The sequence below is a fragment of the Hypomesus transpacificus genome, chromosome 23, assembly GCF_021917145.1.
Source record: "Hypomesus transpacificus isolate Combined female chromosome 23, fHypTra1, whole genome shotgun sequence".
Lineage (NCBI taxonomy): Eukaryota > Metazoa > Chordata > Actinopteri > Osmeriformes > Osmeridae > Hypomesus > Hypomesus transpacificus.
Genome location: NC_061082.1, coordinates 4875406 through 4945190, shown reverse-complemented (window position 1 = coordinate 4945190; position 69785 = coordinate 4875406). Strand labels below are relative to the sequence as shown.

General features: G+C 49.7%; 3 protein-coding genes across 4 annotated transcripts; 1 reads left to right on the top strand and 2 right to left on the bottom strand.

Annotated features, from left to right (window-relative positions):
* Positions 1–1372: 1372 nt before the first annotated feature.
* On the bottom strand, positions 1373–7473 carry LOC124485130 (guanylate-binding protein 1-like). Of its 2 annotated transcripts, none has more exons than XM_047046492.1 (11): positions 7259–7473; positions 5963–6162; positions 5100–5227; positions 4277–4386; positions 3766–3956; positions 3368–3610; positions 2981–3261; positions 2476–2685; positions 2209–2311; positions 1871–2064; positions 1373–1629 (listed from the first exon to the last, which is right to left on the bottom strand). In XM_047046492.1, exons 2-11 carry the CDS (start codon positions 6153–6155, stop codon positions 1408–1410), a joined length of 1875 nt encoding a protein of 624 aa, XP_046902448.1. In that variant the 5' UTR covers positions 6156–6162; positions 7259–7473; the 3' UTR covers positions 1373–1407. The 2 variants fall into 2 exon arrangements, with proteins under 2 accessions (XP_046902448.1, XP_046902447.1); XM_047046491.1 differs by having other exon boundaries at positions 5963–6165; positions 7259–7472.
* Positions 7474–11225: 3752 nt separating this feature from the next.
* On the top strand, positions 11226–19326 carry haus6 (HAUS augmin-like complex, subunit 6). Its single transcript, XM_047046482.1, has 17 exons — positions 11226–11507; positions 11849–11944; positions 12072–12150; positions 12601–12733; positions 13031–13175; positions 13391–13453; positions 13551–13608; positions 13919–14092; positions 14347–14546; positions 14798–14927; positions 15400–15502; positions 15694–15772; positions 15903–16074; positions 16379–16477; positions 16664–16799; positions 17020–17186; positions 17220–19326. Exons 1-17 carry the CDS (start codon positions 11380–11382, stop codon positions 17820–17822), a joined length of 2565 nt encoding a protein of 854 aa, XP_046902438.1. The 5' UTR covers positions 11226–11379; the 3' UTR covers positions 17823–19326.
* A 2472-nt stretch (positions 19327–21798) lies between these two features.
* On the bottom strand, positions 21799–67766 carry LOC124485651 (R3H domain-containing protein 1-like). Its single transcript, XM_047047371.1, is given in 29 exon segments — positions 21799–21893; positions 22098–22203; positions 22379–22462; positions 22464–22477; positions 22581–22719; positions 22851–23020; positions 27191–27279; positions 28152–28363; positions 28574–28731; positions 30921–30999; positions 31001–31048; positions 31221–31466; positions 33335–33436; positions 34706–34842; positions 37031–37321; positions 39209–39450; positions 39556–39609; positions 39725–39753; positions 39876–39971; positions 40194–40302; positions 40893–41033; positions 41290–41349; positions 41592–41670; positions 41771–41900; positions 45400–45492; positions 46007–46042; positions 47734–47967; positions 49766–50007; positions 67621–67766. Coding segments are annotated over 28 exon segments (3441 nt in total). The 5' UTR covers positions 49934–50007; positions 67621–67766.
* Between the last annotated feature and the right edge of the window lie 2019 nt (positions 67767–69785).

Here is a 69785-nt window from a genome sequence, read left to right as displayed (position 1 = left end):
AAGGTGTCCAGCAGGCTGTTGCGTGGCAACGATTTATTTAAGAACTATACTTTCTAGTGGCGGAAGAATGACGGTTTATTATTAAACTATTTTGTTTCTAATTGTATGATCTATGACGGATTCGAGAGACCGCAGATAAAGTGCGGCTAGTTAGATCAACACTTGTATTATTGTTTTTGTTGATTTTATGTAAAGCACTTTGAGCTGCAATTCTTGTATGAAAAGTGCTATATAAATAAAGTCTTATTTACTTTCTTACTAAAATAAACACCACAAAGCCATGTACGATGCATAGCTAAAATGCTGAACACTACTGTACAAAATTACTCAAGCAGTAGCCTAACAGCGTTCATCACAAAAGATATGATGCCTCTTGGTGATACACATACAGTAGGATCACTGTGGCTGTCTGTGCCATGTTTCTCTAAGGCTACTGACTGGATCAGAAATGTTCAGACAGTGTTTCTTTTTCTTTAAGCTGTTTGTGTAGTTATTTCAGTTGTAGTACTCATATTAGGCTGGGAACAAGCTGGCCATTATTACGCATGAGTTAATTTAGCAAGGAGAACTTACTAATTAATCTGTATTCTTATTATGGTCATGCAATTTCTTTTTTTTATAAATGCGGAACATTGCAAAAAACTTGTTTTCTCTTTGTCGCATTCTTGGTAAATTTCTGAAGCAAAACAAATCATTCAATCAAGAGTCACAAAACATCATTTGTATTGTTCAGATGTTTGAATGCTGAGGGTTGACTCAGGAACAATGTGTAAGATAAACTCAAGGGATATATATTAGGGCTGAACGATTTTGGAAAAAATGATAGGCTAATTGCAATTATTTTTACCAATATTGCATTTTCGATTATTATTTTTTTTAGATTTTTTTATGTTATGTTCTGTACTATTCAACAGAGTCGGGCGAATAACTGTATTGTATGACCTATATAGTTATAGATACTACTGATCTCTAGTTAGCAACATAACACACAAAGTTCAGAAAAATTAAGGAAAACATACCCGCCTGTACCTTTTCGAAAATATTTTGGTGAATCAAAGCTAAACGTAGGCTAATAACATGTGCGTTGCACTTTCTTAACCAAAGCTAACTAGCTACCGTTTTGGAGAAAAACACTTGCGCTATGGGGGGCGTCAGAAACATTTAGAACTCACCAGGAACGTGTCCAGACATTTTTGATAGGGGTGGCACCAGGGGTGGCCCGCCTCTGACTGGGCATATAGCCAATCATATATTGGGGTGGCCAATCAGATTTCAGGGGTGGCCCGTGCCACCCTAGGCCACTCCCTGAACACGCCCCTGGAACCCACGTATCTAAAGTTTCAATCTTTAAGCAAAGTCAATCAATCCCAAATTATTTTTGTTTAACTTTTACTTCAAAGCACAAAATTAGAAAATTTTGGAGACTAACTTTAGAGCCAATCCACCCAGTTTTGGAAGAAATCCTGGTAGAACCATCATGGCAGTGTCTCCAACAAAGTTCAAAGCCTTGTTCATAAAGGATGGACTATCCTTCTCCTCTTGGTACTTCTGAGTTTTTAGATCCTGTATCTCACTTTGCATTTGCCGTGCTTTTTCATCAAAGCCATGCTTGAGGAGGTCCTTTTGCTCCTGTAAAAGTAAAAAAAAACATTCAGGAAAGCAGGATGGAGGATGTAGTTGTGCTAAGTAGTAACAGATTGAGGATTTCATCATTTTGTGCTAACCAAATTACGTCTCCACGCATTATTTTTGTGCGTGTGAGTTTGGTAGTCATACATTCTGCTTGGCCTGCAGAGACTTATAGAGCAAAGAAAGTTTGTTTAGTTCCTCCTGTGTAAAGAGACTGTGTGTACATCTAAGTGTGTCTCACCTTCAGCTTGGCGTCCAGAACTCTCTGGTACTCTGCAGTGGCATTTCTCATGTCGCCCTCCATCTTCTCCTTCAGCTGGTTGATGTGCTGCTGGTGAGTTCTGTTCTGGTCCTCCTGCAGGCTCTTCAGCATCCTGACCTGCTCCTGCGCTGCACACCGCTCTCGTTCAACCTGCTCCCTCCTGGCCTCTTCCTCTACACACACACAGAGAGAGAGAGAGAGAGAGAGAGGTGGAGAGAGAGATGGAGAGAGAGAGCGAGAGAGAGCAGCAGGTTACATGAAATACACTTCCTAAAATATTGCGGTGCTATAGTGATAGTATAGTATCCTCATGTTACCTTTAGTCCTCTGCTCAGCTTTAGAGAGAGACTTGTCTGCAGCCAGGATAGTCTGTCCAAGGTTGGCCAGCCCATCCAGGTACACCTGGATAACCTCCTCTGCCTGAGCACACACGCACAGAGAGAGAGAGGAGAGATGATAACTTTAACTACACACCTGGAAACTGATTTTACATTAATATTAGCGCTTCTAATATCTCACTTAAGTAATACTGATTTAAACTCTCATCTGAACACATGTGAAAGCACCACTTCTCCCAAACAAACCTTCACTCCTTTGCCCTCTGCAGCTTTGTATTTCTGGATCATCATTTGGAGGTCAGTGCAGTACTTGTTGTATCCACCAGGGACAGTGTAGGCAGAGCTCCCCTTCTCCTCCAGAGGGCCGAAGACACGCTTGATGATGCTTTCACACTTCCTCTTAGACTCCTGGCAGTTCTTCTCCCAGATCTGCTGGTACTCTGCCTGAAGCACTTCCTGAAAAGACAACAGCAAAAAGAAGATGTTAAAGGACATTTAAAACAATACTGGTTTTGTTTTCCTGACTTTAAGGGGCATTATAAAATCCCTTCAGGAGGAAAACTCAATCTCAAGATTTAGTCCTGAGTACAAGTTAGGACAAATTTAAATTTGCACTTTCTGTACACACTCTCAATGTTGAAAATATATGCCAGACATATGACACTCTTACAACTATTAGGAACTATTATTATCAACGAACAAAACAGCTTGAAAGTTGAAAAAGGCATAAAAAACATCTGGAAAGACACACCATGAGCTTGGTCTGGTATTTCTGATTCTCGTCCTTAAAGGTACTTTTCATGAAAATGGCCAGAGCCTCCTTCTCTATCTGGGCGTGGATATCAGACAGATCCTCCTGGGTCTCAGTGGGGAACACCACAAATGATGCCATGTTCTCCTGGTAGAACACCCTGGCACGCTCAACAGCACCGGAGTTCTCAATCTCTGACAGCGCCAGCACGGCGTTGTCCAGGCAGGGGATCTGCCCGCTGCGGATGGCAGCAACGTACGTCTCTGCCAGGTTACCCAACACTGCGGTAGAGACACAGAGACACAAATGTATGGTTGTCATACAATCAATAAGGTTGCAACATGAACTATGTTACTGGATGGAAGTTAGGTTTTCGGTAATACTCACATCTGCCAGTTACCTTAACGCCTCCTTTCAAGGTCTTGGTTTTGGCGTTGGTGAAGATGTGGGTACAGAAGTTATTTGACTGCTGGACAAATTTGGGCTCTAAGTCAGCATCGGTCAGCTCCTCCATGCGTCTCATCTTCTCTCCGTCAGCCGGACGATCAAACACAAAACACCAGCGAGGAGAGAAGTAGTTCCGGAGGCATTCGCGAGGGAGGTTGTATGCCTGAATATTCTTACTGTGACCTTTGGAAAACCGTTGCAACTTAATTTTACAATAATGCGACCAATGTTTCAATATTGGACAACATTTGTGATCAAGACACTTATGTACCAAAGTGTGTTGAGAAGGTAAAGCTCCCCATTTCACAAAACCATTGAGTCCTTGAAGTTTCTCTCACCTGGTTTCAGCTTGAGGGCGTTCTCCAGGTACTGGTCTGCTGTGATGGCTTTTTCATCGAGCTTCAACTCCAGGGTGAAGTCACGAACTGTCCACACGAAGGAGGGAAAGAATCGCATGTATTCTGTGGATTCATCTTCATCTCCATTCCCAGACTTCACCTTGATGTGCTCTGTCAGTTCAGTCACGTAGCTGCAGGGGGCGGTGTTGAGGACAAAATGAAACTGGAACATTCTCTTATGAGGGATGGGCGTGTATCTATGCATCTTGATTGGGTGGTAAAAACTTTAAGATAATTGATATCTTATCTAGAATAAAAAAACAATACACATGTGTTAACTGTGCTAAACCTCAGTGTGTGTTAACTGTGCTAAACCTCGGAGTATGTTAACTGTGCTAAACCTCAGTGTGTGTTAACTGTACTAAACCTCAGAGTATGTTAACTGTGCTAAACCTCAGTGTGTGTTAACTGTGCTAAGCTACATGTGCTCCTCTGTAGACATGCAGGATACTGGAGTTTCTCCAAAGCGTGGTTGTCGATGGTGCCCATGCTGTTGTACACCATAGTGCTGCTGAGGAGGACAGCAAGGGAGAAGATCCAGTTGTCGTTCTTCTCATCACCCTGGAAACAAAATTTAAAAAATGACATGTGACACCTAAAGCACATGCCCGACTTTGGTAATGTTCAGGGACGGTTGTTCCTCCGATTCTGAACAGTCTGAAGAGGAGTAGGTTGGGAAGTTCAGTAGGATAGTAAAAGACAATAGGGAAACCACTGTAGCTGAATCAGAATAATGAGCTTTATTGACCAAGTATATGGACACATACGAGGAATCTGGCACCGGTTTTTACATTGCTCTCTATGTACTTCAGACACATCAGTTAGAAAACACAGGGGAAAGTAGACAAGCTAATAAAGGTAAAAGTAAAAGATACTATCAAAATAAGCCCTCAAACTTCTTCACTGTCACAGTGCCTGTTTGTTCTGTTCATCTTATCAACATGGTTTTCTACGCTGCATTAGATTGTTTATATATTTACTAACACTAAAATGCTATCTAAAATGTACAGTGCCTTGCGAAAGTATTGGTATTTTTTTGGAAAAAATCAACTACAAGTGGGACACAATCATGAAGTGGAACGAAATGTATTGGATATTTCAAACTTTTTTAACAAATCAAAAACTGAAAGATTGGGCGTGCAAAAGTATTGATTTAGCAAAGTTTGCTAAATCAACCTAAATCAAGTGCTCCCAAAATATTTGAAAGTATTTGCTTCAACCAGATCCAACATCAATTTACATCCATTTCCTGTGTGTGAACTTTGACCCCTCACCTTCTCTACGTCCCCTAGTCCCTCTGTGTCCAGCAGCACCAGAGTGTGGTCAGCTTGTTTAGGATGAGGCATACACCACATCCAGATGCCCTTAGTCTTGGATTGTATGGTGGCTCCCAGGGCAAATCCTTGAGGACATCAAATATAGGAAAAGAGCGTTTGAAAAAGGTTAACTTAAATTGTAGTGTGTCGTATTTCAGACCTACATTATTGGTATGAAAAAACATAGTTCAAATCAATGCCACGTCTAATTTGTTTATAAAAAATCTTTGTTATGTTATTTTATGTGTTTTCTAACAGCTAAACATAACAATGTTATCATGTGCTTTACTGGCTGGGACTATTAAAAGCTAGTTTGTTCAGAATGAAACTGAAAGTACACATCTTGTTCTATCTGAGGAAGCACAGTGTCCTGTACTGAGTTTGCTGCACCAGACAGATAGGCTGGAACTAAAACAACAATATGACAATAACCAGCACCATTGCTGTGACTGGCTACAGTATGGTCTCGCAAGCAAATGGGTTTGTCCATAATGCACTGAATATAATGAAACATTTATACTGTAAGTGAGATTCCCACGGTGACAAGATCGGGCTCGTACATCTACATGACTGAAAGGAGATCTATTTTATTTACCGAAAGGTATAACAGCCCAATGCGGGATCAGCAGTAAAGAACAGCATTAGGTTCTGCTGCATCAGGAGGATCCTACAACCTACAGGGGATTTCTATTGGTTCATCCTCCTCCTATACTGTGGATTTGTGGATCCCCTTTGTGGGGTGTGTTGTGAAACAAATCCAAAGTGTCGTCAGGACAATGCGAGAGTCATCGATTCTAGGAATAGATGTTAAACGTGCCCACCTTTGTTCTTCCCGGCTAGCTTGTTCATGAGGTAGGACTTGCCAGTGCGGTACAAACCCACCACCGCCACCACCACCACATGCTGGTCTATCTGGTTCAGGATGTCCTGTGCAGCTGGCACCACATGCAGTCTCCCTTCTCTGTCACTCTCCACCAGGCACACTGGCTCCTTCATGCTGACTGTCCCAGACATGACGGTTCTGCTGAGAGACACAACGAGGACAGACACTCAGAAAGTTTCAGTTTGGAATTGCAGGCCGGCAACCTACCGATCTGTGAGGTACTGCAGTTAAGGAAACTTCAAACAGTTAAGTTCTTTCCGCAACTAAAGATGACCCATATTTATCTCGAGCTGTAATACCAGGTTATAAACCACCACGCCCGACACATTCATACTGCTGTTCGTTCATCTGTTTTTTATTTTTGTTATTATTGCAAAAATGTTAACCACTAAAGATGACCCATATTCAAAGATGACACTTATTTCTTTTCCCCAATAAAGGTTTATTGCACCAAAAAATGTATCGCAGCTTATCGGCTTGGCAGCCAGTGCGTCCCAGGTCTTATCTACAGCCCTCCACTGATACTCTGTCACTTATCATGTACAGCCCAACTGCACTGTCAAACTGCACTCTCGAATTGTTCGTTTTATTTAATATTGTATAGTTCCATATTTTGTTGTACATTTCTACAAAATTCTGATTCTATGTCTGCCTGCCAGTTGGAATGTCTTTTGCTCTTGACAATTTCCCTGCAGTGCGGAACTGTAATATGACAGGGTCGTCAAGTTTGACCCCCCCCCCCCCCCCCCCCCCCCCCCCCCTGCCCCCTCCCAGGCTGGCTAGAAATGCTAAGTGTGGCGTGAGAGCGTTTGAAAGGGCTGAAATGGAACACTCATTATAATATGGCTCGCGTACCCAGCGGGCTATTAGGCCTACAATACATGATTTGGATATATCGTCGAACAAAAAATTGCCACATTTATATTGTTTGTGTAGTGTAATTTAGTAACTGTGCCGTTATTGTTTCACTTTAACTAGCCATGCGGTTCTGTAATGTGAGGCGCAGAGTGACTCGGAAAACAAAATCGTCTAGCTCTTCGCCTATGCTCTTCTCTAGAGGATTCTCTGATCTTCTCTGATTCTTGATATTCTGCTTGATATTCTGCTTGATCTAGGTCTATATAAAAATGTTTACGTCTCTTCGAATTGAAGTGTATGCTAAATTAATAAAATACAATGTAAATAGAAAACAGTGAGCAACATGATTAACTCCCGGAATAGGCTCATAACTTACCTAAACTGGGAATATAGATCCAAATATTACAAGGCTGGCGACCAGGAGGCTCTGTACTGTAGTCAAACTACTGTGAAAATGCTCTCTTGATGGAGTTATTTATAGTCTAGTCATCGAAACTGAAACTGAAAGTGGCTACTTTTTGTGCACAATTCTTGTGGAGAGAAGCAAAAATATAACCTATAGGTTATAAACATGTAGGTGTAGTGAGGTCAGCAAGACCACACGGAGCCAACATCTTGCCACACCTGAAGAGTGATTCAATCACATCAGACAAACCTAATCAGCCTTTGTGACACCCTCAGTATGCTGATTACCCACCAAATGCCGATGCAAAGGAATCATAGAAATGGGGGGGGGGGGGGGGGGGGGGGGGGGGGGGGGGGGGTGGGGGGGGGGCCTCCCCAATCTCAGCCCTCCTGCTAGCTTGCAAGCTTCAAAGGGCCTGCTTGAGACAACACGTCTCCAGAAACCATTTGCATCCGTTTTGGCGGCAGTTGAACAAAGAACATACCTTAATCAGAACTTTTGAGGAAAGTTCTTCATACTTCACCTTTACCACGAGAGTACAAGGTGGAGAATTATGAGAGGGATATTTGTGTCATGTTTGTTACTTTGTTTTAATGTTGTGTTCACTGAAATCTTGATTCTAGTAACTAATCCTTCTTCCTGAAAGATAACCATGTCATTCTTGGTATCTACACAAAGCTCTCATAATAAAACAACCATTCAACTATATTTTGTAACTGTACCAAGATGTCCAGAACAATATTTGAATGATCTTTTGAACCAGCCAGAGACCAGATCACACCTTTGGTAGGTGTGAAGGAAGGAGGGGAGAGTTGACAACCCAGCTTCCCCCAATCAACGTCTGACCCAGACAGGTCCTCCCTCGAACTCTGAACTGTATAAATATCTGAGATGACCATTAATCTCGGACTCCAGCGAAACCAACCATGGCATGAACGCCATCGGGATTGGCGTTCCAAAGGACGTCCCCAAGCTTCTCCTGAGATTCAACTTTATAGTGATCGCGACACTATCTGGACGTTTCAACAGAAGAACCCAAAACGCAATTATCATTGCGACTTGACTGAGATCCCGCAGATTCAGCCACACGACCTTGCAGCGCAGCCGTGCTTTCACTTCCGATTCTTCAAATGGACCTTTGGCGCAAACCGCCCTCAACCTCATTGATCAACCCCTGATCAAACGTAACTATGGCTAACGCTCTTTCCTCCCAGACATGGCATTGGCGTGAGCTCTGTTTATGATTTGTAAGGATGTAGTCACTGACTTACCATTTCTGTCTTTCTTTAAGTTAGTCCATTTCATTCTGTTCATTGAAACCAATAACTCATATCAAACCCATAATCCAACTTGTTCATAAGATCTGTTTACCTTACTTGAATAAATTCATTGTAAAGATATTTTGATGTGCGTGTTCACTGATGCTACGATTGGCTCTACACTTAGAACGAATTCATTCCTAAAGATGAGACTGATTATTACATGTTAAATATAGGATTCCCTAATGTCCTAAACCAATATTAGGGTGGTGCCCCGAGCTTTATGATAAATTAAGTATTTCTATTTTAACACGACGAGACCCCGCTACATAATGGCGCTCCGTGTGAGGCTAAAATAGATTGATATGAGCAATCGTAACTTTTGTGAAACGAACTGTTAAAATAGAGCTAGCTCTAACTATATGTAGCATCATGTTTTTAATACCACTGTGCCTGGGCTACAGTGGCTGTGTGCGTATTCAATTGTTTTGTAAAATAGGGCCAAGCTTTTAATGTGTGTGTGTGTGTGTGTGGGACCAGCTAGCTCAAAGGAAGCAGCTAGGTTTGACCGGAGGTACGCGCGTGCTCAGGAACACCGCGGCCCCGACATTTACGTTGTAATCTGCCTCGGCCAGCTATTCAAGGAAAGTAGCATAGGAGCCTTTAGTCCTGAAGGACTTTTGTTTAGAAGCAACTAAACAACGCAGTTTCTACACGTAACCTATTATGCCGCCACGATAGCTTTTCGGAAAAAGCATTGACTATTCCCGCAGCTAACTGTGTCTTAAACAGTGGTTGCCAAACTAAAGTTACATTGTTAGATGCAGTTCATCAATGTGGTTTAGTTAAGTTGACTACAAGAAGCTACTTAGTAACTATAATTGTGTTAAAGTATGTACTATTATTACCTTGCACCTTTACTTGCTTATTTGTGTACGTCTTTGGCAGTCAATTGTAACCATAACCTAAATGAATTTATTGAAACTAGTTGGATTTAAAAAGATTGAAAAGCCGACAACTTTTCCCTTATCTACACCCATAGTCACAAAGCTTCAATAGCTACGGCCATTGTAAGCCACTTCAAGTGCCTCTTTTTGTTTCAATTGTTTTCTCTCAACCTTTTCCCTATGTCATGTCATAGCTTAATCGCTCATAGCCATGCCAATGTCTGGGGAGGGGGGGTGACATGCTGTTACGCTGCTGTGGTCTTTCTTCTCTTGTCTTCATGTCAACAGTTTCACCGACGACGGTCTATGAAAGTTGACATCCGGGGGGATGTAGTGAGGTCAGCAAGACCACACGGAGCCAACATCTTGCCACACCTGAAGAGTGATTCAATCACATCAGACAAACCTAATCAGCCTTTGTGACACCCTCAGTATGCTGATTACCCACCAAATGCCGATGCAAAGGAATCATAGAAATGGGGGGGGACCTCCCCAATCTCAGCCCTCCTGCAGTCTCCAGAAACCATTTGCATCCGTTTTGGCGGCAGTTGAACAAAGAACATACCTTAATCAGAACTTTTGAGGAAAGTTCTTCAGACTTCACCTTTACCACGAGAGTACAAGGTGGAGAATTATGAGAGGGATATTTGTGTCATGTTTGTTACTTTGTTTTAATGTTGTGTTCACTGAAATCTTGATTCTAGTAACTAATCCTTCTTCCTGAAAGATAACCATGTCATTCTTGGTATCTACACAAAGCTCTCATAATAAAACAACCATTCAACTATATTTTGTAACTGTACCAAGATAGCCGTGTTTTCACTTCCGATTCTTCAAATGGACCTTTGGCGCAAACCGCCCTCAACCTCATTGATCAACCCCTGATCAAACGTAACTATGGCTAACGCTCTTTCCTCCCAGACATGGCATTGGCGTGAGCTCTGTTTATGATTTGTAAGGATGTAATCACTGACTTACCATTTCTGTCTTTCTTTAAATTAGTCCATTTCATTCTGTTCATTGAAACCAATAACTCATATCAAACCCATAATCTAACTTGTTCATAAGATCTGTTTACCTTACTTGAATAAATTCATTGTAAAGATATTTTGACGTGCGTGTTCACTGATGCTACGATTGGCTCTACACTTAGAACGAATTCATTCCTAAAGATGAGACTGATTATTACATGTTAAATATAGGATTCCCTAATGTCCTAAACCAATATTAGGGTGGTGCCCCGAACTTTATGATAAATTAAGTATTTCTATTTTAACACGACGAGACCCCGCTACATAGGCTATATGTTTGTATATGTGTGTGTGTGTATAGCCTATACGAAATTTTACTATATATAGTAAAATTTCGTATCGCAGACATTCTGGGAATCTGCATTAGGCAGTCAATCTGAAACTGAAAGCAATAGCCCAGCTGATTACTTAACAAAAAAACGATTGAAAACTGAGAAAATATAATCGCTGTTAATTTGTCGATTTATGACCGTCGCATAAAATGACAACCCATTACAAGGAAACGATGTGTCAGTAAAACAGTTTAAGATTTTCTAGGTTTTTCAATATATCATAACTGTTTAGCAAACCAAATTGCTACAAACGACATTCGGCAATATACTTGTTTAAATCAGAAGTCCCAGATCAATTGTCGAACTGTCACTCAAGTTAAATCGAACCTCTTTATGAATATCATCAGAGAATGTCCTTAAACAGGCCCTGATGTCATCGTGAATGGGCATTTTGGATTGGACCATTTCCTTTACGTCATTTGCTTCTAACTTTAACCCAAACATTTGCCCGCGTTGAGAAGTTGTCTTCCTACTACAGGATCCTGTGGTTAGCAAGCTAGCTTGCCAGCTAGTTTTGTAAAGATGTCGAACTCACAGAAAACTAACGGTAGATATTTGTGGTGGGCTCTTATGGGTCTTGGAATTCAGCCCGAAGTTGCGGCATCACACGGAGCCAGCAAAGGCAATATCAAACACATAAATCTTGGACCGTGAGTCTTTTTACGTAACTTCCAAACTGCTAGCTAACGCTAGCTACTAGCCAGTCAATCAATTTGAAAATAAGCGTTTTTACAGCAAGCTAGCTAGTATACAGCTAGCTAACGTAGCTTAGCTCAAATAAAAGCTTTCAGAACTGATTCAGCGTTGGATATGGCAATTTACTAGCGTAGTTAATATTAGCCTACAGATGGTACTGTATAGTAGCTAGACTAAGCTAAGTTAGTTCTGTTGTAATTAATTTGTATTTAGTATAGCTCTACGCTTTTGGCATTGCATTCACTCTGGATTTCAGATAATCTTAGGGTTTATTCGTACTTTCCTTTCCTTCCAGAAACATGTTTGACAGACCAAACAAGGATGCTTTCTGTATAGTTACTCATTTTCTATTGGAAAAACTTAACCCGTCCCGTTTCCATGATTCATACAGGTATGTTCAATGTTGGCGTTTTACTGGTGTAGCCTATTCATAGGGTTAAATAAGACATACGTGCCCAACTTCGTTGTTTATGAAACAATGTTTGCCATAATAACTTGATGACCTTTCATTCTAAAAGACATTGCTGGCCAATTATGGATCACAAAGCAGATGCGGAATTCCGTAAAATCACGTGTGCATGGCTGCGAGATATAACGGTAAGGATCAATCATTTGTACGCTTTTGGTGATATTTGTTAAAGTTGCCAAGCAGCACATATATTTCACTTGTAAGACATCTCACCACATGCAAAGCTACAAGAACAGAAGGGGTTCAAACATTGCAGACATTACTAGACAGATTTTACCATCAATAATGTGCCATTTAAGTGAGCACTTCACAGTACATCATCCATCATGCCTGGGCCTGTTTGGTGGAGTTGGTTTCAAAATTTGGAACACGTTTAGAATCAAGTATTCTAAATCAAGTTTAGAATAGCTGAACTGACTGACATTTTCTTTGGAATTTCCAAATACACCAAATAGAAAACACCCAATGTTTGTTGCAGCAAATCTGAGAGAAAAGTTGTCAGTATTTGTCTGCTATTTTCCGATAATCTCACTTGTTCTATGACTTGGGCTAAGCATCTCGTCTAATCACGTGAACAGGATGAAAATGGCAGCGCAGGTCCCAAAGTAGCAGCATCGCTGTTTCTCTCACCTGGTGGGCCCAAGTTCATCAACCTGATGCTCTGGTTAGCCAATCATGTTATGCTGCAGGACATGAAGACATTTTCCACAGGTACGATTAGCCCACGTGTTGCACACACACACACAATCTGAAAACCACTATGCCAGGGGTTTCCAGCCCTGTTCCTGGAGTGCTACCCGCCTGTAGATTTTTTTAAATTTCCAACCACACTTATTTAACCTGATTCAACACTAGTCACCTGATCAAGCAGCCCATTCAGGTGTGATAGATTAGTGTTGGAGTGTAAACCTACTGGGACCCAGGTAGCTCTCCAGGAACAGGGATGGAGCCCTGCTCTGCTCCCCACATCACAGTCTCCTGTCTGGGGTGGTTTTGCTGTGTCGGCAGACGGCACGTGGGTCCCGGAGGCGGCCTGGAGTCCAGCCTCCTGTCCTGAGACGGCGGAGAAGCGTCTGTGTCTGGTGAGGAGCAGGTTCCTCAGAGCCGCGCTGCACCAGGACCAGCTGCTGCAGGAGTACCAGAGACGGGCCCAGTGAGTCTGCAACTCCTCCCAAAGGAGGAGCCACAATGGAGACACACACACACACGTGTAGACCGGCTCCTCAACTCTGACCACTGAAACACAGTTAGAATGATCCCCTTTTGATACATGGTTACAATGTTAAAATAATTATATTTGAACATGGTTTTAAACTGGATTTTAGAGCATTAAACCCTGACTGGTCCTCATGGTCCTCAACCCCTCAGGTCCCAGGTGAAGTCTCTGAGAGACAGAAGAGCCGAAGACGCCAAGTATGAAGATCTGCTGAAGTAAGACCAAGATGTTTCCTGATGCTCCTAGTCACAGTTGATGTGTCTATCCTGCTAGTGTCCATGCTGTCTGACTGAACCCCTCTCTGTCACCCAGGCTTCACAACCAGGACTCTGAACAGGACAGCACTGCTCTGGCTCAGAAGATCCAGAAGGTTCCCCTTCTTTTTACATTCACTTATATATACTTATACCTTAGGAGTATTGTCGTGCTGCTTACATACCACTACTGGTCCAGTTTAAACCTTTACGTTTAAATCTTTCATAAAGGGCCACCAGTTTAAGATCATTGTTCTATTGAAGTTCAGAGGTCCAGACTGGGTCTAGTTAACCAGTCAACCCTTGTAGTTACTAGGTAAAGGTCAGAACCAGGCATAACAAACTCCTACACCTTGCCGTCTGCAGGAGGAGGCTCAGGGTTGGTATCTGTAGTCAGCTGATGTAGTTGTGTCCGGGGCGGGCCAGGTGCGCTCCCTGTGGTCGAGGGTGGAGGCGGTGCAGTCGGCCCTGCGGCAGGAGCGGTGTGTGGTGGAGAGCGTGCTCAGAGGACAGGAGGGCCACTACGTCCTGGATGGTAGAGACCTGGACCTCCACATCCCCCTGGCCCTCCTGCGGAGAGTGGAGCACCTGCAGCTCCAAGTAAGGACGCTCTCTCTCGGTGTGTGTGTGTGTGGACACTGTGTGTGTGTGTGTGTGTGTGTGTGTGTGGATGCTCTACAATGTTTTCTGAGGGCTGTATTAAATATATACGTGGTTTTAAAATCTTTCATTCTTTCCCTAATCCCGTACATTTAGAATTAAGATGTGTGACGCGATCACGCCTTGTACAGGTCGAAAACCCGTATACGTGACTGTACGTGTTCAGTGTTGACGGCCTGCCTCGTGTGTTCCAGGGGGGCGAGGGAGGCGTGTACGAGGGGGGGCAGATGAACCTGCTGGGAACCCTGGAGCTGCTGACCCACGCCCTGCGTCTCCTGGGGGAGGAGTGGGCCCTGGCCTCCCGCCACGCCCCCGCCTCCCTCCCCAGCCCCCGGGTCTTCCAGGAGAAGAGCCAGGAGATGGCCCGCTCCCTGGAGAGCCTGCGTCTCATGAGGTACGTCCTGACCACACTCACGGCACAGGAACTACGGTCGGGTCCAGGAGTCTGAGACCGCCTCGGAACGTCTAATGAAGGCTGAGGCGTTCCGTGACATCACAAGAAGCCCTTTGGAACGTTGTCAGATCGTGCTGGGATCACATGGGGTTGTCTGGGTTTTCTAGTCGTACCTGCAGACCACGGCACCAGTCTCCTTGTTGCCTGTTACTGAGTGTCTCCATGTTTGTTCCTGTCACGGTGCCTGGCAGGAAGAAGATCTCCCGGGAGGAGGTTCCGGAGGTGAAGAGCGTCATCAGGATGTTGGAGGAGGACTGGGAGAGGCGCTGGGCCCAGACCCTGAAGCAGCACCCCCTCACCTCCTTCCTCAACGAGGACCCCGTGAGTACCTCACCACACATGTCCTCTGACATCACATCAGATCACACCTCTCCTGTGACGTTTTGGGGAAGATTTCCACGATAGAGGTGAAACAAGGTCTTCAAAGCCCACCTCTGTTCCCCCCTTCTTCTCTCCCCCTTCCTCTCTCCCCCCCCCCCTCCCTCCTCTCCCCCCCCCCCCCCTCCTCCTCTCTCCCTCTCTCCCCACCCTTCCTCTCTCTCCTCTCTCCCCCCCCCTCTCCCCCCCCCATTTCCTCTCTCTCCCCTCCTCTCTCTCCCCCCCCACTCTCTCTCCCCTCCTCTCTCTCCCCCCCCCCCCCCTCTCCCTCCCCTCCTCTCTCCCCTCCTCTCTCCCCCCCCCCCTCCTCTCTCTCCCCCCCCTCCTCTCTCCCCCCCCCCCCTCTCTCCCCCCCCCCCTCTCCCCCCCCTCCTCTCCCCCCCCCCTCCCCTCCTCTCTCCCCCCCTCTCTCCAGGCCCTTACCTTCCTGTCCCCCATGGCTCCTCTGTGTTTTGAAGCGTCCTCAGAGTCCAGCTCCAGATGCAGCATCTTCTCCCAGTACCCTGCCAAGCTCCTCGGTGCGTGAGCACCACTAACGCCACACACACTCTGACAGCTGGTGCAGGAGCGAGCGAGCGTGTGTGTGTGTGTGTGTGTGTGTAGGAGTGAGGGGAGCTTTCAGACACACTCAGGAACACATTTTCAGAATTATTCAAAAGTTAGCCTTTCTTGAATGTGTTAGTGTTTCTGAATGTAAATCTGCTTACAGAATTCTCCGAAGAGGAACCCGCAGAGAAGGACTCAGATCCTCTCAGAGCTGTCGCCGCGGTTACCACCGACGACAGCAGGTGTGGAAGGTTAACCCCGTTTATTACTGTCTCAGTGTCGACCTCTAGTGGCATCCGTGTGGTGTGTGCACCTTCTCACTGTCCCAATCAGAGAAACTAATCTAAGGACCCTCTGTTCTCTGGTGTGCAGGTCCGGCCCTCCAGCTGGGGGCAGGACAGCAGCTCATCTCTCACCCAGGGGGCGCTCTCCTCCCAGGACCACAACGCTCCTCACTCCAGCTGAACCTCCTCTGGCTGGCCTGGTCACGGCCCCTGCCCCAGCCCCAGCCCCTGCCCCAGCCCCTGCCCCTCCTCCTCAGAAGGTACAGGCATCTACTAACCTCATGCTCCCCATGAATCAAACTGAGCTCTTCAAATGACAAGTAATTAGATGATGTGATTCCAAATGACAGCATATGGAAATGTATTTCCATTAGTGAACAACATTTTACTGGGAGGTGCATCCACAGCAGACTGTGTGAAAGGCCTAGATCAGGTCTGGGGCATGTGTTTGGGACATCTCCAGACTGTCTGGTACGGTTTAGGGGTTACTCAGGTTTCTTGGTAACATGAATAGCAGATGGATGAAGTGAATGATCCTGTGACCCCCGACCTCTTCCCCCTCAGGTCAGCGTGTCGAAGCGCTCCCTCCCTCATCCCCAGCTGTCGGCCGTGAAGAAGGCAGCTCAGATCGTGGACTGGGAGTGTGACAATCTGGCAGACCAGGTACACTCTGCCTCCTGCCAAAGAGTGATGCTAACAAGTTTTAGATGAACTGTCTGTTTCATTGTATCCAAATTAAGAAACACTATTTTCTTATTAATTTTTTACATACCTACATACCTTTTTACTTACCTTTTGTATAGTTTCATTAAGGTTTTAATCTATAATCTTTCTGTGTGTCCATGTTAGTTCTCAGAGGCTGTGACCACCAGTCCTGTAGGGGGCGGTGTTGGTGTAGGGGTGGAGCTGGGCAGCTTGCTCAGTACGCTGGCAGCAGACCCGTTCTCCAGCAGGAAGCAGCTGCCTCGCACCCCGGACAGCCTGAGTGAGTACAGCTGTTCACCATAATGTCAGATCATTATAATTAGAATATTATTCCAAGAGGCGGGCCTGTAGGGGCTTTAGTGTTCGTGTGGAGGGGGTGATAGAGGTGTGGAGGGGGTGATGGAGGTGTGCAGGTAGTGATGGAGGTGTGGAGGGGGTGATGGAGGTGTGGAGGGGGTGATGGGGGTGATGGAGGGGGTGCTGAAGGTGTGGTTCTCCAGTCAGGGACGTGAAGTCATCCTGGAGGAAGGCGGTGGAGGAGGGGGAGGCTCAGAAGGCCAGCAGACCTCAGCATGACAGTCTCCTCAACTACCTCAGCCCCCTCAGCGAGAGGCAGAACACCACCCCCAGCCCCCTCAGCGAGAGGCAGAACGCCACCCCCAGCCCCCTCAGCGAGAGGCAGAACGCCACCCCCAGCCCCCTCGTCCTGGCCCCAACCCCAGCCCCCCAGCACGGGGCCTCCCTTCCTCTCCCAGACTCCAGCCTCTCCTCCAGCATGCAGCCTCTCCTCAGCCAGAACAGCCTGCTGCTCTTCAGCCTCGACAACGAGACTCTGCCAGAACCACCCTGCGGAAACAGCCTTCTCAGCTCTGGGGACGAGGAGGGAGACGAGGAGGGAGAGGAGGGAGAGGAGGAGGGGGGAGAGCTTCTCCTTCCCCACATCCCCTCCCTGAGAGCAGGAATGGAGCCGGTGTTGCTCGCAGCCCGTAAACACGTCGACAGGCTCCAACAGGCGTACGCTGAAGCGTCTTTCACAGGCGCCAGGAAGAGGGCGCCAGAGGCCACGCCCTCCCCAGAGGCCACGCCCTCCCCAGAGGCCACGCCCTCCCCAGAGGCCACGCCCAGCGACAGACGGGACACCGGCGACTGGCTGATAGACACGCCAGGTGAGACTGCAACCACGGAAACCATAGACAAGGTTTTCTCCCTGGACCTGGAGACTCTAGGCATCCCGTCGACCCCCAGGCAAGAGCTGTACTGCCTGCCCCCGCTGGTCACCTTCTCCCCCATAGACGACATGTAGCGCTTACAGTCCTGAGAAAAACCATATTATCCTAACCCCAAACAGTCTATAACCTTCTGGGGTTAGTTAATGCCGTTTAAGTTAGTATGCAGTTAGATGTGTACAGTATTTCTTAATCGTGTGGCTTGTTTGTCTTAACCAATCTAACAAGGTCTATTTTCCTACTGAAAACAAAAACAAACAAAACATTTGTATAAAGGTGACTGATGAAGCCATTGATGAGATTGTCAAACAACTAATGTGTACATAGTTAATGAACTTAATAAAATAATGGAAAATGTGTTCGAATTAAGTTTCAATTTGTTTTTTCATTCAGTGAAATGAGAAAATACCACACTGAAAGCTGTCAGTCTGTAATGAATGCCTTACCAACCTACTAGTCTGTAGAGAGGGCAGGGTACTTATTATCTATTCAGGTTATAGATCTCCCAGACACGCACTATGGTAAGCCCGATAGCTGGAGATGAAAAGGTAAACATCACAATGAAAGGCTTTTATTTCTTGATTTTCACATTAAGCTGTGTTCAGCTGCCTTATGAGGGAATCTTTGTATTTACAATTTGTGTTTTTGCTTCCATCAATAAGTGGAATGATCGATTTGGCTTTCACATGACACGTCCTCAAATGGTTTTCCTGATAACTGTCTTTAAACCTTAGCCCAAGTAAAACAATTTCATGCTTTCAAAAAGATGGCTATGAATATTTCATGACGAATCTTTCTTATAGGATGTATGCCACATTGAAAAGATTCAAGTCTTGCTTTGCATATTTTGATTTGATAGTATACATTTCCGTTTTGACTACGGTTCTTTTTTACAATCTACATGAATGACTAATAAATCTTAACAGCCACATTAAAACAGTGCCACCAAATGACCAACAGGAGGCGCTGTGGTACAGAGGACATCCTTAAGGTAATACTGACTGAAGAAGCGTAAACCATTAACTGCAAAAAGTATCACAGACGATTCTTTTGTATAAAAAAACGCTAAACAGGTCCCTAGTTTAATCTAGGGAATTTTTTTGTTCATGAGGCAACACTGGTGTTAACATCCTGTTTTGTCCAGGTGAAGGAGACTGGAGGGTAAAACTAATAAACCGAATGAGGTAGCCTTAGTTTTACGAGAAAACAGATGGGTACAGAGGGACCAAAGAAATGGGCAAACGCTTACTGCAACGATAAACTAAACGATAAACTAGGCTGTCCTGCATCAGCCTGTCTCTGTGACGGACACCGCTTTATTCATCACGACTTTATTTCCCACGTCCTGAAATAACTTGATCAAAGGAAAAAATGCACATAGGTTATTCTGGTGTTATTCACCCCGTTCCGTGGCTTGATATGTGCAGAGAAAGCAGCACTGGTTGTCTTTTCCTACCGTGTCGGCTAGCAGGATTCCAGGCAAATTGGGCGGCCCAAGCTGTGTCTAATGCAGCCATACTCCCACATCTGAATTTTAGTGCACTCTCAACCTGACCTCATTGTAACTCTCCTCCTGTTGGGAATGAGTCACACGAGGACAGAACGGAACAGGAAGCAGACAAGTTGTTCCCGTTCTTGACCAGAGGCGTATAGATATGTTCAATAGTTCACTACAATCTTAATGTTCAAGAAGATACATCACCCGTTTGTCTCACGACATATATTTTTTTAGTAAACCAGAGAAGATAATTATGTTTCTGACTTTTTCCAGGGCAATGCCTCTTACCTTTGAATCTACACAGTCCTTTGTGTGTCTGCGTCAATTACAAAGTCATTTCACATAAAAATGTTTGGCCTGACTATGCAGAACGGTTAGCACGGTATTATATCTGAGGGCCTCAGGGGTGAGGGAAAAACGTTGCAAATGATAACCATAACAAAATCACAACCCAAGGGTAATTTATTGCTGAGACACACTTTCCTCAATTACAAAGAGCTCAATATTACAACGAGGCCAGGTTGCTTCGGTGTGCTCCTCCAGATGTCAGCTTAATTGCGCATTAATAATCTCACCGCCAGAAGGAAGATCATCAACGTTGTGACCGGACACAGAACTGGCTACTTCAGTTAAGGAAAGAAGAGTGGGGGAAAGAGCTAGCAGAGAAAGCCATCCATTTTCGACTGTTTCTGGCACCACTAACTCCCGCAGGCTCCATTTGAGACATGGGGGCAGGTGGTTAGATTTTTCTTGCGGTAAATTGCTTTGACGTTATTAGGAAGAAAAAATATTACAGTAGAGGAACTGCAAGGCATTTCCAGAGATGAGGTTGGTGGGAGGTTAATGTAGCAGACAAATGGCCCTATAAAAACGAAATTGAGATGAATAGCACCGATGACAAAATTAGATAACAGCTCCTGGAGGTCTCGCTTCCTCCCCGTCATAGGACAACAAACCACTCAGTTGCTAGTGACATCTGTATGCCTTAAGTGTTGTTCAAAAAACACATTTTAATCTTCAGTTTAACATGAGGAGGCCATCCAAAGTGGTTTATGCTGGCACACCGAGGAGTCCTCGGGGAAACCATGTCGAGAGGACTTCCTGATTTGAAAAAAGCACATCTTTTGGTGTAAACATTTATTGGTTTTCAAACTGAAATAAAAATTACTTGCACCAGCATCGAACAGCCGTTCAGAATCCACAAATATTCTCGGAGAGAAATCAAAGGAAAAAATATAGATATCATATATATTCAGCTGTATAAATGTGCAAACTGTCTTGTTGTTTTCCAGTGACCCAGAGGGTAAGGAGTTTCTGATGAAAGATTTGACACGGTTGGCCAGGAAGGAAAGATTTGACACGGTTGGCCAGGAAGGAGGAGAGAAGAGAGAAAAGGAAAGGAGAAGAGGAAAGAGAGCAGTGGGGAGAAGAGAAGCCATCAAAAGCAGGATTGCTAAAAAATATGCCGTCGGTGGAGGAGTGTCATTTTTTATTGACTTTTAAATTAAGTTAAAAAAAACAGCAACAAAAAAAACAGGGGAAGTCAAACAAAGCCTTTTCTCTGCCCTCATCTGTGCCTGGAACCGACACATACCGTTCACTGTGAAAAGAGAACTGATTGAATTATTTAGCTACTATATAAATTATTTACAAGGTGCAGGTCTTTTTCATTGAACGGTGGACACTGGGGGTGTCTTCATCTTTGTGTTTCTTGCAGATTAAAGCAGTACACTCTTGACAAGGCACAACAAGAGACCTATAATGTAGCTGGCGGGGGGGGGGGGGGCAGGGTACCTGGCCACACTCTGGGGCAGGTGGCTGGTGAGAGAGGGGCAATACTTGGCTGCCCAAGTGTGTGTGTGTGGGGAGGAGGGGGGACTTTGGTGATGATGGTGTGGGGGCGGGGGGGGGGGGGGGGGGGGGGGGGGGGGAACGACTAGAGACTAGAAAACAAAATATTAAAAAATAAAAATGATAGTGATATGCTCAAGTCTGGTCTGGTATGAGAGCTGACAGGTTTTCATATTTGGAACTTGGATCGTGCTTTTGAGATTCTCTCATCAGTTTTGAGTGACGTTAACTTTTGTTCGTGTTTCTTTTCCGAATCGCGAGGACAGTTTCACAGACGACACACTCCCCAGAGTCTCTACAAGTGTAAAAACGACCCTTTTACATCAAGCCAACGCAGCGAGGGAGGGGGCAGGGGGGGCCCGGAGGGGGGGGGTGCTGGTGAGGGTGAAAGCCAGATATCCTCCAGGCTGTCTGGTCGATGCAGCTCCAGGGGAGCCCTCTCCAGACCCGGCTGCTGCCAGGGTCTTGGGCCGGGAGAGGCCGGTGGTGGCTGGGGGGGGCCCTGGGCCACCTGGCTGGAGGGGTGGGGGGCCCTAGGCCACCTGGCTGGAGGGGTGGGGGGCCCTGGGCCACCTGGCTGGAGGGGTGGGGGGGACTGGGACACCTGGATGGAGGGGTGGGGGGGACTGGGACACCTGGATGGAGGGGGGCAGGGGGTTTGGCATGGTCCCTGGCTGACAGTGCTGAAGGTGTCCTAGGGGACACTAGATGGTGGGCCCCGCTCCGGGTCCCCCCGACTCCAGCTCGCCCCTCCTCATCCCCTCCGACAGGTCAGTCACCTCCAGGACTCGGCCGCTCACTGGGGGGGAGGACAGAGTCACGTCAAACACTCCACACACACGTTCAGCTACATTGACTAAATGTCTTGTGTCTCACATTTGCAAATGAGAGGTGTGTAGTGTGACAGGGGTGTGTGTTAGGCTATCAGGGTGTGTGTAGTGTGACAGGGTGTGTGTAGTGAGACAGGGTGTGTGTTAGGCTAACAGGGTGTGTGTAGTGTGACAGGGTGTGTTAGGCTCGTCTCCTACACTGAGGTCCGTAGACAGGGCTTTCCTCGGCTGCTTCCTCCCCCGCCCGGCGCCACCACCGTGCCTCATTCCCATTGGTCCCTGGAGCAGAGACACACAAGAGGTCGAAGGTCACACACTGCCATTGTGTTCACAGAAGTTCAAAGTTCACAGGTGCTGCCGTCGTGTGTTCAAATATGGCCTTCAGAGTTTGTTTATTTGCAGGATTCATATGGGAAGACTGGCTGTCCCTGTGGGGTGTTCTGTGGTGACTCACCTGGTGGTTGGGGACCATGGGGGGGGCGTGGAGGAGGGGGGGACGGACCTGGGGGTTGTACTGGAGGGGCTGTCCCAGCAGGGGGGTACCGGGAATCTCCTGGGAAGATCCAGAAACAGAACTCAGTAATCCAAGCTCAGCTGAACGTGAGGAAGTGAGGGATGTGGAGGGAGGTTTGAGGGGTGGAGTGGGGGGAGCTCACCTTGCCCTGGGAGGAAGGGCCGGGAGAACTGAGGCATCATGGGGGCCGGGGCCAGGCCTGGACGGACGCTCTTCACATTGGTCAGGTGGGAGGGGCTGGGGGACTGGGCCGGGGAGGGGCTTCCGAGCTGGGGGCTGCTCTGTATGGGGGGGGGACATACAAACGGAGAGGCCGTTAGGAAACGCCTGCATTTATCTGCTGAATGAATCCTCCTGGACAGCTGTGTGTGTGGTGTGTGTGTGTGTGGTGTGCATGGTGTGTGTGTCTGACCTGGGAGGAGTCTAGGACGGCCAGCTCGGAGGGTTTCTGGCCTCTGTGCTGGTCCAGGCTGTAGTACTTGTTGTGTTTCCACTGGGGGGGCGAGTGTGGGCGTGGCTGATGGCTAGGGGGCAGGGTCAGCTGCATCATCACCATACCGCCCCCTGGTGGCGGGGGCACGCCTGCACACACAACACATCAACGAGAGTCAGCTGGGCTCCGGGTTAGAGCATTTGAATGCACATCAAAAGATCGCAGGTTCAAATCCCCCTGTATATGTTGTGTTGGATAAGGGTTTTTATCCTAATGGAGGTTATGAGAGAGAAACTGCAATCAGTGCTAATATATATTTACATTTAGTCATATATATATATATATATATATATATATATATATATATATACATATTCCGACTTTCCTTGTTAATTAAATAATAATAAAAAAAAAATATGTTTATAATGTTATCATACTGACTTAAGCAAACAAACATTGTGGTTCATTCTCTGTTGTGTTCAACAGGATTATCAGTGCGCTGGACACCAATGCAATTAGCCTTTTGTTTGTGTTTCATTACTGCTCACCTGAAAACTAAATCATGTCATCCTCCTAGACTCCTGCGTTCAAAATCTTTACCGCTTAATTACACACCATCAGCCCAAAGCTAATTTCATATGTAGTGTGTTTCACTGGCAAGTGATTTAATTCTGTGTTTGAACAAAGAGTTTGTTTATGGGCGCCGAATTCCTGTGTGCTTGTCCTGCCAGCGAGTGTTCCAAGGACAGTTCTGGTGTTGACGTTTATTCGTATCGGGGAAAACTTTCCACCATCGAGCATCCAATTAAATGTGTTTGTGCAACAATGAAGGTTAGAGAAGGTTCTGGACCTCTGCTTGGCCCTTGTTACTGGACAGCTCTAACGCCTGTTCCTTCTCTCTAATTATTTTTCTGTGGGGATGAAAGTAAACGGTCTTGAATAAAGCTCTCATCCTGGAGTAGGCATGGCTCATGGATGAAAGCACTCCCCTGAAGTTTTGGCCAATTCCACGTTTTCTACCTCTAAATCCTCCCGAGAGAAACGATGCAGCCCTCAAACAACATGATGCCAAAGCCTTGTTCTTGAATGGAATGACCGCTTTTTTTAAAACATTTATTTTAAGTATACAAGCGACATAAGAAACCAACCAACATTTTATTTACGAACCTTGAAGCCTGAAATCCAAACTAAATTCGTTTTGCTTTGTGGGATTCAAATTAGTCAGAGTTATTTTTGCACTTCTCTCAGCTTGTTTCTTTCACCTTCAAGCAAGGCCGTAGGCATGGAGGGGACACGGTATCAGTAATACTAGTAGTTATGAAATGCCCATTTTTACTATTAGTTATAACTATGATTCAATTTTTTAATGATAATTTCGGACAGAGTGCGTGGTTGCCTGTCGTAGCCTAGCACATTTATATTATATTTTTATATCAAAATATGGGGGGGGGACATTTTGACCAGATTTGAATATCGGGGGGATGTGTGTCCCCCCAAAACGGCAGCATCTTCAGGCACAGCATGTGTGTTCCTCTGCATGTTCCTCTTGTGCTCTCTTCAGTCAAACACAATCTCGGGTGGATTCAGAAAGGGCTTTTCAATTGGCTGAGGAATTCATTTTCATGCTTTACCCTTGGAGAAGTCTAGGTTCCTGTGCCCTTGATCAGGAAAGTCTGAAGCTCACAGGCGCTGGCTGCAGCCCCCCCCCCTGCAGCCCCCCCCCCTGCAGCCACCCTGCTGCACACAGGAGGGTTAGGATCACATGCACTTCAGGTTATCTACTGTTTCAGAACTACTTTTAGGTAACTGTATCTGGGTCGATCAGATCAGCTAACTACATGATTTAGTGTACTACACGTTCCTGTTTTCTTCTCCAAGTACCAGGTCCAGATATCCCCCCAAATCCTCTAGAACGAAATCATGTGCATTGACATTCATTTCATAAGAAGAGGCTGTTGTGTTTAAAAACACCACATCACAAAGCCTGGATCGTGTCACATTCAACACAACACCCCAGAAACAACAGCGATTCTTTTCTACTTGGTAATCCCTGTATGAAATTAAAATGATTCGACCACCAACCTGTGACGCAAAACCTCATTTCAGGATTTGTTAGACCGTTTCCCTTTAATGAGTTCTTCAGAGAGGAGAGAGATTGGGAGCCGGCCGCGGAAATGATCCCAGGAAACGACATAAAACAGCACATTAGAACGAGCGCAGCCGTTAGGCCCCTTTCTCTCCACAATAACCATAGCTAGGAACAAAGCAGTGAAGGAAGCACTTTAATTACGACCCCATATCTGTTCCATAATTAGATCGTTAAGGCTGCAGAGTGCAATTTCAATTAGCGCCTTAAAGCCTCTCAACACGTCGAGTGAGAGCGAGGGGTTTGTGTCGAGACAAGATCTTCAGGGCTTTGCTACACGCTCCAGCTTCCTCGCGCTACCCAGAGCGTAGGGTTTAGTCTGGGAGACGACAACCCACCCAAGCTTTGAATCCATTTAGATTTCCTATAGAATTCTGGGGGGGGGGGGGGGGTTATTTCTCCTGATGAAACCAGCCTTTGTTCCGGTGCGATCGAGGTCTCAGGGTTTGAAGAGAATGGTGTGGTTTCCTGTGTGTTTCTCGAAGGTTGCCTGAGGTCCATTGTGTGGGGGTGGATTGAAAAACGGTAATTCAAATGTATTGACGGCGACGTGTAAGATAGGGGGGAGAAACCCCCCCGAATATGCTGAATAAATGAAGTGGTCTCAGGGTCGTGTTCTAGTCTGAGTGGACAAGCACACGTGGTCCCAACAGGGGGGGTGGGGTGCTGTGGGCGAGAGACCAGCCCGGGGAGCCCCTCTCTCCCAGGCTGAGGTGGACTGGCTGACCGGCCGGCCTGCTAGATGTGGTGGATGTTGTGGCTAGCGTACCTGAGCTAGGTGTGGTGGATGTTGTGGCTAGCGTACCTGAGCTAGGTGTGGTGGATGTTGTGGCTAGCGTACCTGAGCTAGGTGTGGTGGATGTTGTGGCTAGCGTACCTGAGCTAGGTGTGGTGGATGTTGTGGCTAGCGTACCTGAGCTAGGTGTGGTGGATGTTGTGGCTAGCGTACCTGAGCTAGATGTGGTGGATGTTGTGGCTAGCGTACCTGAGCTAGATGTGGTGGATGTTGTGGCTAGCGTACCTGAGCTAGGTGTGGTGGATGTTGTGGCTAGCGTACCTGAGCTAGGTGTGGTGGATGTTGTGGCTAGCGTACCTGAGCTAGGTGTGGTGGATGTTGTGGCTAGCGTACCTGAGCTAGGTGTGGTGGATGTTGTGGCTAGCGTACCTGAGCTAGGTGTGGTGGATGTTGTGGCTAGCGTACCTGAGCTAGGTGTGGTGGATGTTGTGGCTAGCGTACCTGAGCTAGATGTGGTGGATGTTGTGGCTAGCGTACCTGAGCTAGGTGTGGTGGATGTTGTGGCTAGCGTACCTGAGCTAGGTGTGGTGGATGTTGTGGCTAGCGTACCTGAGCTAGGTGTGGTGGATGTTGTGGCTAGCGTACCTGAGCTAGGTGTGGTGGATGTTGTGGCTAGCGTACCTGAGCTAGGTGTGGTGGATGTGGTGGCTAGCGTACCTGAGCTAGGTGTGGTGGATGTGGTGGCTAACGTACCTGAGCTAGGTGTGGTGGATGTGGTGGCTAGCGTACCTGAGCTAGGTGTGGTGGATGTTGTGGCTAGCGTACCTGAGCTAGATGTGGTGGATGTTGTGGCTAGCGTACCTGAGCTAGGTGTGGTGGATGTTGTGGCTAGCGTACCTGAGCTAGGTGTGGTGGATGTTGTGGCTAGCGTACCTGAGATAGGTGTGGTGGATGTGGTGGCTAGCGTACCTGAGCTAGGTGTGGTGGATGTGGTGGCTAACGTACCTGAGCTAGGTGTGGTGGATGTGGTGGCTAGCGTACCTGAGCTAGGTGTGGTGGATGTTGTGGCTAGCGTACCTGAGCTAGGTGTGGTGGATGTTGTGGCTAGCGTACCTGAGCTAGGTGTGGTGGATGTTGTGGCTAGCGTACCTGAGCTAGGTGTGGTGGATGTTGTGGCTAGCGTACCTGAGCTAGATGTGGTGGATGTTGTGGCTAGCGTACCTGAGCTAGGTGTGGTGGATGTTGTGGCTAGCGTACCTGAGCTAGGTGTGGTGGATGTTGTGGCTAGCGTACCTGAGCTAGGTGTGGTGGATGTTGTGGCTAGCGTACCTGAGCAAAGTGTGGTGGATGTTTTGGCTAGCGTACCTGAGCTAGGTGTGGTGGATGTTGTGGCTAGCGTACCTGAGCAAGGTGTGGTGGATGTTTTGGCTAGCGTACCTGAGCACTGCTGGGAGGAGCAGGGGGAGGACGACCGGGGGAAGTGCATCTGCTCCGAGCCGGGGGGGGGCAGGAACCCCACTGACGAACTGCACAGAAAAAACACAAGAAGAAGAAGATGATGTGAGAAACACATGAAGAAGACTGTTATCCCAAATACACTCCCCCCCTCTGAACGTGTGTTGGTACAGTCCTGGCACAGGTTCAGTCTGAACTCAGCACATCGGGCTAAAAACGAGCTGAATTAGCAAAGTAAACCAGAGAGAGTGCGCTGGGGGATCGATACCTCGGTATCACATTAGAGCCCACAATAAATATCCTCACAGGAGAAACCTGCAGGCCACAGACTAGGGAGGGAGAGGGGGGGATTTGGCTCATTTTCGCCAAATCAAAACAAATCAAGGGCAATGAGCATTTATCACCGTGTCCCTGTAAACCAATTGTGGGCTGCCACTTTCGCTCCTCTGCCGCCGCCGCGCTCCTCCTGTGCAGATCTAATAAGGCTGCGACGAGGCAACGGCGATGCATCAGCACCCCTGAGGGGGGAGGGGGGGGGGGGGGGGGGAGTTGAGGGGGGGGCAGCTGCCAGGCCCACTGGGGGCCGACTGCAAAGGAGCGGGCGGGCGTGAAGGATGGAGAGGAGAGAGCAGGTCGCCCGGGAGCCTGCTTCTGCTGCTATATTAAGACCTGCGTCTCTGGCCTGATACATCATCCTGGCCTGGGGAGGAACAGCTCTCCTCAGGGACACACTGACCTCATATTTTCCACAGACAAAGAACCTGCTAGCTAGGCTGGATATTCATTCACACTAGTGACGGCCAACAGACTTTCAAATGCAGGTGCAACTTTTTGGGGGGGGGGGGGGGGGGGGTAGAGAAGAGGGGGATATGCGTATCCAACAAAGAGAAGGCTGTACAAATTCACAGGATTTCTGCATTGATTTAGGTGTTTTGGCTGTTACCTCATTGTGTTGTGTTGGTTGGGTGTGATAACACTGTAGTACACCTGAACTCCAGAGCCAGACATGGTGCCCGGCATGGATCCAGACATAGAGGCAGGGAGGGAGGCAGGCATGGAGGCAGGCATGGGCACCTGGCTGGGCTGGCCGGGCAGGAGAATGGGTTGCTGATATGTTTGCTGTGGCACACCCTGGGAGCCCTGGGACATGGATACCTGCCGATACACACACACAAACACACACGAACACACACACACACGTTCATTGAACATTGTGTGTATGTGGAGTGTGTCTGTACTCATAACTGCAGAGATCATCGTAAAAAATGCAGTCAAATAATACTTCCAAGAGGAGAGCCATGATGAATGATCTTTACACAGTGTCAGAGGCCCCAGAACACACCCCCCCCAGAGCTGAATCCACACCTGATAAGATGGCATGGAGGGATACTGGGCCATCATGCCATGCATCTGATTCCCCATATTGCTGTGCTGACCGCTGACCATGTTCTGCCCCTGGCTGTGCTGGAGACCCAGCATGCCCTGGTAGCTCTGTGCTGGGTTAGGCATCACAGTTTGGTAACCTGGAGGGGAGAAAGAAACGCCTTTGATTCAGTTAAACTCCCGAGGCTGCGAATGACTGATTGTACGCCAGCAATATTTGTTGAAAAGCATATCTCGGTGCTTATTTTTATTGGGAGCAATCAATGATCCAGGCAAATGGACAGAGAAATGTCTGGGTGGATAAACAACCTTCCAAACATGGTGTTTTCAATCTTAGGATTTTTTTTTTAGACTATAGTTGAAGGTTGGAGGAAGAAAAGAGAGATGTTTCTCTTTGAGGGATTGTTAGAAGGAGAAAGATCCTCAGGAAATTATTTTTAAAAAGCTAGTTCTCTTTCATTGGGCAAAACGCGCCAGTGTCAAGGTTACCAGCGGGAACGCAGATTGCTCTGTGAATGGGGGGGGGGGGGGGAGGGGGCTGCAGGTGGCAGGAGGGAGGGCCGAGGAGGGAAGGAGGGCTGAGCAATTTTCAATTTCTCCCAGCTTTTGACCAGAACGACAGCAATCAATTTAGCCCAGATGAGACGAGAAGTGGGACAAAGGAGGAGGCTCCCAGCAGGAGGGGGGGGGGGGGGGGGGGCGAGGGGGGGTTGGGGGGGGGGGTTAAGGGAGATATTTTTAGTGCTATTCTCTCACCTCCACTTAGAAACGGTGCATGGAGCGCATGTAATATCGAACGCACTCCGCTCTGAGCTGGAGAGCGATAGAGAAGAGGGAGGAAACAAGAGGAGGAGACGAGAGGAGGAGACGAGAGGAGAAGACGAGAGGAGGAGACGAGAGGAGGAGACGAGAAGACGAGAGAAGGAGATGAGAGGAGGAGACGAGAGGAGGAGAGAGGAGGAGACGAGAGGAGGAGAGTTGAGGGAGTCCTTCAGTTCAGAACGTCTTGTTTTCTGACTTGTGACCGCTGAGCGTTGCCGGGCGTCGGGCTCTGGAGAGGAGTGAGGGGCGGGAAAAGAGACCGGTTCACTGTGAGAATGTGAGGCCTCTCAGACAGCGGCCCGGCCCCGCGTCCAGCCCCTCCGCATCCAGCCCCTCGCGTCCAGCCCTGCTGGGAAGAAGAGCCTACGCTGGTAGGAGGAGCCTGAGTTGGGAGGAGGAGGAGCCTGAGCTGGGAGGCCTGAGCTGGGAGGAGGAGGAGCCTGAGCTGGGAGGAGGAGCCTGAGCTGGGAGGAGGAGGAGGCGGAGTTGGTAGGAGAAGCCTGAGCTGGGAGAAGGAGGAATCTGGCCAGGGATGAGGAGTCACGTATATGTAAAAAGGTGCCCGTATGATCGAAACAAGTGCTCCCTTTCTCGCTGGGGTTCTGGCGGAGCAAGTATCCTCTCTCTAGGCAGGCTGGAGAGGGTAGGGGGGGGGGGGGGGGGCAACATTAATAGTGTATTTGATTGGGAGATGGTTATTGTGTGGGCTTAGAGGGGTGAACACAATAGCCGACCCTGCAAAGAGAAGTTCTCTCTGTAATTAGCTCCTCGCTCTGCTCCCCAGGCCCCAGGGGTGCTGGCTAATTTCCCCCGCAGCAGTTTGCTAAGACAAGCCCATTGTGTACCTGCCATAAGAGGCGGATAACTCGAGACAAAGTGCTGAGAGCAATAGAAAAAAAGAAAGAAAGAAGGAGGGAGAGGAAATGTGCAAATGAGGGCAGAGAGACAGAATACGGAGAGAAAGAGGTAACTGTTCTCTACGCCGCGAAACACAATAACCAGTGAACACTCGCCACACGAGGACAGAGGAACTGGGGGAGGAACTGTCATTCCTCACACCACTAAATATAACTGTGGGTCAGGGCCTGAGACACCTGGAGGCAGGTGTCAGGAGGCAGGAGCCAGTGGAGGACTGGGGAGCCAGGAGGCAGAGTGGAGGCAGTGTGAGGGCAGCCAGGAGGCAGAGTGGAGGCAGTGTGAGGGCAGCCAGGAGGCAGAGTGGAGGCAGTGTGAGGGCAGCCAGGAGGCAGAGTGGAGGCAGTGTGAGGGCAGCGAGTGGGCAGAGTGGAGGCAGTGTGAGGGCAGCGAGGGGGCAGCAAGGGGGCAGCGAGGGGGCAGTGTGGAGGCAGTGTGAGGGCAGCAAGGAGGCAGAGTGGAGGCAGAGTGGAGGCAGTGTGAGGGCAGCAAGGAGGCAGAGTGGAGGCAGTGTGAGGGCAGTGTGAGGGCAGCGAGGGGGCAGCAAGGGGGCAGCGAGGGGGCAGTGTGGAGGTGTGGGCTGGCTGGTTACCTGTCTGCTGTGAGGGCGGAGGGTTCATGGCCTGGCCCTGGGGAGCGCTGTACTGGACCGGGCCCACTGCTCTGTACTGCTGGTTGGAGAGGGGGGTACTGGCCTGGAGCACAGTAACACGCTGGCATCTGGAGAGGCATACCGTTAATACCAGCTCTGCAGAGGGCTCAGAGCAGACAGTACTAGACGATCAGAGAGGGGTGGTGGAGGAGAGGATTGTGGAAGGGAGGAGAGAGGGAGGGTGGGTGGAGGATGGGATGTGAGGGTGGAGGAGAGGAGGGAAGAGGTTGGAGTACAGACCTGCTGCATGTAGCCCTGCTGCTGCATTACGGGCTGGTTGACGGGTGGAGGAGGGGGCGGGGCGTAGGTCTGGGGGGGGCCGGGCTGGCCCGGGGGCCCCACCATGTAGCCAGCCTGCTGGGGCGGGGGCGGAGGGGGCTGGAGCACCACGGGGGATGGGTACAGGGCAGCACGGGGGTCCCGACCCTCCAGAGACGCCTGGCGGCCCAGGCTCATGTGGCTGAACTGGCCCCCCAGGGGGTCTTGCTGTGGGGGAACACGGAAACACAAAGGAGGGTCAATACCTCCACCAGCAGACTGGAAGAATGCCGTGTCTGTCTGTAGGCCCATGCAGAACACACCAAGCTGCACTGAATGAAATCCTGACACCCTTCACTCAAACAATTAAAGGTTCACTAGGTAAGATTTTTTCTGTAAAAAAAAACAAAAAAAAAAACTGAAATGTATTGACACCTGTGAACATATTGTGTGAGCTAATGAGGCCATCTGAAAGTTGTTTAGCAACACAGAAGGCTCAGTTTCACATTTTGGAGTGGCCTGCTACTTTCCAGCCAATCACATTCCAGCACTCCTGTTCCAGCCAATCACCTTCAGTGATCAAATTTGGGCTGGAGAAAAGCTCAGGTAACATATCAGGGTGCTGTTTCTCATTGACTATTTTCTTTGAATTTATTTGATAACTTTACCCCATTTGATCATTTCTTAATGATATAATTTTACCCTTTAAGCAGATCTTAAGGGACTGAGTGAGTGCAAGAGTTATGATATAAAGTTCTAATATCAGAGAAGCTTCAAAGGTGGAGCAGAGCATCTGTCGTCAGAAGAGCCCTCTCTCATCCTGACCCCTTTACTTGGATATTTGGGGGTAGTTTACTTTTACTGGGCGCTGAGGTGTTTAGGGACTACCAGCATGTCTATTCATAGAATACTAAATTCAACATCTGCTGCTAAATTAATAATTCAAAGCTTTTTACTACAAATGTAAAAATGTATTCAGTCGTTAAGGGATGTTTATTGATAGAGGTCAAAAAAGGGGTTATCGGAACACACGATGTGTGTCGTCGAGGGGGTAACCAAGGTAGCAAAGCACAACACATGAAATTTAAACAGATTTGATTAATCATTCATATTAATTAGATTTTACTAGGGAGCGGTTCTTCACTGTTGGAAAAGATTAAATTCGATTTGCCTGGAGAAGTTGAGATAATAAACTTTTCCTGAGAAACTTCAGCAACTATCACTGCCCCCGAGTTTGTATTCTGTGTGTGCGCTCAAACGATGCTCCGATCCAGACGTCACATTAGGCATTCACAGGGCCAGTGGGCATTAACCAAAAATAGAATCGTGCTCCATTCATTTCACTAGATAGACTTTTCCTCATTTCTTATTCATCAGAGCCATCGATCATAGTCTACAGCAAATGACCCTGTAATATCCTTTTTTTTATTATTATTTTTTTAACAGAAAGTGTTCATTCTTTACTGGACAAAAACCTCAACCAACTTCCAATGCTAATGAAGAACAAAAGTTACACTTTTACAAAAAAAAAGAAGTAAAAGTTACACAAAAACTACACAGTACGATGACGTAGCTGTCTCTACATTTTCTGTAGGGACATAACCCTCCAGAAGATGCAGGGTGACCACACCACAGCAGTGGGTCTGGTCACCAGACAACCGGCTCACATCACAATCAACAGGGCAGTTCCCCACTCAGGGTTAACGGGCTGAGGTACCGAGACAGCAACCAGGACACAAGCAGAGCTGAGGTGAAGTGTGGTGTGCAGGCTAGCACAGGGTAAAGCAGGCTAGCACAGGGTAAAGCAGGCTAGCACAGGGTAAAGCGGGCTAGCACAGGGTAAAGCAGGCTAGCACAGGTTAAAGCAGGCTAGCACAGGGTAGTGCAAAGGAGTGCAAAGTAATGCAGGTCAGTACAAGCTAGAGCAGGTTAGTACAGGATAGCACAGGTTAGGGCAGGCTAGCACAGGTTAGCGCAGGCTAGCACAGATTAGGTTAGCGCAAGGTACAGCAGGTTAGCGCCGGGTACAGCAGGTTAGCGCCGGGTACAGCAGGTAAGTGCAGGGCAGTACAGGGCAGCGTAGAGGAGACAGGTACCACAGTGTATTGTTGGTTAGGGGAGACGGAGACGAGCTGTGCGGGATACGGGGCTGCAGAGTACTGGACCGGCTGACTGGACGTCTGCAGGGGCCGCGACGGCTGGGGGGCGAAGGAGGCCGGAGAGGAAGAGGAGGAGGAAGAGGAGAGAGCAGGAGGAGGAGGTCAGGGCGTTTTAGTCAAAGAAATAGTGAGGACAGAAAACAGTGCAAGAGGAGATGGTGTTTTGTTCCCCGCTGAACAAGCAGGGTAGAGGTCTATAGAGGTGAAGTAGGGATATTAGTTTATGGAAAAAGAGAGAGAGAGAGAGAGCGAGCCCAAAGGGAATGAACACAACTTAACGATAATGCCGTTAATTAGGACAAAGAGCTCTGTCAATACAAGTCTGTAATATGAAACATCATCCACCAAGGTCGACCGGTGAAAAATCATTTAGGGGATATTAAAATGTGGAAAGTCACAAGAAGCCTTCTGGGGTTCAAAATGACAGGCCTACGCTCGGCGTCACCTTGCCCAGACGGCTCACCTCGAGTCCCTGACGGTGTCTCAATTACAGGGGCTCTGCTCCACGGGGAGGGCAAGACGGCCACACCTTCCCCCTAACCAACCCCTGGGCTGTGCTACCGCGCTGCACAGGTCAACTCAATTACCAGCCTTGATTTTCCTCACTAATGAAGCTCAACCCCTTGGGACCCCCTTCTGTTTTTTAGTGGGGGTTTTCTTTCCCAGAGAGACTGTCTGTCTGACGGAGAGAGAGAGAGAGAGAGAGAGAGAGAGAGAGAGAGAGAGAGAGAGAGACAGAGAGACAGAGAGACAGAGAGACAGAGAGACAGAGAGACAGAGAGACAGAGAGAGAGAGAGAGAGAGAGAGAGAGAGAGAGAGAGAGAGAGAGAGAGAGAGAGAGAGAGAGAGAGAGAGAGAGAGAGAGAGAAAAGAGAGCTCTGGAGGCTGCTGGTCCTGATCGCTGGTATGCATGCTAATGACAGCAGGGGCTTGTGTGTGGGGGGGGGTTCTTGGTGTTCAGTTGACACTTGAACCACATTTATTATGACAGGGGCCATGACTAAGGAGAGCTGCTGGTCACAAAGTTTCCAAAACGGGTGGAAGATGCCCAGAGGTGCAAATCAACCAAGCCCATTCAGACAAGCCAAGAAAACACTGTTTAAGAGGAAACACTAAATCTGTGGGCTTGGTGTCAGGGTCTCATGTTGGGCGTGTGTGTGTGATCTGATCTGTGTGAGGGTATGTGTGTGTGTGATCTGACCTGTGTGAGGGCGTGTGTGTGTGTGTGAGGGCATGTGTGTGTGTGAATTGTGTTGGTCCCAGATGTGTGTGTGAACTGCGATGGTTGGGGGCATGTGTGAACTGACCTGTGCGAGGGTGTGATTGGAGAGCGAGGGCTGGTGGTGGCCGGAGGGGGCCGGGGGCTGGGTCCGGCCCTGGGGTGGGGGCACCATGCCAGGGTTGTAGATCACGGCACTGCCGTCTGGGTTCACAAAGGGCTGGCCTGGAGAGAGAGGACCACAGCTCATGACAGGGGAACAACACAACAGCTTTAACCAACCCTGAGCCCTCAACCCTGAGCCCTCAACCCTCAGCCCTGAGCCCTCAGCCCTGAGCCCTCAACCCTGAGCCCTCAGCCCTGAGCCCTCAGCCCTGAGCCCTGAGCCCTGAGCCCTCAGCCCTCAGCCCTCAGCCCTGAGCCCTCAGCCCTCAACCCTGAGCCCTCAACCCTGAGCCCTCAGCCCTGAGCCCTCAACCCTGAGCCCTCAACCCTCAGCCCTCAACCCTGAGCCCTCAACCCTGAGCCCTCAGCCCCGCCAGTCATCCTCCTCTTCATACACAGAATCTGAGCGAGAGATGGGCACGTGTGAACAGAGATGTTCAGTCCTGCGTTCAGCCCCACATCACCACAGGGATGGACATTGGAAGGTGAATACATTTACATATTCCTACATACACGTCGTGTCTGTGCAAACATTTGTAATAGATGTGTAATTCAGCGTGCTCGGGGGGAGGGAGAGAGCAGGGGAAGAGCGGATCAGCGACACTGAGAATCTGTAACATCCCAGCTAGGCTGGATAATGAACTTTAATGTATTTGCCCTCCTCCCTCCTCTCTCCTCCTGCTCCGAAGGCTCTTTTCTGAATTGCTGATGGAAAGAAAAAAAAAAGGGAAAAAAAAGAATCTTGGGAGTATTTCCTGAGTTGGGGTTGAATGCATTAAAGTATGCATGCGTTTCGCGCCGGGAAATAGCCTCACTCTGAAAGCCTTTTCCTAAGGAGAAGGTATTTTTCATGTAAGAAAGGGAACTGCCACAGAGTAATTCAGAGACACTCGGCTCCAGTGTTCGGCTTATCCATCACATCACCCAGAGCTCTCTCCGCTGGTTTATCCTCAATTGGTATTCTCTGTGCATCTGCGAAGGGCACATCACTAATATAGGCGTGTCACGAGACAAGCCAGTTCAGTGGGTTCTTTGGCTGTTTTACGCAGCAATGGTTGTCCTGAGTTGAGAGGACAGCTTGTGAAAGCGTTTCTCTGAATTTAATATCAAAGATGGAGATGTGTTGCCAGGCTGGTTTCTCCCGACATACGTTAGTTGTCCCGTGACATGGGAGGTGAGTGTGGGGTGGACAAAAAAAACATTTTGCGAGCGGTGATCTACGTGCGCCCGTCACAGTAACCGTGCCGTGACCCTGAAAAGCACCCCTCTCTCTCTCACTTTATGCCGTCAGGTGCAAAATTAATTTCTGGGCCTCATGGATGAACAGAAGACTTTCCCATTTGCCAACTCCTTAGGAAAGGTCAATAAGCAATTACACACACTGGCTGGCTCTTGAAAAACATATTAGTGCCAGCCATATAGCCAGCCTTATCAGCCCAGCGCATATTTAAGAACGTGGGACCGGACAAGGCAGAGAGAAGACAGAATATATTATACATCAGAGAGCAGACTATTCATTATTTTCTATATTCAATAACACGAGGAGTGTGGCTTCATTATCCCCATCTCAGCAACACTTTGGGGAATTTGTTTTGACCAACGTCGCCTATATTGATCTAGTCAGACAGCTATCGTTTCTCAAAGTGCTTCTGCTCAGTGAGGGAGGGAGGGGGGGGGGGGGGGGCGGGAAGGAGGGAGGGGGGGGAGGGAGTGAGGGAAGGGCAGTCTCATTTGCATGCAAGCCGCATCATTAGACAGCGACTTCCTCTGTCAACTCATAATTCGAGGAAAAAAAACGTTGATTCAGTTTACTTTCTAAAAGGACAATCAAAGCGTCGAGGCAACTTCTAATTATCGCTCCCCCAAATACTCCATATACGGCCTCCAAACTCAAACAGGCATAAATAATGCATGACTGTTGGCTGTTTAGCTTGTGTATCCTCTCACCAACTTCACTCCAGAGAGCAAGATAAACCCCCCCTCCCAAACACAGCCCTCCTCCATCACAACACTCTCTCCCTTCCCTGAACACCGCCGTTAAAGGAACAAGTTAGAGAATAAGTAGCAGGCTGTGAGGGTTGTTAGTTTTGAAGGATAAGACAGGTTTCAAAACGTGAAAGCACAAAGACAAACAAGACAAAGTGTGGTGGCCAGTCTCCCCAAGCCCCGCCCACGTCTGGCCTCCAGTGTGTGGTCACCTGACCTGAACCAGGGAGGGGGGGGGGGGGGGTGGGGTTAAGGTACCAACCTGTGTGTGGGTTGACCAGGATACTTCCTGGCAGTATCCCTGTGGCTTCAAGTGGAAGCAAATAGTAGCTAGCGTTAGCGGAGGCCGGCGTTGGAGCAGGGGCACTCCGGCCCACCTCGTACAACACAGAGCTACTGGAGCAGGGGGCCAGGGGGCCCAGGGGGCCCAGGGGGGGCAGGGGGCCCAGGGGGGGCAGGCCCGTCTGGGTGAGGGCCGGGGCCATAGGGAGGGGCGGCTGGGAGCGAGACAGAGAACCCGTGGACGACCCTACACTACTAGACGAGTCAGAACCTGAAGGGGGGAGGAGAGGGAGGGAAGGGAGGGAAGGACAGAGGGAGAGGAAAGAAGGAAGGAAGGAAGGAGAGGGAGGAAGGAGAAGGTCTTAGCTGAAAGACACAGCAGAGGAACCATGCTTATCTAGTCTTACAAAGACAGTATGAGTAGCATGCCTGAGGTCAGTAGGTTAGCAAGGAGGACGTGTGGTGGAAGGTTGAATTCAGTGTTTTCATAGCGGGTTCGATAATCCTGTGTTTACATTGAGCGTTCGCTCCAAGTTAGTTACGTACTTTTGAGATGCTAGCTAAGGTCTTCGGAGAATTCTTTACAAAATGCGGGGTCAGATTTTAAATTCCAAACGTACATAACTAATTATCTATTCTAATTACCTGTGGGAGGAATGCCGTCATAAAATTGAAAAAGATAATGATTTCATCAGCACTAAATGACATGTTAATTAATTTCTTGATTAATGTCTTCATTTAGCTATTCACTTTGTTTTCCATGCACAACCACGGTGGTGCAATGTACGCTTAATGAAACCATCACATAATTAGATCATTAAAATGATCAAGATCTAAGCTATGAAGCTAAATAAAACATAATTGAGAAAGTCAGTTGTTGACATTCATGAGGTGGGAGGGGGGGGGACTCACAGGTTTGGGATTCAAGATGAGACAAAAGAAAAGAAGCTCATCAACCGTCACATACAAAGGTTTTGTTACAACAGGCAGGAAATACCTCAAACTGATAATTTTTAAAAATCTTTTTCCCATGTATGAAGTAACCAGTGAATTGAATCTGAATACGGACTACATGAGGTGAGGAAGGGTGGTGATGAAGAGCAGTCTATAGCTACATGAGGTGAGGAAGGGTGGTGATGAGGAGCAGTCTATAGCTACATGAGGTGAGGAAGGGTGGTGATGAAGAGCAGTCTATAGCTACATGAGGAGCAGAAACAAGACCAGAAAAGAAGTGACCATCATCACTTCTTGCTCAGGGTGGCGCGTGACTGGACAATGACACACCTACACTACAGGCATCCATTTTGTGTTGGCAAATGGCTGCAAGGATGCTTGGAGTTGACAGTATTGTCTATTTCAGCAGATTACTGTCAACTGGTTGAGTTACTTAGATATAAAAAAAGAAAAGAAAAAAAAAAAAAAAAAGCTTTCCAAGAACACTGGTTTTTGACATTGCATAATTGGAACCACAAACCATTTTTTTCTAGAACCTTAAATAGACACCCCTTACAGTGGGCTGTATAACAGCCAAGAGGGTTCAAAAGCTGTGTTCACAAAATATTGCTGTCATTAATAACATTCTTCCAGTCTGCCCTTCTGAACCTCTGCTTTGTCAGTGTTTAACAAATCTTCTCTGACAGAAAGTTAGAGAGCACCTGGCTGGCTGCTGCAACAGGTGGTGCACAGCTGTCAGACCCAGCCTGAGTGTGAAGGTGGAGGATGGACATCTGCCAGACCCAGCCTGAGTATGAAGGTGGAGGATGGACAGCTGTCAGACCCAGCTTGAGTATGAAGGTGGAGGATGGACAGCTGTCAGACCCAGCCTGAGTATGAAGGTGGAGGATGGACAGCTGTCAGACCCAGCCTGAGTATGAAGGTGGAGGATGGACAGCTGTCAGACCCAGCCTGAGTATGAAGGTGGAGGATGGACAGCTGTCAGACCCAGCCTGAGTATGAAGGTGGAGGATGGACAGCTGCCAGACCCAGAAGGTGGAGGATGGACACGGGTGAAGCAGTCGGGATCCCTTTGGAACCCAAGGTAGCTCAGCTCGATGGAGTTCAGTGTAACCTAACACCGGAAACCCCTTTCAGAGCTACCCCGAGTAGCAAAACGAGCGCACTCCCAAACGGCGGGAAAACAAGAGGGCTTAGAACGTACCGGTCTTGGACAAGCGTCCGATGCTCTTACAGCTCCCAGAGCTGTCTCCTCGCAGGAGGACGGAGCTGTCTCCTCGCAGGAGGACGGAGATCCCGCTGAAGCTGCTGGCCTTGGTCATGGCCGGTCGCAGGTTCCGGTTGGAGCTGTCGGAGTCGGTGCTGCTCCAGGGCCGCGGGTCTGAGGACTTGGGCTCGTTCTCCGAGCTGCTCTGGCGACTGTTGCCCGAACGGCCGTCTTTTAACCTGCGAGGCGGGGTGAAGGCGTGGCGAGGAGGCTGGTGATTACACAGCTTGTGGTTTATTAACGCTCTACGAGGGAGGAGGAGAGGGAGCAGGGGGGTGATTTACCTGAAGATCTTTCGTCGTTGCTGTGTGCTGTTGCAAGCATCGTCTTCTTGTATCCTGGGGACAGGGTGAGAGGAGCGCTGTGTTATTTGGAAGCAGGCGTCCTATTAAAGTCGCCCTTCAGCATTTCCCCAAACAAATCAAAGTTTGTATAATTTTTTTTTAAGCAAACCTTTTTTCAAGAGCAAACCCATCTGGACCCTGTGAAATAAGATAACTGTTAGTTTTGTATTGCGGTACAAACGATCGGATAAACCATAAAAAACACAACTACATATGTAAATGTTATTCTCAGGAGAAGAAACTCATGAAAAGATTCTAACATCTTGAGCAAAGATCCTGTCTCTGGCTCTCTGGTACTCCTCCTCCCTCTCCTCGATGGACTTGCTCCTCCGGTCGTCCTTCAGTCGCATCCGCATCTGAAACACCAGCATTAAGGTCTTCAAACACTACTTCAAGCGCACAGCTCAAAAAGTGATATTTATTAAATACTTTTCGATAACTGGCCTCACAGCCTTATGAAGTTTCATTCACCATAAACTACTGCATGGAATTGCTAAGACTAACTACCACCTCTCCTCCCCTTCCCCCTTGTCTCAGTGGTTCAAGATGTGACCCTTTGACATCAAACAAACACATACCATGTTGTCATCTTTGTCAGAGGTGGAGTTGTCCCTTTTGAGAATGTACCGCTTCTGGAAGTCCTCGCTTTTGTCGTCTTTGATGTGTTCCGAAAACTTCTGATCGGGTCTGAGGAGAGATGGAGGGGTGGGGATGGAAGGAGTGGGAATGAGGAGCAGTGAAAAAGTGCAGTTGTCGCAACGTTCCCAGAAAAACCTGAGATGTTTACACCATCTCCCTTTTCACCTCATAAACACAACCTCATCGTTTCCCCACCATTCCTGCAATATTGAAAACCGCAGATAATTAAGTTTCGTCCCACCCAAAACTCATTTCGGAGTACGGCAAGTACGGCAAAGGGAAAATCTGTTTTGCCTCTGCAGAAGATACGGAGACAGTAATTTCTGCAGCCTAAGCCATATGAATTAGACCAGAGCAGAGAAATTGAATTCTTGGATGTGGCAGAGAGCGAGAAAAAGTCTGTGTGTGTTACGTGCAAGTTCCAGACGGAGAGATGCAGAGAGAGGGAGAGAAACAGAGAGAGAGAGAGAGAGAGAGAGAGAAAGAGAGAGAGAGAGAGGGAGAGAAGGAGAGAAAGAGGGAGAGAAAGAGAGGGCGAGAGAAAGAGAGGGCGAGAGAGAGAGAGGGAGAAAAAGAGAGAGAGAGAGAGGGAAAGAGAGAGGGAAAGAGAGAGGGAAAGAGAGAGAGAGATGACTCACATCCTTGTGTTACTCGTTTTGTTGATAATAACCGATTTCCCTGTTTGGTCAACGTTGTGTTCGAGGCCGAAGTATGCGGCGACTCGATGCAGCAGCATCCTGTGGTAGGAGGTCATCGGGGGGAACTTCCTCTTCTGGCTTCTGGTGGGGCCGGAAAAAAACACACCAGAGAGACGATCAATAATTCAGACGGGATGACGGAGGGACAATTAGAAACACTTGTTCCAGCCAGTACCGCCCCGACATAGCCCAGAGTCAAATCTCATTAGCTCTCCTCCGGGGCCCGTGAGGAACCACGAACTCGTACCAAATTATGCATGGCTTTATTACAAATGATAAGGAAACAGCTTATTGGGTTGGCAGGGAATGTGAGGCGTGAGGGACTGCAGAGACTCACTCGTTGTTACTGATGAAGTCGAGAATGTCCTGTTCCAGCTTCAGCAACATCATTCTGTCCCTTTGAGGAAGAAATGGGAAACGGAAGAATGAGTGTGTCTGGAGAGGAGTTGTTCCAGCACTCATCTCATTACCGCTGGGTACCACACACACAGCAATTAGTCATCGACTGATGAAGACGACAAGTGTTCCGAGGTAACCTTTTGGCGAGCGAGCGGTTGCACGATCGTCAGTCGAAACGAACGACAGCTGTGCTCGTCACGGCGCACAAAGGAGCTGGAAATGAGTGGCATGACTACACACCTGGGGTTGTTTTTCAGCGTGTTAACTAAGAACTCGTGGAGGTCAATCCCGGTGGAGTCGGTGTATTCCTGACTGGAATCTGAGGGAGGGAGAGGAAAAGGTTTGGAAACAAAAACAACTCTGGGTGGAAGTTGTTTTACTTAGTTAACGAGAGTGGAGACATGCGGAACGCAACACACCTCTGGATAACATCTTTCTTGGCATCCTTTCAGTTTTGTCCAGCCTCTCAACACTCTTCTCCTCATCTCTGACAAGCGGAGAGGATTCCTCTTTGTCGTACGGCTGGGACAGCTGGATTTGAATTTCTTCCTGGAAGACAAAGTTGTTCTTTCGTTATACCTGGTGTAGTTTTCTTCACATTCACAACTTCACATTCAACCTATAGATCAGATGTTTAGTTTGTCGAGGGATAATCAAAGGGGTCACATTGTGCGCAGACTACCAACATAAGTTTAAATTCACACTCACGGCTTTTTGAACTCCAATAAAGAACCTCAACTACTCTCTGACACCGCTGAAGAGCCAGTGATTCTCTTGCCACACAGTTTCATAGTTTAGTCATTAAGGCTTCCGCTCAGCTTGGGTAAAGTGAGAGAGTGAGAAAGACTCACGGTATCAACTATGAATTTAGACCAAAGGGACGAGAAACCCATTAAAGCCGAGTTAAAGAAAACGACTTCAATAATCCCCGTGCCGTGGGGCTTGTACCTATATCTGGTGCGTAAGCAGCCGAGAGCTGACCTTGACTCGCCCTACCTTAAAATAGGAGGGGAGGCCCCAAGTGAATTCTAGCTTTGGCGTTCAAATAAAAAAAAAAAAAAATGGTGCCTCAGGTTATTAGTAGCTGCACTCGGTAAGGTGGCCAGAGAAAAGCAGAGTGTATGAAGCGGCTGCCAGAGCAAAGCTTTGTGTCCCCTCTGGCCTGGAACGCTAACACCCTGCGGTGCGTCTCTGGACCCGGCAACTTCTCCCTCCAAGCATTTCCCTTTGATAGCGAATTTGGGGCAGAAAAGCCCTCGATTTCTCCTTTCAGACTCGATACAAAAGTAGAGCAAAGTAGAACAAGCACTCGACATGACGCAGAGGGGAGGGGGGTTATTCTCCCCGCTGCTTCTCTCTCTGTGATGGAAAGCTGGAGTGTTTACGTATGAAGAACGCTCTGGTCTGGGAAACCAGGCTGGGAGAGCGGCAGGCTGCGAGCTGAGCTTTAGTGCTGCAGAAAGGGAGTGGGTGCTTAGGGGGGAGGGAGGGTGCGTAGGGGGGAGGGAGGGTGCGTAGGGGGGAGGGAGGGTGCGTAGGGGGGAGGGAGGGTGGGTAGGGGGGAGGGAGGGTGGGTAGGGGGGAGGGAGGGTGCGTAGGGGGGTGGGAGGGTGCGTAGGGGGGAGGGAGGGTGCGTAGGGGGGTGGGTGCGTAGGGGGGTGGGTGCGTAGGGGGGAGGGAGGGTGGGTAGGGGGGAGGGAGGGTGCGTAGGGGGGAGGGAGGGTGCGTAGGGGGTAGGGAGGGTGCTTAGGGGGGAGGGAGGGTGGGTAGGGGGGTGGGTGCGTAGGGGGGAGGGAGGGTGGGTAGGGGGGTGGGAGGGTGCGTAGGGGGGTGGGTGCGTAGGGGGGAGGGAGGGTGGGTAGGGGGGAGGGTGCTTAGGGGGGTGGGTGCGTAGGGGGGAGGGAGGGTGGGTAGGGGGGAGGGAGGGTGGGTAGGGGGGAGGGTGCGTAGGGGGGTGGGTGCGTAGGGGGGAGGGAGGGTGGGTAGGGGGGAGGGAGGGTGGGTAGGGGGGAGGGAGGGTGGGTAGGGGGGTGGGAGGGTGCGTAGGGGGGAGGGAGGGTGGGTAGGGGGGAGGGAGGGTGCGTAGGGGGGAGGGAGGGTGCGTAGGGGGGAGGGAGGGTGGGTGAATAAAGAGATAGGAAGAGAAAAAAAAAGCACTGAATTCCTAGAATGGAAATCTAATTTCTCCGTTCAAGGACATCAATCTGTCTGATGGAGTCAAGAGAGTTACACCCTGCCTATTCTCTCAGGCAGGGCGGGAATTCTTTTTTTCTTCGTTTGTTTAATTCCCTCAGTCAGACAGTCTCCTCTCCTGATTGAGGTTTCAACGGTAAACCGTCTGAACAAAAAACGAGACTATTCTCTCCATCAGAAGGGGTAGAATTAAAAGCTCTGACTACCATTTCACAAAAGCACAAGGTATTTAATTGAGGCTTGGCTTCAAATACATTTTCCAGGAGGATTTTAACGACTTATCTCAATAGATTAATCTCTTTGTACCTCACCTTTTTTGTTTAGTTCAAGCGTTCTTGGATTTCATGTTGCGCAAATACTTAAGGAGCTACACTTCAGCTGGAACTAAATAACAGATTAATCACAAATTGTGTGAAGTGAATCAAAGCAGGAGCATCAACACTCAAAAGGTATTCAATCAAAAATGAAGTGACGGGAGTTTAAAACACGTTAAAACAAATAAGGAGAATATCTGAAGCCTTGATATGGCCGGAAAAAAAGACAAACATGTATCTGGAGGCTCTGTATGAGTGGACGGCTACAGCAGGACAGGGAGGGGTTACTGGGGGATGCATGCTTCAGTATCGGAGGACTTGCACCCCTGGAGGCATAAATATGCATGAGATGGTTGTCTACTGGACAGCAGCTAATGTGCTGGAGAGGTAGGAGGTGGTGAACATCCCTACAGGGGGAGAGGGGAGGTGGTGAACATCCCTACAGGGGGAGAGGGAAGGTGGTGAGGTGGTGAACATCCCTGCAGGGGGAGAGGGGAGGTGGTGAACATCCCTGCAGGGGGAGAGGGGAGGTGGTGAACATCCCTGCAGGGGGAGAGGGGAGGTGGTGAACATCCCTGCAGGGGGAGAGGGGAGGTGGTGAACATCCCTGCAGGGGGAGAGGGGAGGTGGTGAACATCCCTGCAGGGGGAGAGGGGAGGTGGTGAACATCCCTGCAGGGGGAGAGGGGAGGTGGTGAACATCCCTGCAGGGGGAGAGGGGAGGTGGTGAACATCCCTGCAGGGGGAGAGGGGAGGTGGTAAACATCCCTGCAGGGGGAGAGGGGAAGTGGTGAACATCCCTGCAGGGGGAGAGGGGAGGTGGTGAACATCCCTGCAGGGGGAGAGGGGAAGTGGTGAACATCCCTGCAGGGGGAGAGGGGAGGTGGTGAACATCCCTGCAGGGGGAGAGGGGAGGTGGTGAACATCCCTGCAGGGGGAGAGGGGAGGTGGTGGGGTAGTGAACATCCCTACAGGGGGAGAGGGGAGGTGGTGAACATCCCTGCAGGGGGAGAGGGGAGGTGGTGAACATCCCTACAGGGGGAGAGGGGAGGTGGTGGGGTAGTGAACATCCCTACAGGGGGAGAGGGGAGGTGGTGAACATCCCTGCAGGGGGAGAGGGGAAGTGGTGAACATCCCTGCAGGGGGAGAGGGGAGGTGGTGAACATCCCTGCAGGGGGAGAGGGGAGGTGGTGAACATCCCTGCAGGGGGAGAGGGGAGGTGGTGAACATCCCTGCAGGGGGAGAGGGGAGGTGGTGGGGTAGTGAACATCCCTACAGGGGGAGAGGGGAGGTGGTGAACATCCCTGCAGGGGGAGAGGGGGGGGTGGTGAACATCCCTACAGGGGGAGAGGGGAGGTGGTGGGGTAGTGAACATCCCTACAGGGGGAGAGGGGAGGTGGTGAACATCTCTGCAGGGGGAGAGGGGAGGTGGTGAGGTGGTGAACATCCCTACAGGGGGAGAGGGGAGGTGGTGAACAACCCTGCAGGGGGAGAGGGGAGGTGGTGAGGTGGTGAACATCCTTACAGGGGGAGAGGGATTACCTGGTGGTCTCCAGGCAGATCAGTAGTGGGAGGGGGAGGAGAGGACTCTTCGCAAACAGCCAGGCTCCGAACTAACTTTAACTTTGAGTTAGACTGGGAGGGGGGAAGGAGGGGTGAGGGTGAAGAAGAGAGTCAGGATGGGACAGATAGATGGTACCCCACACACACACACACCAAGCACTATGGGACAGATAGATGGTACCCCACACACACACCAAGCACTATGGGAAAAGGAAACCAAGAAACAAGTTCAAGCCACCCACAGCATACTGCACTTCTTAACGTGAGGGAGTGGGGTTTCAGTTCAAATATCGACCATGCACATTGTCAGTTCGGTCAACTTGGCCTGTTGAGGTTATTGGTTAAATAACTGGGTGTATGGATGCATTAGTATTACAGTTAGAGGAACAACCCAAAACAACGTGCACCAAGAACACACACACGAATACCAGAGAGGAAAAAATATGGAAGAAATTTCCCACACAAACATGTTTTGCTAATGATAACTGAAACTAAATAATTCATGAATCATCCTCGGATCAAAATAAACCCCAAAAGGGTTCACAAGACAGGCGAGCACGGGTAGACATGCCTCTTGCCACAGTACCTTGGGTCTCCTCCCTGCTGATCCCGACAACTCCCGCTGGGCAACGAGACAAAATGAATCAACAGCAATGTTTAAAGGGAGTGGAGCGCTTGGTGTGGGCACACGGGTGACTCTCCTCAGCAATGAACGACCGGGACAATCACGAGTGGAATGACACAAAGGAGGAGAAAGGGGCTCTATGAGGTCGTTTGGTTTTAACGTTAAAAAAACAACAACCGTTTAATCTTTTATTTTGATATATTTTTTCTTCCGTGAAGCAAACCTTTTGTGGGTTTTTGCAGAACCTGTTGGGGGCTTGAAACCAATGTTCCACCTCCCTGCGTGTCCGGCCTCCACATGTCAGCTGTAACGCTCCAGGCTAACGGGTACCGGAGAGTAGAGCATGTCAGCTGTAACGCTGCAGGCTAACGGGTACCGGAGAGTGGAGCATGTCAGCTGTAACGCTGCAGGCTAACGGGTACCGGAGAGTGGAGCGTGTCAGCTGTAACAATGCAGGCTAACGGGTACTGGAGAGTGGAGCATGTGCTTGAAAGGGAAGCGAGGGCACCTCTCTGGTTTCCAGACTTGGGGGGGGAGGCTGCGTTAGAAGGGGCGCGAGGGAGCGGGCGTCCGCTGCACACCGGTCGGACACGCGGCCGTGTGGGCACCGAGGCGCCGCCGTTCGCTGAGGCGGAGGAGACAGATGGCGGCATAGACATTCGTCCTGCCTCCCCATCCCCACCCCACTAGGGGTGAGGCGGGAGAAGTCGGTGGATAAACTGGGATTTGAGATGGAGATTATCTGCCTCTCCTCCTGCATGCCTCTCCCCAGGAAGCCTGTTAAAACTCCGGGCTCAACAACTCCCCTCTCTCCCTGCCTCTCTCCCTGCCTCTCTCCCTGCCTCTCTCCCTGCCTCTCTCCCTGCCTCTCTCCCTGCCTCTCTCCCTGCCTCTCTCCCTGCCTCTCTCCCTGCCTCTCTCCCTGCCTCTCTCCCTGCCTCTCTCCCTGCCTCACCCCAGGCCCTCCCTCCAGGTAGGAGGGGGGGCATCGGGGAGGTAGGACACAGACATGAGCAGGGTCACGACTCTTCACAAACGGGAGAACGCACGAGAGAAATGTCATGTCTGTACCGAGGGAGAACTACCTGCTCACCTGTCAGAGGGGGGAAAATAATGTTGGACTCTGCAGGAAAAAAGAAACTACCAGGCAACCTTAACCTTCAAGTGTATAATAACTGGGTGGGGAGGGGGGGTGGGGCGGGTCGGAGTAGACCGCTTCCGTTGGTTCTCATAACTCAATTATCTGACAATTGATTGGTTGTGCTTTGCCAGGGGACTCCCCAGAGTCCCCGAGCCAGTTCTGTATCGGAAAGCAATTATTTCCTCCCGCTCTGCTCTGCTCGCCATTACAAAGCCCAATAATGCCACACTTGCTTAACACTCTCCCTCCTCCCCCCCCCCCCTCCCTCCCTCCCTCCTCCCCGGACCCCTGTTCCTTTCCATTTCACTGCATACACCTTCTCTACGTTCCCCAAAGCTTTACTGAACCCCTTCAGCTGACATACTGCACTCCAGTAGGGAAACTGGAGTGGTTGAAGGTTGATTAGGAGACTTATGGAATATGTGGGTGTGCGAGGGTGGGAAGGAGGGAGGGACGTGAAGGTGTGTCTGAGCCCGGGGGTGAATACAACCATGTAGTTTGGAAAGGTAGATCTTTTTTACTTGTTGTAAAATGTTTATGTTTTTACCTGAGTGTCATTCTTGTCTTGGCAGCAGCTTTCATCTCGGTCGGGTTCAGGTTGGGGCGGAGTGTCCCGCTTCCTGCTGTCAATCTTGGCGTGGCCGTCTTCTGACGAGGGGGCGGGGCCGTCCTCTGACGAGGGGGCGGGGCCGTCCTCTGACGAGGGGGCGGGGCCGTCCTCTGAAGAGGGGGCGGGCGGGCTCTCCTCCATCTCCAGACCTCTCATGGTGTCGCTAGTCTCCTTGACAGTGACAGGATCAGACATCCTCATTAGAGAAGGCTACTTGGAGCGTCTACCAAGAGCTGGAACCCTGGAGGAGATATGGACAGGGGCGAGGCGGGGGGGGCAGGGGCGGAGGGACAGGGGGCGGGGGAGGGGCGGCGGGGGTTCTTTGGTCAGTTGACTTGCTTGGCCTCCCCGAGGCATCGAGCTATTAAGCATTCGTAAACAGATCGATTAGTTTTTTTTGCTCTATGACAAATCACCCGATATCAGAACGGTACGGTGTAGTAATGCTTTGTTCCAGACCGGCTAGCCACACCCACAGCCCCTCCTCCACCCCCCTCCTGTCTCCTCGCCGGCACTAACAGATGAAAATCTGTCTCCGCTCCTCCCTGAGAGAGCCGTCCTCCCAGATGCTGCAGAGCGGCCCTGACAGAGCCGTCCTCCCACACGCTGCAGAGGGGCCCTGACAGAGCCGTCCTCCCAGACGCTGCAGAGCGGCCCTGACAGAGCCGTCCTCCCAGATGCTGCAGAGCGGCCCTGACAGAGCCGTCCTCCCAGATGCTGCAGAGGGGCCCTGACAGAGCCGTCCTCCCAGACGCTGCAGAGGGGCCCTGACAGAGCCGTCCTCCCAGATGCTGCAGAGCGGCCCTGACAGAGCCAGCGGCCCTGACAGAGCCGTCCTCCCACACTCTGCAGAGGGGCCCTGACAGAGCCGTCCTCCCACACGCTGCAGAGCGGCCCTGACAGAGCCGTCCTCCCACACGCTGCAGAGCGGTCCTGACAGAGCCGTCCTCCCAGACGCTGCAGAGGGGCCCTGACAGAGCCGTCCTCCCAGGCGCTGCAGAGGGGCCCTGACAGAGCCGTCCTCCCACACGCTGCAGAGGGGCCCTGACAGAGCCGTCCTCCCAGACGCTGCAGAGCGGCCCTGACAGAGCCGTCCTCCCACACGCTGCAGACTGGCCCTGACAGAGCCGTCCTCCCAGACGCTGCAGAGGGGCCCTGACAGAGCCGTCCTCCCAGACGCTGCAGAGGGGCCCTGACAGAGCCGTCCTCCCAAACGCTGTAGAGCGGCCCTGACAGAGCGCTGATGAGACACGTCGGCATCCTAAAGCTTCCATTAACGCCTGAGATACCCCAGACACTCTCTCTCTCTCTCTCCTCTATCTAGGACTGTGTGCGGTACTATGTCAGAATACCCAGATGGCAAAGAGAGAGAGAGAGAGAAAGAGAGAGAGAGAAAGAGAGAGAGAAAGAGAGAAAGGAGGGAAAGGAGGGAAAAAAGCCATGGTTGGGCTGTTAGGGCAGGGGGATAGGGAAGTGGGGGTGCTGGCAGGCGGAGAGAGGCTGACACCCCCATACACGTTCCCTGCTCCGCTGTGTCTGAGCTGGGACAGCAGGCTGGCAGGCAGGACTCCTGGGAGCCTTCCTCTTCTTATCACAGGAGGACACTCAATCTCTCTGTGTTACCTCCTGTCTGGGAGCCTGTCACTGCCCCTCTCTCCACTGCATTACCCTGCCTCGCTGCCTCTCCCGCCTCGCTGCCTCGCCCGCCAGCCTCGCTGCACTGACTATGCTTCGTCTGTGGGTCTGGCCAGTGGGTGAGACTAGGGACGGGGCTGGGTGTGTGAGTGTGTGTGTGTGCGCATGTCCGTCTGTCAGTGAAGGTGTTGGTTTTCAGGCACGTTTTCTTGTCTGATTGCTTATGCTTTTAGCTGACACATCTGTGTGTCTAGTTACCAGTGAAGGCAGTCGTTTCTGTGTCTGAGCGCTGGTGTGAGCATGTGTGAGGGTGTGTAAATGTGTGTGTGTTTACCGGCGTGGCTGCTGCTTGGTGCTGGGCCTGCGGAGGCGGGGGGCCGGGGCGGGGGCTGGTGCCCAGGGCGGGGTCCCTGTGGGGGGCGCTGCTGCTGCTGCCGGGTGGGGCTGAGGGGCGCGTGGCGTGGAGGAGCGTGCTACAGGAAGCCCTGAGGTACAGGCCCATGTCCCCGTCACCAGCTCTGGCTTGGGCTCGCTACCTCGCTGGCCTCCAACAAGGCTCTCATGCCCCTTAGTGACCTGTGGAAGTGGGGGAGAAAAGAAGAGAATGGTCATTGGATGGCATGCTGGTTTTGTCTTGGTTTTGAAGAAAAAAAAAAGAGTTACACAACTACAGTATTTCTGATGGCAAGTCAACTAAAGTGCTGAACCCAGGTCTGAGTCAGATTCTTAGGGTTCAGCTCCTAGGGTAGTCTGGGCCCACATGTGGGGCGGCCGTGTCCAGCTCTGAAGGCCCTGCTGAGCTCTGCTTCCCGGCCGGTGTTGGAGCAGAGCCGCCCTCTGACCGGGACACAAGCCGATCAGCCCTGAGGAGGAAGCTCCCTGTCAGACAGGTCGGCCAGGTCAAGTGGATTTTCAGCTCGCTCCTTTATCCGTCTGACGGGGGAGGAGAGGGGTGACCCCTCACCTTCACGGCCTCCTGAGACCAGGCCACTGGTCACGCAACAACCGGACTAAGGATTCCCACCTCCACCAACCTCCACCCCCGAAACGATGACCCCAGTCCTCTGTCCCATCCACCTCCTCTCTGTCCACCAACATGCTTCTTGTCACCACTGTGTGAGGGCAGCGTGAGACTCTCGACCAATCTGACTGAGCTGGGAATGCAAGCTTTTAGGCCAGGCGGTGGCTGAGAGGGTTGGAGTAGTATTTTTTTTGTAGAAAATCAAACTATAAACACATTCTGTCTGTGTAGCCTGTGCTGGCTGAGATGAAAGGGACGTGTCGAGAATAGTGGAGCTCAGCTATGCAAACACTTGGCAGGGCAGGCCGGCTGCCGATGTAACGCATTTATCACCCTAATGGAGGTGGCACCGGCGATGCTGCATTATTTAAGAGGCTGATGGCCTTGGCTGATTGGGATTCATGAGACCAGGAGGGGGGGGGGGGGGGGCTGTCAGTGAAAAGGACAGGTGTGTGTGAGGGGTGAGGGGGGGCGGAGGAGGGAGCAGACCGAGCACACACAGGAGAAGTGAAAGTCACCGACACTCTCGTGATTTCTTCGAGGTGCAGTAGCGGCTTCAGACGGAGACTTGGCATGTGCCATCAGGAAAAGGTCCTCTCTCTCCCTGCCTCTAGGTCCTCTCCCTGCCTCTGCCTCTAGGTCCTCTCTCTCCTTGCCTCTGCCTCTAGGTCCTCTCTCTCCTTGCCTCTAGGTCCTCTCTCTCCCTGCCTCTAGGTCCTCTCTCTCCCTGCCTCTGCCTCTAGGTCCTCTCTCTCCCTGCCTCTAGGTCCTTTCTCTCCCTGCCTCTTTGTCCTCTCTCTCCCTGCCTCTAGGTCCTCTCTCTCCCTGCCTCTAGGTCCTCTCTCTCCTTGCCTCTAGGTCCTCTCTCTCCCTGCCTCTAAGTCCTCTCTCTCCCTGCCTCTGCCTCTAGGTCCTCTCCTTGCCTCTAGGTCCTCTCTCTCCCTGCCTCTAGGTCCTCTCTCTCCCTGCCTCTAGGTCCTCTCTCTCCCTGCCTCTAGGTCCTCTCTCTCCCTGCCTCTAGGTCCTCTCTCTCCCTGCCTCTAGGTCCTCTCTCTCCCTGCCTTTAGGTCCTCTCTCTCCCTGCCTCCGACTGCAGGTCTCTTGCTGTCTGCTTTGTTTGAGGGACTGACAGCCTGCCAACGTCTCTCTCAGTCCCTCACATCTCCACTCTGTCAGCTCCTCCATGGGGGGGGGGGGGGGGTCACTGGACCGGGCCCTGCTAGCTCCTGGTGGCAGGGGAAGCGTTTAGCATACCCCCCCACCCCCTCCCCCGCCCAAACAGACTCCTGAAGGACAATTATGCTGTTAATGCTTGCCGGGTAAGAGCCATTTTGGAATTCATAAGCTCTGTGCCGTCCACGGCTAGATGAGGACGCCCACAGTCTGCTCTGACCTTTCGCTTCCACGCCCGCGCCCAGATGGAGGCTCTCTGGGAGGGGAGGAGGGCTGGGCTGGCTGGCTGGTGGAGGAGGTGCTGGTGGAGGAGGTGCTGGTGGAGGAGGTGTGGAGGGCCGGAGGCTGGGGTAGTACAAAAGGATCGCACTGTAGAAGTCTCTTCTGGAGAGCTCAAATGATGGAAACCGGGGTGGCGAAAGGGACGATGTCGAGCCACAATGGGATGAAGCGAGACGGACGCCAGCCGACCACATGGGTCCAGACTGCGGGGACTCCAGGTGGTCTGAGTCAAACAGACGTTTCTGTGTGCCGTCAGTTTGCTATACATGCACAAGCCCCCCCCTGTTTCCCCAATCAATTCCTGAGTGTGGAATTTCTACAAGCATATGCTTCTCTTCCAAGGTGACTGGGTTTGCACACATCAAGCTTTCACAGCAGACAGATGGACTGGTTCACAGAAGCTGGAAGCAGAGATGGGGGCATTTTTCAGTTTTCTTTTCAAGCAGAAAAACTGCAGAAGAGACCACATGGGGCTTGTCTTCCTCCAGGGTTTTTCGCCTCCACTCCCCCCCCCGCCTCCCTCTCTCTCTCTTCTCTTCTTCAATGGGGAGGTGGGGGTGTGGGGAGAGGGTGTGGGGAGGGGGGAGAGAGGGTGGGGGTGTGGGGGGAGAGGGTGGGGGTGTGGGGGGAGAGAGGGTGTGGGGAGGGGGGAGAGAGGGTGGGGGTGTGGGGAGAGAGGGTGTGGGGAGGGGGGAGAGAGGGTGGGGGTGTGGGGGGAGAGGGTGGGGGTGTGGGGGGAGAGAGGGTGTGGGGAGGGGGGAGAGAGGGTGGGGGTGTGGGGAGAGAGGGTGTGGGGAGGGGGGAGAGAGGGTGTGGGGAGGGGGGAGAGAGGGTGGGGGTGTGGGGAGAGAGGGTGTGGGGAGGGGGGAGAGAGGGTGGGGGTGTGGGGAGAGAGGGTGTGGGGAGGGGGGAGAGAGGGTGGGGGTGTGGGGGGAGAGGGTGGGGGTGTGGGGGGAGAGAGGGTGTGGGGAGGGGGGAGAGAGGGTGGGGGTGTGGGGAGAGAGGGTGTGGGGAGGGGGGAGAGAGGGTGGGGGTGTGGGGGGAGAGGGTGGGGGTGTGGGGAGAGAGGGTGTGGGGAGGGGGGAGAGAGGGTGTGGGGAGGGGGGAGAGAGGGTGGGGGTGTGGGGGGAGAGGGTGGGGGTGTGGGGGGAGAGAGGGTGTGGGGAGGGGGGAGAGAGGGTGGGGGTGTGGGGAGAGAGGGTGGGGGTGTGGGGGGAGAGGGTGTGGGGAGGGGGGAGAGAGGGTGGGGGTGTGGGGAGAGAGGGTGTGGGGAGGGGGGAGAGAGGGTGGGGGTGTGGGGAGAGAGGGTGTGGGGAGGGGGGAGAGAGGGTGGGGCTGTGGGGAGAGAGGGTGGGGGGGGAAGGGGCTGTTCCTTTCTGGGCTGGTGTCGGAGCAGCTGCAGGCTCTACCGCGCAGCCCAGGATCCATGTCCACATTTAGCGCTAATTGGGTAGTAGCTGAAGCCAGACTACGACAGCGCCGTCTCCTCACAGCTCCGCCGCTCAGTTAGATCTTTACATCCAACTGTGAACACAACTGTGGCCGTCCACACACACACACACACACACACACACACACACACACACACACACACACACACACACACACACACACACACACACACACACACACACACACACACACACACACACACACACACACACACACACACACACACCAAACAGGATAGGGGAAACGCAGGGTGATTCAGGATGGGTGTAATGGATTCGAACTCCGTGTGTGTGTGTGTTTACCCTCCTGTTGATGTTGGTCAGGGACGACAGCGAATGGATTCGTGTGGGGATCCCAATGAGATATCTGTGTTGGGTGTCAGCGAGTGACAGCTTAGCGTGGGGGTGGTATTGATTTCATCTGGCTGGATAAATAAGCTGTTGGCCCTTCCAGCCGTCTGTGAAAGGAGAGCCGGAGAGGTGCCATGCTAACTCAGTATTGACAGGAAGACCAACACTTGTGACAGTGGGGGGAGAGCCAAGCGGGAGAGAGCAGACAGGAACAGACACGAGGATCAGAACGCTGCGTAAACGAAGCGGTAGAAACATGTTGTGCTTTCACAGCCGTGTTGCACCGATCGTGCGCTGACTCTTCCATGCATCGTCCAAAACTCAATAAAAGACATTAAGGAGAATTATGCTTTTATTCACGTCTGTAAAAGATTAGGATCACTTGTGACAGAGGGAGATACCGTCTTGATATAAATGTAATTAAAGTGATCTCTTGGAGCTGGTAAAGGCTTGTTCTCTCTCAGTCACACACACACACGACAGTGGGGGGGGGGGGGGGGGGGGCGTCCTTATTAATATAATCCCCCATCAGCACTGGGTGAACTATTATTTGACAGCCAATTATATTTATGGATGATTGGCAGTTGCCAGGCTTCAGACGAGAATACAAATTATTGGGGGAGGAGAGCTGGGGGGGGGGGGGGGGGGCGGCGACACCTCAAACACACACACGTGCACGCTCACATGCACGAAAAAAGAGGGAAATAAAATGTGTGTGTGTGTGTGTGGGGGGTGGGGTTTAACTCCTGAACGGTCCTCTTTAGGATTCTATGCCCTGCGGCTGTGTGAAATGCACCGCTACCCCACTTGGTGTGGAGGGAGATTGTCATGGAGATGGCATGTTACCGTGTGTGTGTGTGTGTGCCACCGGAGCACCGGCATGGCCGTCTTTAACGGCCGGGGTTCAAGACCCCCCAAAGTCTGTCTCTAACTGCACAGCCCTGATCAAACACTGAGGTCCGCTTCATTACATGCAGACTCCTTGTGTGCCGGGGTAGGAGGGGGGGTAGGAGGGAGGGGGGGGGGTCCTGCTAATGGCCAGGCTGATGTGAGCAGTCGTATCTCGACACTCTGGATGCCTGGAGACATTGAGACGCTCCGCGGGTGGTCGGCTGGCTGAGAGGGGCTGACTCTGAAGGGAGGCAGCCGAGAGGGGCTGATTCTGAAGAGAGGCAGCCGAGAGGGGCTGATTCTGAAGGGAGGGAGGCAGCCGAGAGGGGCTGACTCTGAAGGGAGGCAGCCGAGAAGGGCTGACTCTGAAGGGAGGCAGCCGGGAGGGTCTGACTCTGGAGAGAAGCAGCCGAGAGGGGCTGACTCTGAAGGGAGGGAGACAGCAGAGAGGGGCTGACTCTGAAGGGAGGGAGACAGCAGAGAGGGGCTGACTCTGAAGGGAGGCAGCCGAGAGGGGCTGACTCTGAAGGGAGGCAGCGTGACACAGACACACCCGCTTCCTTTCAACTAGCAGGCTGCCGAGACTGAGGAGCGTTAATGAACCCTCCGAGGATACGGATCCTAAAGCCCTCCTCTGCGCTGGCTTAGCGTGAGTCTGCCTTTCAGCGGACAACACGTCCTACCGCACCTTTAAGACCCACGGAGAAGAGATGGCTGCCTAACTAAGGCTTCCTGTTGAGGTCAGCGCAAGGTGGCGGCAGATCGTCTCTCTCCGTAACGGCAATTACATCATTTAATTCTCATCCACGAGCCTGATATTCCCCTGACTTTTAGCCTCATCTTAAAGCGGTTATGCCTGGCTCCTGGAGTGCATCTCTAAGCCCTGCATCGTGGTCGGTGACTGTAGGGAGGCTGGAGAGAGCCGTTAGTACAGATAAAGGAAAAAGACCTCAACTCATACCATCTGGGACGGTCAGGGCAGAAATAAACCCAAATAACATCGACTTTGATTTCAGGCCTTGATTCAAATTAAGAGTCATTAATATGCACCCTTCATTAGATATATCAGTGCTTGACACCAGAGAGTTTGGAGGATCGTCGACGGACTTGGTTTACCACGTAACCTTGTCCCACTTTCTCTAGCACTTCACTGCCCCATTTAGCAAAAATGAGATGCCACACATATCCAGGGAAACTAAATACTAGTGGCACCTGCTCCGACAATTAAACCGCAGTTCGCACCCATTTAGCATAAAAATAATTGCTATTGGTACCCTAAGGTATGATACGCAAAATGGAATCACGGCAATTACCCAGGAACTATTAGCATAAAAACCCGGACCTTATAAAAACAAAAAGGGTGAACTAACTATCAGCGGCGGAGGATTTGAATTCATGACATGGGAGGACGCCCGTCCAAACACGCACCTGGAGAAGCAGATTAGAGTGAACCTGCTGACGGGAGCAGAGGACATTGGCGACAGCAAACCCTCACACTTTTTCTACAACTGTTAACGCGACCCAGCGGCTTACGAATGCTGATTAGCAGAATTACAGAAGAAGAAAAAAAGAGGACTTTTTCTTTTTTCTTTTTTTTACTAAAAGGAAAAACACATTTTCACCCCTAACGACTCCGCACTCCCGTCTCGGGAGGGACCAGAGCCCGGCTCGATGCCACCGTTGGCCTCCTCGTCAGAGTCCCAGTCGCAGGGTCCCCGCCGCAGGGTCCCCGCCACCATTCAGCAGGACAGACGGCTGACAGGGCTGTCTGGCTGCTGCATGTTAATGACCGTCCCCGGCCCAGCCCCGCAGGGAGGTTAGCCCGGCCCGGCCCAGCAGGGCGAGCTTAGACGAGCATCTTGGGTTCGAACGCCACAGAGCTATTCAGAAGGCATCAAAAGACCTCCGCAGGGGGGAGAGAGCAGCGATTTCCTCCCCCTTCCTCCCTCCCGTTCCTCCCCCTAACCTAGAAAAGTCAACCCCATGACACAGACGCATAGTACAAAACGACCCTGTTTTCAAACTGATAGACTTTACCCCGAGACAACCTTGGGTGTAAAGATTGGCAGGGATCCTGCTGAGAACAACCTCCTCCAACCCCCCATAGCGTTCATTCGGCTGAGGAACTTCTGTAAACCCACGGACCTCTCAAACTTTGTCTGTTTGGTTTTACAGCATTGCAACATTTTAACCACCTTTTCAACAAAACCTAAAAAGAACTACAGTAAAGCAGACAAAAGATATGCATACATTCCCTGAACGGCCACACGTGCACACACACATGCACTCACCTGCCACATTGTCACCTCCGTTAGTTCCATTGGTCAGGGGTTTAGTTTCCATATTACCAGTCGCTGCATTGGCTGTGAAAGTTGCCGCTCGGAGAACAGATCTCCAAGACGGCCCCCCTCTCTCCCCCTTCACTCCGTCTCTCTCCTTCACTCCCGTCTCTGTCTCCCCCTCTCTTCCCTTCACTCCGTCTCTGCCTCTGTCTCTCCCCTCTCTCTGGTGCTCCTCCGGTCTCTATCTCTCTCTGTCTCTCCCCTCTCTCTGGTGCTCCTCCGGTCTCTATCTCTCTCTGTCTCTCCCCTCTCTCTGGTGCTACTCCGGTCTCTCTCTCTGTTTCTCCCTCTCTCCCCTTCACTCAGTCTCCGTCTCTTCCTGTCTGGTGCTGGTCCGCTCTCTCTCTGTGGTAGGCGCGGGGCTGCTGCCTAAGTACCAGAGCTCATCATTGAGATTCTCACTGCCGAAGCCTCAGAGACAGCCGCCAAATCAACCGCTGAGCTGTGATGTCAGCAGCGGGCTCAGCCACTCAGGTTGCTCAGCTGTGCTCGAGGCGCGTCACTGGCTAAATTGAGCTCTTCATTAGCGATACAGCCCCGAGACGGGGGCGTGGAGAGAAGAGGTGGGAGGTTTACCTACCTCTCCTACCCCCACCCTTACCCCTCCTCCCTTACCTCACCCTCCCACCTCACAACCACCCCCCCCCCCCCTACCACAACCAACCCCTCCCCCCAACCTTCAATAACCACCCCCTCCCCTAAAAAAGACAAACCCCCACCCCGGTCCTGAGGGACCTGACCTACAGATGTGCCTGTCAGACCAGGAGGCACAAACACAGCTATGAAACACAACCTCGACTTACTTTGGTCATCTGTCCACTCATTCCTTTCTGGAGAAGCGCGGAGGGCATGTTCCAACACTGACGCATGACAAAAGAACAGGGAACGGAGGATTACAGAAGGACTCATCGTCTTACGTGGTGATGTTGCGTGCTGCCTAATCAAATGCTCATTGACCAGGATTGGTTTCATTCACAGAAAGGATTCAAATGTAGTCTGATTTGAGCGAACTATCCCCTTTACTACCGACGGTGAGGCAGGCTGCACATTAAAACTATTCCTCATCCACAGTTCAACTTGCTACGTCTGACAGTGCCTCCATTCTCTTCTGCACCCCACTAACAGTCTCCCTGGCGTGATAAAAACAGGAATGCAGTATGCAAATGGTCCCTGTTAAACAAGTCATTAAAATGAAACTATCAAAATAAACAGCATCCTTCCAGGAGCGAGGACAAAGATCCACTACTCTGTCATTGATCTTCGTGGGACGCGGTCCTTGCAAACCCCTTGGGCAAATGCACAAGACACCTTAAAAAGAAAATTAAATTAAAATGAAGACATTTCATCAGAAGACCCTTCCTGCAACCATGAGGCACCCTGTGCTGTAAACAAATGTGAATCTAACACCATCAGAATTACAACATTTTTCAGACACGTCTCCTACCCCCTGTAATAAATTACAGATGCTTGACTAGCAACAGCGAGGAGTCTGCGTGTTCATTAAATTTGTTGACATCGCCGCGCGGATGTGGAGAGAGACAAAGTTTGTGATGATGCCTCAGTAATAAGCAGAGGAAGAGAATGTTGGAAGACTCGACTGATAGGGTGGAGAACGAAGAACGAAGAGAGAGAGAGAGAGCTAAGGAACTGAGTGTTTGCATTCTGAGAGCCTATAGTGACACGATATTGTTGCGTAAAACACCTCTCGGTTTGTGATACTGTACTCTTACGCAAGACATGGTTCTGGCATTTTAGAACCTCAGATTAAATTCTACACCCGTGTCGTCCGTGACGATGTTAATATTTAACGATAATTCCATCCCAAAAATGGGTAAGCAGTCCTGTTCTCTTGGAGGCAGGGAAGGGGGTATTGGTCTGCGGCTTCATGTTGCTCCTGACAGATGAGATAAGACAACACAGCCATGAAGCACATGCGCCAACATTGATTCTTGAAAGGGACAGTATGTGTTGAACGGTATGACTTGCCAAGTCCTTGAGTGCACCGATTGGTTATTTGGGGAGAGACGAACTACAGTTATTTTACTGGGATAGTCAGAGATCAACCCAGCTGAACTGGTGTATCTGGTCTGGAGAACTTGTTCCTGCTGAGTTTGACTGGCACTTTGTGACAAGCAGGTAAAGGCGTTAGAGGGCACGACACTACCGTGCAGGTCTGCATGGAAATCTGCCTTCTCAAGACAGAGACAACCCACCCACATACACACACACACCCACAACACTGACATTACATTTACATTTAGTCAATTAGCAGACGCTCTTATCCAGAGCGACTTACAGTAAGTACAGGGACATTCCCCCCGAGGCAAGTAGGGTGAAGTGCCTTGCCCAAGGACACAATGTCAGTTTGCCACGGCCGGGAATAGATCTGGCAACCTTCAGATTACTAGTCCGATTCCCTAACCGTTTAGCCATCTGACTGACAGATACATGTGTGCACAAACACACTGATAAACACCGACACCGACACACACACACACACACACACACACAACACTGACAGACAGAGACCGAAACACACACTGAATCAAACATCTGTGTAGACAGGTGCCTTTTCAGAATTCCACAACGAGCCAAGCCGATTAGATCAGGTATCAAAACACCGGTGGAATACATAGGGAAGCAGGAACTATGCGGCGCGCTATCCAGGCGAATGAGCCTGCTACACTTGTAATTGGGGAATATTCATTCATACTAATTAATTAAATGAAAAGCAAGCTGGGGAAGTAATGGATTCAGATTAGCACTGATTTGTTAAGCGTACTCGAGCACTGATGTGCCAACAAGGCCGCAAACAAGTAGAGAACCGACTTCAGCAAATGAAGGCCTAAGCCTGTTTATCGGGAAGAACTGATGTTATGTGTATTGCGTTAACTCCCAAGATCAGATATCTTTTACAAAAAGAGTGCGCACACTTATCTAATCGATGACTGAACAGGACAACCCTCAATACATCTATTAGTCAGGGCCGTCGAGGGCTGGAGTAAGTGGCCCAGAGATATCTGGCAGCACAGATTCGGTAGCAACCGTTGAAGAAGAGCATGAGATGAACGTCATCTTGCTAGCTAAATACTTTCGCCTGGACTCGTGCAAGTATGGGCGTAGCCACGGGTAGGCACAGGCCTACCCTATTTGTTCTAAGGCGAAAATATCTCCGAAAATTATGCACCGGGTGCACATCGCAAAGTAAATAAGTAAAAAAAAAAATATATATTTTTCTAGCTAGGCCCCTGAGTGGAAGAAAAGAAAGATCCCTCACGTTTTTTAATTAGAAAGAACAAATGTCCCCTCGTCTGTGCGTTCACAAGTTATTACACGGTGTCTTCCGTACATCAGAAGTCGTGTCACTGTGTCGCTAATTACAGACGCTCCTAAGGTTTGGCGACCGACCGCAATGTGCAAACGCATGTCAAAATCATTAATGGAGACACACTTCGCTCACTAAAAGTCTGGTTTAATCAGGAATAAGGCGAGGGCCAGTTCTAGGAGAGCGGCAGGAAACGCTTGCCGATGTCAGAGGGCGCCTATTAAGGCCCAGTACAGAACGTCTTCATCTAGTCCCTCTGGCAATTTCCTAAGACTTCTCTCTCAGTGCACTGGGGGCCAACATGGTGAGACCAGGAATCTATTCTTATAGCAGCAGAAAAGGAACAGATAGCTAACTACTCGCTTTTCGTCAGACGTCAGTGTTTCTACAAGCGTTGGTGTCAATAAAACCAGGAAGCAGGGTGTTTGATAACCAGGAAACAGGGTGTTGGAAAACCAGGAAGCAGGGTGTTGGATAACCAGGAAGCAGGGTGTTGGATAACCAGGAAGCAGGGTGTTGGATAACCAGGAAGCAGGGTGTTGGATAACCAGGAAGCAGGGTGTTGGATAACCAGGAAGCAGGGTGTTGGATAACGACATTGTTGAACCATCCGACGACTCGGAGCATCACCACATAATCAAGATCGTCGTCCTTCAACGTGAAGGAAAATGTGTCCAATGGTTCAGGACTACAGGCTAACACAGTTTGCGTTGCTTTGCAGTGATTTAAAACCTCGGAGCACATTCTTGCCAACCGTACCCGGTGCCGATGGCAGGCTCTCAAAACCGAAGCGTTGGAATACTAATAACTTCAACCATTAAGCTCTAACAATACTGATTAGGCTTCCTGCAGTACCCATCACCATCGAGGCAGAATTGTGGGCCTCTAATAATCAACAACATCAGTCTGGACGGCGTGGGACTGGGTGGGCGGGTGGTGGGTCCGCAGCGTTTAGCAAGGGGCAGGGAGCTGCTCCGGACCACGGGGCTTCGGAGGGCCCAGCCCCGGCCCTCTGGAGGGCCCAGCCCCAGCCCTCTGGAGCCCCAGCCCTCTGGAGCCCCAGCCCTCTGGAGGGCCCAGCCCCGGCCCTTTGGAGCCCCAGCCTTCTGGAGGGCCCAGCCCCGGCCCTCTGACTCAGCTCTGGAGCAGAGATGCACAGAGAGGCTGCTCTCTAATCTGGACTGTCGTCAGACCCACTTTTCTCTTTGTTTTCTCCGGCAGTTTGAGATTGAGCCATTAACAGATGGTGGTCATGCAACAAAAAAAAACTGAAAAAAAAGGATATGAAAGCATAACCACAAATCCATTTGACTCCGTCCAAAACATTTAATGAGGACTGAGACCGCCAGCCAACAGCACTCCTCCAGCCTCTTATAATCTCTTCTTTCTTTTCTCTCGGTCCACGGCCGCCTACACGATGAAGTCTCCACAACAGGAGACCATAGCGGTGCGGTGAGAGGTTCTGCTGAGAGGTTTCACAGAGGGGGGAGTGTCATCACCATACCCTAATCTTCCCCCATGAAAACATCCTGACCCTAAACCGTGCCCGGTAAAACAAGCAGACACACAGCTCTGGGTCTCCCTCCCCCTCCCTGCCTCCCCCTCCCTGCCTCCCCCTCCCTGCCTCCCCCTCCCTGCCTCCCCCCCTGCCACCCTCTCCCCTTTTAAAAGGTTGCAGCACTTGGACTCATAGGTATCAATTTCCACATTGTGCATTTTGGCAGGCAGTAGCAGCAGAGGAAGGTGTCTGAATGCTTAGCAGCGTTGATGCTCCTCCACATCCTGTAAATCACCACGCTCTGTTCCTTCTCGGACGTAACAAAGGAAATCAAAGTGGCCTCGTCACTCATGTCTATACAGCGCTAAAGCGGGATGAAAAAAAATCTGTCAAATAATTATAGCTTGTCCTTCAATTGAACAGAGCAGTTGTCCTTTTTCTTTCAGATGCTTACAAAAAAAATACGTTGAAAAAGTCTTCAGCTTGGAAACACCTGGCAAAGAGCTTGTGAGACGACACTTCCAAAGCGCTCGACCAGTTCATTTGCATAATAAAGAAAGTGGAATGGCACTGCTTACTAATTAAGCCTCCAATTGCAATTTGCTCACAGGAATAAGAAAAAAATCGAGAGCAGGGGGGGTGGCGGGGTGACAAATGCGTTTATTTACATTTTTCCCCAAGGACATACTGATTCCTGCAAATTCTCAGAGAGAGTGAGGGAGAGAGAGAGTGTGGGAGAGAGAGGGGAAAAGGAGTCTAATGAGGTCCCTTGAGGTGTAGGGAGAGCCTTCTCCTGTGTTGTGTGTGTGTGTGTTAGAGAGAGTGTGTGTGTGTGCGTGTGTGTGTGTGCGTGTTAGAGAGAGTGTGTCCGTGTGTGTGTGTGTGTGTGAGACAGAAGGACGTGACAGAGCTGCTGTGGACCACGGTTCCATCCTCATTAGGGGGAAGACAGGTTCTACTACGGCAGCAGACGCACTATGGGTTCCTCATGTGTCACCGGGAGGTGCTCCTGCCAAGAGGGACGACAGGTGGGGGTGGAGGGGAGGGGCCGAGGAAGGGGGAGGGGCCGAGGAAGGGGGAGGGGGCAGGTGCACGTAATGCATCCTGTCAGCAAACCGTTAGTTTGCATTCGATTTCGCTTGAGCCCTGGAACAATATTTGGTCTAAACTTGTGCCGCGGGTCGGGTCAATTTAATGGCGTGCAAACATTTGGCAGGAATGACAAACAAGCCTCAAAAAGTAACAGTCATAGGTGAAAGTCATTAAACCATGACATATGCGCTAGCAGAACACAGGTCGGTGGTGAACCCTGCTACTCAAATAGTGACCTCTGGTACACTATAGCTATTGATCTGAAGATCACTCTCTCCCTGGGGCTTTTTATAGGACACCGTGTTACTTAGCAACAGCTTCATCTGTGTGTGTGTGTGTGTTTCCCCCCCCCCCCCCCTCCCACAAGCCCGGTTGAGCAAAGCCCTAAAATGAATATGCAACTCCAGACAGTGTCCCCAGCCTTCATAAAAAAAACACGGCACATCAATGCGGCAGGCGACAGGTCACCGCTCACGGTTATCGATTCCCAAAAGGCCGGGGCGACGCACGGCCACAAGGGGCGTCTCCGGACGCGCAGAAGGGCCGCGGTGTGCTGGAACGCCGCCCTGCTTCACAGTATCTTACGGTGATAGTCTCCGTGCTGAACTCCCCAGAGACGACGACCTTTCTGACAACCGATACGAAGCACAGCGTTTCCACTCAGGAGAAAAGGCCAACCGTGTTTGCAGAGGGATATTAAAGACTGCTGCGTCTCTCTCCCTCTCGCGATTCAGAGTCGAAAAAAAGAGAAAAGGGCGCTAGGGAAGTGTACCGTGGGCCTAATTAACAACACACGGGAGAGATCCGTAGCAATTAGAAAAGGAGCTCATCAGCCGTGAACCTCTCTCTACCTGCGTCTGCGTCTCTGTCGCGCGCCACATAGATGACACGGGTGAGTGCTCCTCGCTACTGCTCCCTTGCCTCGCTCTCTCCTGGTGCAACGACAGAGGAGAAAACGACGCAGGTGTGGGGCGGAACGTTTGTGTTGGGCGGGCGGGGAGGGGGGCCGGGTGGGGGGAGAGAGCGGATAGCAGGGTTTTGAGAATCGCCAGGCACTTATTCTAATTAGGTCACCCCCCGTCCTTCTGGTCGACCTCTACCTTGATTTTGACAGAACCTGGTGGACCCCTACCTGGCTGTCAGACTGCTGCAGGAGGCAGGGGGGGGGGGGGCTGGGAAACGGGGGGGGGAGGGAGGCAGGGGGAGGGAGACCCCGGGGGGGGCGGTTATCATTCACACTGAAGTGAAGGACAGGCAGCAACATAAAAATATCCCAGTGCGCAGGAGGAGAGCACGATGGCTAATTCTAACGGTTGCGCCCTGGCCTTTGGTCGCTTCGACGGCTTTCTCGTGTTGGGGGGCGGAAACTTTGCTTCGAGTTGAGAAGAGATTCACAACTTTGTTCGACTGCTGCCCCCGTACCCTCCGAAATTATATCTGCCCCCTGGCGGGCACAGGTTATTCCCTAATATTGTTGGAATTTAATTGGCTCTGTGACCCTTTTCTCGTGAGGGATGACTTCGAATTCAGAAAGCATTCATAAGACATAAAAGACAGATGGGGGTGAAGGTGTAATGGTTTTAAAGCCTGTCGCCGGGTCACGACAGAACCTGCTAGATAAAACGGCTGTCTGTCTGCCTCAAAAGGAAAAAGTCTGACAAATCTCAAGCATCGGATTTCTCCCAATGCAGAAGCGAGAGCAAGGTTTGTGATGGATGCCACATAAGAAAAGGTGGAGGTACACCATGGATGGGGGTTCTTTAACCTGCATAAAGTATCGAGAATTCTTTTTACTGCAGTTCCATTTTCATGGCAGAAAGGAGACGAGGAAGGAGGGGGGAGATAAAAAGCTCCCATCCTGGTTTTACATAAGGTAAAAAGCAGAGTAACTGAATAATATTAGTATGTTGTGAATTTTTTAATGATCACTGATTACAAGAAAGGGAAAACTGCAAATGCCCCAGCACAAAGACACAAAAAAAGTATTTATAAACAATTGGCTCCGAGTCACAAAAAAACCTTGTCCCTTTTGAGTAATGTGCAGCTCCCTGCAATGCACCATCCACTACTGTTCATCAAAACTAAGTAGTTTCAACCTTGGACTTCAGTTCCACTCAAAACAAGGCGATCTGCAACTGGAAATCCTAGCCTATGCAGTGAACTATTCCTTGAATGGAAGAATGCAGACGTGCCAAATCAGCCCACTGCTCCAGACACGCTTTACATTTACATTTAGTCATTTAGCAGACGTTCTCCCCGAGGCAAGTAGGGTGAAGTTCCTTGCCCAAGGACACAACATCATTTGACCCGGCGGGGAATCGATCCGGTAACCTTCTGATTACTAGCCCGACTCCCTCACCGCTCAGCCATCTGACTCCCCCGCTTTCCCGTACCCTCAGTACCAGCTGCATTATCACAGTAGAGAGGTGATGAGTGATCCTCCAGGATTTAGGGCCGTACCCCAGGTAGCTTCACGCCCCAGACACCTCCTCATCACAGGGCTCTACCTTTACCTGCAGCCCCCCTTAAGGGTGAGGAAGCACAACAGGGACTCAAAGAGCAGCCACCAAAACACCACTCATGCCTTCTCTCTGCAGCACAGGGCGATTACATTCATCACCATAGAGCCTTGTGGGTCCTGCTCTGAAGAACTTACGAGTTGCTTTACCCCAAAACATGATGAATAGGGAGGCGAGAAGAAAGCTGAACTAATGGCCAGGTGAACAGGAATAACGCGGTATTAAAACATACTTCCTTGAAGCACTTTACAGTTGTAATTTTTTATTTTATTTTATAAAAACACACCGGCGACAAAAAAAAACAAACGTAGGCCTACTTTGCATCCTAAACCACAGTGGGGTTCTTCCCAGGTGTGTACAGGTACGTGGGGGTGGCGGTGTTACTGCTGTGTTTGCAAACAGAGCAGGGCGTGTTAGTCAGCCTCCTGGGACGTGGTGGATGAGACGGACGTTTGCTCAGCTCACCTATAAGCTCATGAATCACCTCGGCACAATTAATATCCCCTTGGCAGATACAGGCCAGGGGAAAGACAGAGCACTGCCAAACAATACTAAGACCCAGATTAGCTGTAACGAGATTAAACTTCCTGAAAAACCAGGTCTGGGAAACATGGCTGGGAGGTAATTTAAGGAAACGAACAATTGGTGGCAGTAAGGTGTCGGTTTTTACGTCTTTCCACTGACGTTTCTTACCCACGGGTTGCTAAGGCGCTAATGTTTTAAAAAACACACTGCCCTTCTTAGTGGAACCTAGCTTGCCACCCATGAGCAGGTTTACACTTGCTTGAACACCCCGTCTTAGTGGAGTGCTTTGCAAATTGGCTTAGTGCCCTTGAGTAAATGGGTGTCCTTATGGATTAGCAAGCTCTGCGTCAACCTCACAGACAGGGAACACCGGTTCAGCAATTTGTTACTGTGGTACTGTTACTGTTCACACGTATTGTTATAAACTGCTCTCAGTGGTATGATGTCTGGACATGGTGGGGCAGGTTAGCTTAGCAACAGAAAAGTCAAATTAGATTTTAAGGTGGCGAAGTCTAAGACTTTCCAATCTGATCAACTATGTCCCGATCTGTCAGAATGCAAAAACAGAAATACATTTGCCAAAAACACTTAAGTGAACGGGAAACCACACACTAGTTCATTTAGCAGGCCACACTCAAGTTGATGAAATGTGGTCAAACACTAAAGCTGATACAAGTTAAGCAAGAACATTTGCCCACACACATGGTCAGAGTGCACATGAATCCAAGAGTGAAGCCACGCCATGATTTCGGCTCTTTGCTTAATAGAGGCGGTTATTTAGCAACAGTAATCTAGTAGAAAATCAAGAGAGCTACAGTAGTGATTGACGAGTGTTTACCTCAAAGTCAATAAAACTTGTCTAGCAAACCAAATGATTTAAACCTATTGAAGACAGGTGAAACAGATAGTTACAGACTGTTACCTTGCAGCTGCACTTTGAAGGACTTTAAACACCGGATAATGCGCATATAGAAACTATATACATTGTCATTAAGAAATAGTCACTGGTTACGCTAGCGACTGGCTACAATTGGCTCTAGTCAAGTAGCCTAAACTTGGTATTGGTCGGGTTACACCTGTACAGTATGTTGAAACACTATTTATCTATGATAACCACTGACGTAACTTTAAGTAAAACTGGAGTTACTTCATTGACAAGTCGACTCACTTAAAAAAAAAACATACAACACTATCAGCGGCAAAACGGGGTGACCCAGGTAAACTTAACGATCGGCCTTCCTGTACTCTAGTGCTAAGCGAAATGATGATGGCAGGCCTCACATGGTCTGACTAGTAGCTTACACTAGCTTGCTAACTATCGCCTGCGACACCCTCGAACATAAATTATGAAAGAAAGTTTCAAACTATCAAACAGCGAAGTATAGTTTTGCAGAGAGGTTAGCACACTGTGGGTTTCCACGTGTTCATCAGGCCACAACATACTTGTCAGAAAAAGCTGCTTTGTTTTCATTCGGCTGGTTACGGTAGCTTGCCAGCGATGTAGGTTCATTGCAAGCTAAATGTCTAGCAGGCCTATGCTAGCCAGAGTAGCTAATATAATTCATTGCTTGCTATGCAAGCTGCCTCGTAGCTTATGGCTAACGTTAGCTGACTAGCTAACATTAGCTAGCTGGCTAATTTAGCTGCGCAAATATGGTTTAACTATGTTGTCTCAAAACTTTCATTTAGTATATTAATATACAGTCATCTTCAACTTACCGTATGAGTTACGCTGTACAATAAGTTATTGGTCTGCGTTGTAGCCTGGTTATATATTTAATTTTCTATTTCCAGTCAGAATCGGCAACATGAGAGTGGCTCAGCGAGGGGAGGCAGAGCGTCTGCGCCGGACTGACAGACGGGTGGGGGTGAACAGTGAGACATCATGAATGTCATTTTCTCCTGTCCAATCACTTTCACCTATCATGCAACAAAGGTGAAGACCGAAAAAGAATCAAATCTCAACAGGGAAGCCTTTCTACTTTCGTCAATATTGTCTAATGGTAGTTTCATATTGAGCTATACTCGCTCGGTTATTATTTTGAAAGACCTAAGCCTGTTACAAACGACATGCCGTAATGTTCAAGCTGTATTAATTGACAACCCCATATAATAACTTTTCAAGTGTGAGAACTTACAGCATTTTCCCAATCCCTAAACATACCTTGGCATCGGTAAACTTTGTATAGTTGCTTTTGTAGAGTTAGCTCTACAAGGCCGAGTGATCCCTGAGGAACTAAGTGGCTTAACTGAGGATGTCTGGCGACTTCCGAGAGACAGAACTGGTGGACTGAAATCAATTCCTTACAACAACCGCTACTTGGTCAGGAGGGGGGTCAGATAATCAATGTACGGTTCACCGTGGAACAAAGAATCTGTTCCACTGGGCATCCTTGAAGTTTCAATAGGCCTAAGATAAGGGAAACCATCCAGGATATCTATTTGGCCTCTGTGTCCTTACTGCCCAGCGTCTTCAGAGTTATCCTATAGGGATTTAAACCGTTTTTAAGTACATAGTATTTGTGAAATACATTAAATAACCAACCATTAGAGCTCTAACTGCACACAAGTTATCTTCAGACCAAAAACCCACCAAAAAGTGTGCTGAAGGTTTTGATATTTAACACTACAATTTCCCCTTAGTCTCTCAGATTCTTTCCATCTCTACTCTTGTGGAATGCATTTCTTATTTCTTCCTCTCTGTATCTTTTGCTGCTGTGCAGATTCCTGACAATAGTTCACTTTTGCTGTCTGCGTCATTTCTGTGGAGATACTCAAACCTGAATGGCGTCTGTGCTGCGACAAATACTAGGCTTCGGATGCGAGAATGCTCTGCCTGCGCTTCGAAACTGATTGATACTTTTTAGAAACCAGCTAGTGATATGCATACTGCTGTGAAGAGATGGGAAATCTAGTGACCTGTTATTCTTTACATAACGCATGTGTGGGAAGCTGGTGTCTTTTAGCAGGAGGATCATATATATATATATATATGATTATTATATATTATTATATATGATTATATATATTTTTTTTTTTTTGCTGTGGAGATGTGTAGGCAGTCACTGTCGTAATAGAATATCTTCTGCTTTCAGTGGAGGGAAAGTTCTAAAAATGAGCAAATGCATGAACCTAAATAAACTTAAAATACAAACCTGGAAATGATGTTTGATTTTTTAGTCATGTTCAAATTGGTTTTGAAAGTATGTTCTATGACTTATGAATACTTGCTTTCTTATTTATGAAGACATGGTTTCTGTGAAGCATAATGAAGCATAACACATTAACGTGTACAGCTTGTAAAAGGTGTTTCCATCATTCTACAGATGCTATCTGTACCCAGATTTTGTGAACTTTTCTTAACTGGGTCAGTTGGTAAATAAGAATGCAGTTATAATGACTCTGTACTGTATATATTGTATACAGTATAGTAACTATAGACAGAATATAGTTTGTGTTAAGTATAGTGAATGTGACACTAGATACTTACTGTACAGTACAATAAGTCGTGGTCAAGGTAAAGGTATGTAATGTGTGTCTATTTGTTGTTTGGTACAATTGAACATCCCTTCATACTTGTTCAGACTACATCTTGAAATAGTGTTGGCTAGTGTAAGTGACTCAGTATTGGAGGACAGAAGGTGAATTACAATATAGGTATTGTTGTCGCACCGTAAGATTGCTGAAGATTTAACATCCTCCGTTCAATAAAAGAAAAATCCCCTTTGTGTCCAAAACAATGCAGTCATCAACAGGGTCTTGGCAGCTTGGGGCTTATCTCTCCAGGCCATGTTGATAGCTGGGCTGTCTTTACAGCTGCAGGCCGATAGACTGACGCCCCACATACGGTTATTTCCCCCTGATCCTCCACTGACAGTGCTAAT

Bases quoted from the DNA above. Each gene is read 5' to 3' on its own strand.
- LOC124485130 (XM_047046492.1), bottom strand. From the start codon at position 6,155: ATGTCTGGGACAGTCAGCATGAAGGAGCCAGTGTGCCTGGTGGAGAGT. The intron at 3,262-3,367 runs GTGAGTATTACC...TCTCTACCGCAG, and splicing joins CGTTAAGGTAACTGGCAGAT to TGTTGGGTAACCTGGCAGAG. The intron at 2,065-2,208 runs GTAACATGAGGA...GTGTGTGTGTAG, and splicing joins AGCTGAGCAGAGGACTAAAG to AGGAAGAGGCCAGGAGGGAG.
- haus6 (XM_047046482.1), top strand. From the start codon at position 11,380: ATGTCGAACTCACAGAAAACTAACGGTAGATATTTGTGGTGGGCTCTT. The intron at 12,151-12,600 runs GTAAGGATCAAT...TCACGTGAACAG, and splicing joins CATGGCTGCGAGATATAACG to GATGAAAATGGCAGCGCAGG. The intron at 15,773-15,902 runs GTGTGGAAGGTT...TCTGGTGTGCAG, and splicing joins GTTACCACCGACGACAGCAG to GTCCGGCCCTCCAGCTGGGG.